Source organism: Dendrobates tinctorius, unplaced genomic scaffold (assembly GCF_039654945.1).
Source record: "Dendrobates tinctorius isolate UK_male_01 unplaced genomic scaffold, ASM3965494v1 ptg000250l, whole genome shotgun sequence".
In the NCBI taxonomy this organism is placed as follows: Eukaryota; Metazoa; Chordata; class Amphibia; order Anura; family Dendrobatidae; genus Dendrobates; species Dendrobates tinctorius.
Window position 1 is genome coordinate 14137623 of NW_027361917.1, and position 72089 is coordinate 14209711.

Sequence of the window (72089 nt, forward strand, 5' to 3'; positions counted from 1 at the left end):
ATGCGTCTTTTTGATCGCGCGTTATTGCACTTTTTGTTCATCGGTATGATAATAAATCATTAGTTTTTGCGTCGGTTTTTATTTTTTAAGGGGAACGCTAAAGGGGTTAACTAATGGGACAATTTTATAGGGTGGGTCATTACGGACGCGGCGATAACAAATAGGTGTACTTTTATTGTTTTTCTGTTTCTTTATTTTCAAAAAATGAATTTATTAGGGAATAATTTTTTTTCTTATTTATTTAACGATTTTATTAAAATTATTTTTACACTTTTTGTTTTTTACTTTATTATAATGTCCCATGGGGGACATCACTGTCCTGTGACAGATCGCTGATCTGTCACATCACAGATCGCTGTGACAGATCAGCGATCTGTCACAGGCACTGCTGCAGGCTTCCTCATGCCTGCGCTCTGCGGGCAGTGAGGAAGCCAGCTCCCTGCAGGCCCCCGAAGGTCCCCGTCGCCATATTGGATCCGGGGACCTGCAGGAAAGGCGACCCCCGCAGCGGCGCTGCACATCGCGCTGCTGTGGGGGTCGCAGGGAAGCACGGAGGGAGCCCCCTCCCTGCCGATGCTTCCTTTAACCCCCGGTACACCGCGATCATGTTTGATCGCGGTGTCCCAGGGGTTAACGTGTCGGGGGCGGTCACACATTGTGCCGGGTGTCAGCTGTGATAATCAGCTGACACCCGGCCGCGATCAGCTGCGCTCCCCCTGTGAGCGCAGCTGATCGCATTAGACGTACTATTCCGTCCTTGGGACTTAGGTCCCAGGTCACATGGACGGAATAGTACGTCTAATGTAGGAAAGGGGTTGATGGACCTGACAGATACCGGATTATCAGATATTATCAGTATTAACATTAGTTTTTTTCATGTTTCACATAGAAGCTTATAGGGAAAAAAACACCAAAATTCGCACAGTTCAGCAGCGTCTTCAGCCTCCCAGCGATCGCAGATCGCATGAAATCACATCCACTTTTCTTGCACATATAGGCCGTAGCGTAAATGCTGTGTCTTCCGCTGATTTTTTTGGGGGGGCAGAAATTCTGCTACGTTTAACTGTGTGAATAAATGCTGGGCAGGGTGCAATAGTTGACTGCTTTGTCTCCCATCCTTATAGGACCCCTAGCATGGTCCGCTGAGCTTTGAATGATCTTTTAATAGGCTTGGATTCTGATAAATAGTTGTTGCAATAATCGCTGGAACCAAGTCCTAGTGGCAGGGCTACAACCCACCTCCCCATAAAATATAATGTACCCCCCATAAGAATATAATACAACCCACCTCCCCATAGAATATAATGTACCCCCCATAGAATATAGTACAGCCCACCTCCCCATAGAATATAATGTACCCCCCCATAGAATATAATACAACCCACCTCCCCATAGAATATAATGTACCCCCCATAGAATATAGTACAGCCCACCTCCCCATAGAATATAATGTACCCCCCCATAGAATATAATACAACTCACCTCCCCATAGAATATAATGTACCCCCATAGAATATAATACAACCCACCTCCCCATAGAATATAATGTACCCCCCATAGAATATAGTACAGCCCACCTCCCCATAGAATATAATGTACCCCCCATAGAATATAGTACAGCCAACCTCCCCATAGAATATAATGTAGCACCCCATAGAAAATAATGTACCCCCCATAGAATATAGTACAGCCCACCTCCCCATAGAATATAATGTAGCACCCCATAGAATATAGTACAGCCCACCTCCCCATAGAATATAATGTAGCACCCCATAGAATATAGTACAGCCCACCTCCCCATAGAATATAATGTACCCCCCATAGAATATAGTACAGCCCACCTCCCCATAGAATATAATGTAGCACCCCACAGAATATAATGTATCTCCCCCCCGGTGTGTATATGTACACGCCGGTCTCCTCATCACCACCGGTGAAGCCGCTGCTGGCACAGAGCTGACATCGTGCAGATGGCCCCGATCACATCAGACAGCGCCGCCCTTTGCTCTCCAATAGAATAGCGTCGTAGTGCGGTATGCGCGCATGCTACGACTCTGGCGACACGGTCCGCAGGAGGATTCTGACAGAAGGACACATGTCCGGTCATATTATAGATATATAGTCACGAGCGAACGGGTTGACACCCTTTAAACTGTTCCAGAAAATGAGTGCAATTTACACTTGTTTTGTTCTATACCTGTTACTTATCAAAAAGTGTGTGCAGTGCGGTGGCTGGGCGCAGGCAGGCGCACGTGGAGGGAGGGACCGCCGGAGTGGGCAGCTGCTGTCACCGTCGCGATCCCACCAGCCTCCGAAGCCCACTGGTCTACATCCAGACACCACCGCACACATCTCTATAAGCAGACCTCAGCGCTATTTATGTCCCAGTAATGGCCAACCACTATAAATTATGGAGATTTTTTAAAATGCCACCAGAGTGATCTGCTGACAAACTGAACATCCCTGTTGTCAAAATGTCCCGCCCCTGCTGTGTATTTTGGAGAAACTAGGTGACACGTTTGTGTTTCCTGCAGCTCATTTGCATATATGGATGAGCAAGCGCTGTGATTGGCTGCTGTAGAATCCTAGTATGTTTCAGTTGGAAGAGAGGTCAAAGGCCATCGTGTCTGTCCGCCTGCTGCTCAATGCAGCAATGGCAGGATTCACTAAACCCTCTCAGACAGATGTCTGTCCAGCCTCTGGGTGAACAGTCCCACCGAAGGAGAACTCGTCACCTCCTCTGGTGGCCGCCTGTTCCACTCATTGCTCACCCTCACTGTCAAAAAGTTTTTTTCTAATGTGTATCTTTTCCCTTTCATCCCATTGCTTCTCGTGCTTCCATGTGCAAATGAGAATAAGGATGATCCCTCTACATTGGGGCAACCCTTCAGATATTGGTGTCCTCCATCTTATAGAAGGGAACGCCTTTCCGACAGAACAGGCTGACTGAACGTGACGGCCGTCGCCATGATCCCTATGGCCGGCGCATACACACTGCTATGTTGCTGATGTTGTAGCACATTACTTCAATGAAATATTAATGATGCTGACACGTGCCGGATTATCAGACGTTGTCAGTATTAATCGTGGTGACAGGTGCCGGATTATCAGATGTTGTAAGTATTAATCGTGCTGACACGTGCCGGATTATCAGATGTTGTCAGTATTAATCGTGCTGACACGTGCCGGATTATCAGATATCATGAGTATTAATGGACCTGAAACATGTGCCAGATTATCAGATGTTATCGGTATTAATGGTGCTTACAGATGCTGGATTATCAGATGTTATCAGTATTAATGGTGTTGACAGGTGCCGGATTATCAGACTTCATCAGTATTAATGGTGCTAACACGTGCCGGATTATCAGATGTTGTCAGTATTAATCGTGCTGACAGGTGCCGGATTATCAGATGTTGTCAGTATTAATCGTGCCGGATTATCAGATGTTGTCAGTATTAATCGTGGTGACAGGTGCCGGATTATCAAATGTTGTCAGTATTAATCGTGCCTACACGTGCCGGATTATCAGATGTTGTCAGTATTAATCATGCTGACACGTGCCGGATTATCAGATATCATGAGTATTAATGGACCTGACAAATGCCAGATTATCAGATGTTATCGGTATTAATGGTGCTTACAGGTGCCGGATTATCAGACTTCATCAGTATTAATGGTGCTGACACGTGCCGGATTATCAGATGTTGTCAGTATTAATCGTGCTGACAGGTGCGGGATTATCAGATGTTGTCAGGATTAATCGTGCCGGATTATCAGATGTTGTCAGTACTAATCGTGCTGACACGTGCCGGATTATCAGATGTTGTCAGTACTAATCGTGCTGACACGTGCCGGATTATCAGATGTTGTCAGTATTAATGGTGCTGACACGTGCCGGAATAACAGATATCATGAGTATTAATGAGCCTGACAAATGCCAGATTATCAGATGTTATCGGTATTAATGGTGCTTACAGATGCTGGATTATCAGATGTTATCAGTATTAATGGTGTTGACAGGTGCCGGATTATCAGACTTCATCAGTATTAATGGTGCTGACACGTGCCGGATTATCAGATGTCAGTATTAATCGTGCTGACACGTGCCGGATTATCAGATGTTGTCAGTATTAATCGTGCTGACAGGTGCCGGATTATCAGATATCATGAGTATTAATGGACCTGACAAATGCCCGATTTTCAGATGTTATCGGTATTAATGGTGCTTACAGATGCTGGATTATCAGATGTTATCAGTATTAATGGTGTTGACAGGTGCCGGATTATCAGACTTCATCAGTATTAATGGTGCTGACACGTGCCGGATTATCAGATGTCAGTATTAATCGTGCTGACACGTGCCGGATTATCAGATGTTGTCAGTATTAATCGTGCTGACAGGTGCCGGATTATCAGATATCATGAGTATTAATGGACCTGACAAATGCCCGATTTTCAGATGTTATCGGTATTAATGGTGCTTACAGATGCTGGATTATCAGATGTTATCAGTATTAATGGTGTTGACAGGTGCCGGATTATCAGACTTCATCAGTATTAACCCCTTAACCCCCAAGGGTGGTTGGCACGTTAATGACCGGGCCAATTTTGACAATTCTTACCACTGTCCCTTTAAGAGGTCATAACTCTGGAACGCTTCCATGGATCCCGCCGGTGATTCTGACATTGCTTTTTTCTCACGACATAGTGTACTTCGTAGGGATATACTATTGAAGAGAAATAGCGCAATAGTGCATTATCCAGTGTAGGTATATGAATTTAAAAATAATACACTCACCAGATGGAGCTTGTAATAAGCATGGAGGATTCGCTGCTGCAGAAACCACAGATCCACGAGGGACCAACGTAGAAGATGCAGGAGAGGAGAAAAAGTGGTCAGACAATCCGCGCTGCAAATCACTTTGAACCCCCAAAGGGCTTCACAGAAGTTTATAACGTGCAGCCATCCAATTAAAGACATCATATTTTTTCCACAAAAATGATCTTTTCACCCCCAATTTTTATTTTCCCAAGAGTAACAGGACCCCAAAAGTTATTGTGCAATTCATCCTGAGTACGCTGATACCCCATATATGGGGGTAAACCACTATTTGGGCACATGGCAGAGCTCGGAAGGGAAGCAGCGCCATTTAACTTTTTTGGCTGGAATTGAGATCGGACGCCATGTCGCGTTTGGAAAGCCCCTGAAGTGCCAAAACAGTGGAAACCCCCCAATTCTAACTCCCTCCCTAACCCTAGCCCTGACCCTAGCTCTGACCCTAGCCCTAATGGGAAAATGGAAATAAATACATTTTTTTTTTATTTTATTATTTTTGCCTAACTAAGGGGGTGATAAAGGGGGGGTTTGATTTACTATTTATGGCGGGTTTTAATTTTTGGCAGCTGTCATACGCTAAAAGACCCTTTTTATTGTAAAAATAGTTTATGCATCACCACATTTTGAGAGCTATAATTTTTCCTTATTTTGACCCACCGAGTCATGTGAGGTCATATTTTTTGCGGGACGAGTTGACGTTTTTATTGGTACCATTTTCGGGCACGTGACATTTTTTGGTCGCTTTTTACTCCGATTTTTGGGACGCAGTATGAACAAAAACCAGCTTTTCAGGAATTTCTTTTGTGGGGGGGGTGCGTTTACACCGTTCCGCGTGCGGTAAAATTGATAAGGCGCTTTTATTCTTCGGGTCAGTATGATTACAGCGATACATCTTTTATGTCTTTTTTTATGTTTTGGCGGTTTTATGCTATGAAAATTTTTTTTTATAAAAAATAATTATTTTTGCATCGCTTTATTCTGCGAGCTATAACTTTTTTATTTTTTCTCTGAGGATGCTGTGTGGTGGCTCTTTTGTTGCGGGACAAGATGTCGTTTTCAGCGGTACCATGGATATTTATATGCGTCTTTTTGATCGCGCGTTATTGCACTTTTTGTTCGTCGGTATGATAATAAATCATTAATTTTTGCGTCGTTTTTTATTTTTTAAGGGGAACGCTAAAGGGGTTAACTAATGGGACAGTTTTATAGGGTGGGTCATTACGGACGCGGCGATAACAAATAGGTGTACTTTTATTGTTTTTCTGTTTCTTTATATTCAAAAAATGAATTTATTAGGGAATAATTTTTTTTCTTATTTAACGATTTTATTAAAATTATTTTTACACTTTTTGTTTTTTACTTTATTATTATGTCCCATGGGGGACATCACTGTCCTGTGACAGATCGCTGATCTGTCACATCACAGATCGCTGTGACAGATCAGCGATCTGTCACAGGCACTGCTGCAGGCTTCCTCATGCTTGCGCTCTGCGGGCAGTGAGGAAGCCAGCTCCCTGCAGGCCCCCGAAGGTCCCCGTCGCCATATTGGATCCGGGGACCTGCAGGAAAGGCGACCCCCGCAGCGGCGCTGCACATCGCGCTGCTGTGGGGTCGCAGGGAAGCACGGAGGGAGCCCCCTCCCTGCCGATGCTTCCTTTAACCCCCGGTACACCGCGATCATGTTTGATCGCGGTGTCCCAGGGGTTAACGTGTCGGGGGCGGTCACACATTGTGCCGGGTGTCAGCTGTGATAATCAGCTGACACCCGGCCGCGATCAGCTGCGCTCCCCCCGTGAGCGCAGCTGATCGCATTAGACGTACTATTCCGTCCTTGGGACTTAGGTCCCAGGTCACATGGACGGAATAGTACGTCTAATATAGGAAAGGGGTTGATGGACCTGACAGATATCCCGGATTATCAGATATTATCAGTATTAACATTAGTTTTTTTCATGTTTCACATAGAAGCTTATAGGGAAAAAAACACCAAAATTCGCACAGTTCAGCAGCGTCTTCAGCCTCCCAGCGATCGCAGATCGCATGAAATCACATCCACTTTTCTTGCACATATAGGCCGTAGCGTAAATGCTGTGTCTTCCGCTGATTTTTTTTTTGGGGGGGGCAGAAATTCTGCTACGTTTAACTGTGTGAATAAATGCTGGGCAGGGTGCAATAGTTGACTGCTTTGTCTCCCATCCTTATAGGACCCCTAGCATGGTCCGCTGAGCTTTGAATGATCATTTAATAGGCTTGGATTCTGATAAATAGTTGTTGCAATAATCGCTGGAACCAAGTCCTAGTGGCAGGGCTACAACCCACCTCCCCATAAAATATAATGTACCCCCCATAAGAATATAATACAACCCACCTCCCCATAGAATATAATGTACCCCCCATAGAATATAGTACAGCCCACCTCCCCATAGAATATAATGTACCCCCCCATAGAATATAATACAACCCACCTCCCCATAGAATATAATGTACCCCCCATAGAATATAGTACAGCCCACCTCCCCATAGAATATAATGTACCCCCCCATAGAATATAATACAACCCACCTCCCCATAGAATATAATGTACCCCCATAGAATATAATACAACCCACCTCCCCATAGAATATAATGTACCCCCCATAGAATATAGTACAGCCCACCTCCCCATAGAATATAATGTACCCCCCATAGAATATAGTACAGCCCACCTCCCCATAGAATATAATGTAGCACCCCATAGAAAATAATGTACCACCCATAGAATATAATACAGCCCACCTCCCCATAGAATATAATGTAGCACCCCATAGAATATATTACAGCCCACCTCCCCATAGAATATAATGTAGCACCCCATAGAATATAGTACAGCCCACCTCCCCATAGAATATAATGTACCCCCCATAGAATATAGTACAGCCCACCTCCCCATAGAATATAATGTAGCACCCCACAGAATATAATGTATCTCCCCCCCGGTGTGTATATGTACACGCCGGTCTCCTCATCACCACCGGTGAAGCCGCTGCTGGCACAGAGCTGACATCGTGCAGATGGCCCCGATCACATCAGACAGCGCCGCCCTTTGCTCTCCAATAGAAAAGCGTTGTAGTGCGGTATGCGCGCATGCTACGACTCCGGCGACACGGTCCGCAGGAGGATTCTGACAGAAGGACACATGTCCGGTCATATTATAGATATATAGTCACGAGCGAACGGGTTGACACCCTTTAAACTGTTCCAGAAAATGAGTGCAATTTACACTTGTTTTGTTCTATACCTGTTACTTATCAAAAAGTGTGTGCAGTGCGGTGGCTGGGCGCGGGCAGGCGCACGTGGAGGGAGGGACCGCCGGAATGGGCAGCTGCTGTCACCGTCGCGATCCCACCAGCTTCCGAAGCCCACTGGTCTACATCCAGACACCACCGCACACATCTCTATAAGCAGACCTCAGCGCTATTTATGTCCCAGTAATGGCCAACCACTATAAATTATGGAGATTTTTTAAAATGCCACCAGAGTGATCTGCTGACAAACTGAACATCCCTGATGTCAAAATGTCCCGCCCCTGCTGTGTATTTTGGAGAAACTAGGTGACACGTTTGTGTTTCCTGCAGCTCATTTGCATATATGGATGAGCAAGCGCTGTGATTGGCTGCTGTAGAATCCTAGTATGTTTCAGTTGGAAGAGAGGTCAAAGGCCATCGTGTCTGTCCGCCTGCTGCTCAATGCAGCAATGGCAGGATTCACTAAACCCTCTCAGACAGATGTCTGTCCAGCCTCTGGATGAACAGTCCCACCGAAGGAGAACTCGTCACCTCCTCTGGTGGCCGCCTGTTCCACTCATTGCTCACCCTCACTGTCAAAAAGTTTTTTTCTAATGTGTATCTTTTCCCTTTCATCCCATTGCTTCTCGTGCTTCCATGTGCAAATGAGAATAAGGATGATCCCTCTACATTGGGGCAACCCTTCAGATATTGGTGTCCTCCATCTTATAGAAGGGAACGCCTTTCCGACAGAACAGGCTGACTGAACGTGACGGCCGTCGCCATGATCCCTATGGCCGGCGCATACACACTGCTATGTTGCTGATGTTGTAGCACATTACTTCAATGAAATATTAATGATGCTGACACGTGCCGGATTATCAGACGTTGTCAGTATTAATCGTGGTGACAGGTGCCGGATTATCAGATGTTGTAAGTATTAATCGTGCTGACACGTGCCGGATTATCAGATGTTGTCAGTATTAATCGTGCTGACACGTGCCGGATTATCAGATATCATGAGTATTAATGGACCTGAAACATGTGCCAGATTATCAGATGTTATCGGTATTAATGGTGCTTACAGATGCTGGTTTATCAGATGTTATCAGTATTAATGGTGTTGACAGGTGCCGGATTATCAGACTTCATCAGTATTAATGGTGCTAACACGTGCCGGATTATCAGATGTTGTCAGTATTAATCGTGCTGACAGGTGCCGGATTATCAGATGTTGTCAGTATTAATCGTGCCGGATTATCAGATGTTGTCAGTATTAATCGTGGTGACAGGTGCCGGATTATCAGATGTTGTCAGTATTAATCGTGCCTACACGTGCCGGATTATCAGATGTTGTCAGTATTAATCATGCTGACACGTGCCGGATTATCAGATATCATGAGTATTAATGGACCTGACAAATGCCAGATTATCAGATGTTATCGGTATTAATGGTGCTTACAGGTGCCGGATTATCAGACTTCATCAGTATTAATGGTGCTGACACGTGCCGGATTATCAGATGTTGTCAGTATTAATCGTGCTGACAGGTGCGGGATTATCAGATGTTGTCAGGATTAATCGTGCCGGATTATCAGATGTTGTCAGTACTAATCGTGCTGACACGTGCCGGATTATCAGATGTTGTCAGTACTAATCGTGCTGACACGTGCCGGATTATCAGATGTTGTCAGTACTAATCGTGCTGACACGTGCCGGAATAACAGATATCATGAGTATTAATGAGCCTGACAAATGCCAGATTATCAGATGTTATCGGTATTAATGGTGCTTACAGATGCTGGATTATCAGATGTTATCAGTATTAATGGTGTTGACAGGTGCCGGATTATCAGACTTCATCAGTATTAATGGTGCTGACACGTGCCGGATTATCAGATGTTGTCAGTATTAATCGTGCTGACACGTGCCGGATTATCAGATGTTGTCAGTATTAATCGTGCTGACAGGTGCCGGATTATCAGATATCATGAGTATTAATGGACCTGACAAATGCCCGATTTTCAGATGTTATCGGTATTAATGGTGCTTACAGATGCTGGATTATCAGATGTTATCAGTATTAATGGTGTTGACAGGTGCCGGATTATCAGACTTCATCAGTATTAACCCCTTAACCCCCAAGGGTGGTTGGCACGTTAATGACCGGGCCAATTTTGACAATTCTTACCACTGTCCCTTTAAGAGGTCATAACTCTGGAACGCTTCCATGGATCCCGCCGGTGATTCTGACATTGCTTTTTTCTCACGACATAGTGTACTTCGTAGGGATATACTATTGAAGAGAAATAGCGCAATAGTGCATTATCCAGTGTAGGTATATCAATTTAAAAATAATACACTCACCAGATGGAGCTTGTAATAAGCATGGAGGATTCGCTGCTGCAGAAACCACAGATCCACGAGGGACCAACGTAGAAGATGCAGGAGAGGAGAAAAAGTGGTCAGACAATCCGCGCTGCAAATCACTTTGAACCCCCAAAGGGCTTCACAGAAGTTTATAACGTGCAGCCATCCAATTAAAGACATCATATTTTTTCCACAAAAATGATCTTTTCACCCCCAATTTTTATTTTCCCAAGAGTAACAGGACCCCAAAAGTTATTGTGCAATTCATCCTGAGTACGCTGATACCCCATATATGGGGGTAAACCACTATTTGGGCACATGGCAGAGCTCGGAAGGGAAGCAGCGCCATTTAACTTTTTTGGCTGGAATTGAGATCGGACGCCATGTCGCGTTTGGAAAGCCCCTGAAGTGCCAAAACAGTGGAAACCCCCCAATTCTAACTCCCTCCCTAACCCTAGCCCTGACCCTAGCTCTGATCCTAGCCCTAATGGGAAAATGGAAATAAATACATTTTTTTTTTATTTTATTATTTTTGCCTAACTAAGGGGGTGATAAAGGGGGGATTTGATTTACTATTTATGGCGGGTTTTAATTTTTGGCAGCTGTCATACGCTAAAAGACCCTTTTTATTGTAAAAATAGTTTATGCATCACCACATTTTGAGAGCTATAATTTTTCCTTATTTTGACCCACCGAGTCATGTGAGGTCATATTTTTTGCGGGACGAGTTGACGTTTTTATTGGTACCATTTTCGGGCACGTGACATTTTTTGGTCGCTTTTTACTCCGATTTTTGGGACGCAGTATGAACAAAAACCAGCTTTTCAGGAATTTCTTTTGTGGGGGGGTGCGTTTACACCGTTCCGCGTGCGGTAAAATTGATAAGGCGCTTTTATTCTTCGGGTCAGTATGATTACAGCGATACATCTTTTATGTCTTTTTTTATGTTTTGGCGGTTTTATGCTATGAAAATTTTTTTTTATAAAAAATAATTATTTTTGCATCGCTTTATTCTGCGAGCTATAACTTTTTTATTTTTTCTCTGATGATGCTGTGTGGTGGCTCTTTTGTTGCGGGACAAGATGTCGTTTTCAGCGGTACCATGGATATTTATATGTGTCTTTTTGATCGCGCGTTATTGCACTTTTTGTTCGTCGGTATGATAATAAATTATTAATTTTTGCGTCGTTTTTTATTTTTTAAGGGGAACGCTAAAGGGGTTAACTAATGGGACAGTTTTATAGGGTGGGTCATTACGGACGCGGCGATAACAAATAGGTGTACTTTTATTGTTTTTCTGTTTCTTTATATTCAAAAAATGAATTTATTAGGGAATAATTTTTTTTCTTATTTATTTAACGATTTTATTAAAATTATTTTTACACTTTTTGTTTTTTACTTTATTATAATGTCCCATGGGGGACATCACTGTCCTGTGACAGATCGCTGATCTGTCACATCACAGATCGCTGTGACAGATCAGCGATCTGTCACAGGCACTGCTGCAGGCTTCCTCATGCTTGCGCTCTGCGGGCAGTGAGGAAGCCAGCTCCCTGCAGGCCCCCGAAGGTCCCCGTCGCCATATTGGATCCGGGGACCTGCAGGAAAGGCGACCCCCGCAGCGGCGCTGCACATCGCGCTGCTGTGGGGTCGCAGGGAAGCACGGAGGGAGCCCCCTCCCTGCCGATGCTTCCTTTAACCCCCGGTACACCGCGATCATGTTTGATCGCGGTGTCCCAGAGGTTAACGTGTCGGGGGCGGTCACACATTGTGCCGGGTGTCAGCTGTGATAATCAGCTGACACCCGGCCGCGATCAGCTGCGCTCCCCCCGTGAGCGCAGCTGATCGCATTAGACGTACTATTCCGTCCTTGGGACTTAGGTCCCAGGTCACATGGACGGAATAGTACGTCTAATATAGGAAAGGGGTTGATGGACCTGACAGATATCCCGGATTATCAGATATTATCAGTATTAACATTAGTTTTTTTCATGTTTCACATAGAAGCTTATAGGGAAAAAAACACCAAAATTCGCACAGTTCAGCAGCGTCTTCAGCCTCCCAGCGATCGCAGATCGCATGAAATCACATCCACTTTTCTTGCACATATAGGCCGTAGCGTAAATGCTGTGTCTTCCGCTGATTTTTTTTTGGGGGGGGCAGAAATTCTGCTACGTTTAACTGTGTGAATAAATGCTGGGCAGGGTGCAATAGTTGACTGCTTTGTCTCCCATCCTTATAGGACCCCTAGCATGGTCCGCTGAGCTTTGAATGATCATTTAATAGGCTTGGATTCTGATAAATAGTTGTTGCAATAATCGCTGGAACCAAGTCCTAGTGGCAGGGCTACAACCCACCTCCCCATAAAATATAATGTACCCCCCATAAGAATATAATACAACCCACCTCCCCATAGAATATAATGTACCCCCCATAGAATATAGTACAGCCCACCTCCCCATAGAATATAATGTACCCCCCCATAGAATATAATACAACCCACCTCCCCATAGAATATAATGTACCCCCCATAGAATATAGTACAGCCCACCTCCCCATAGAATATAATGTACCCCCCCATAGAATATAATACAACCCACCTCCCCATAGAATATAATGTAGCACCCCATAGAATATAATACAACCCACCTCCCCATAGAATATAATGTAGCACCCCATAGAATATAATACAACCCACCTCCCCATAGAATATAATGTACCCCCATAGAATATAATACAACCCACCTCCCCATAGAATATAATGTACCCCCCATAGAATATAGTACAGCCCACCTCCCCATAGAATATAATGTAGCACCCCATAGAAAATAATGTACCACCCATAGAATATAATACAGCCCACCTCCCCATAGAATATAATGTAGCACCCCATAGAATATATTACAGCCCACCTCCCCATAGAATATAATGTAGCACCCCATAGAATATAGTACAGCCCACCTCCCCATAGAATATAATGTACCCCCCATAGAATATAGTACAGCCCACCTCCCCATAGAATATAATGTAGCACCCCACAGAATATAATGTATCTCCCCCCCGGTGTGTATATGTACACGCCGGTCTCCTCATCACCACCGGTGAAGCCGCTGCTGGCACAGAGCTGACATCGTGCAGATGGCCCCGATCACATCAGACAGCGCCGCCCTTTGCTCTCCAATAGAATAGCGTCGTAGTGCGGTATGCGCGCATGCTACGACTCCGGCGACACGGTCCGCAGGAGGATTCTGACAGAAGGACACATGTCCGGTCATATTATAGATATATAGTCACGAGCGAACGGGTTGACACCCTTTAAACTGTTCCAGAAAATGAGTGCAATTTACACTTGTTTTGTTCTATACCTGTTACTTATCAAAAGGTGTGTGCAGTGCGGTGGCTGGGCGCAGGCAGGCGCACGTGGAGGGAGGGACCGCCGGAATGGGCAGCTGCTGTCACCGTCGCGATCCCACCAGCCTCCGAAGCCCACTGGTCTACATCCAGACACCACCGCACACATCTCTATAAGCAGACCTCAGCGCTATTTATGTCCCAGTAATGGCCAACCACTATAAATTATGGAGATTTTTTAAAATGACACCAGAGTGATCTGCTGACAAACTGAACATCCCTGATGTCAAAATGTCCCGCCCCTGCTGTGTATTTTGGAGAAACTAGGTGACACGTTTGTGTTTCCTGCAGCTCATTTGCATATATGGATGAGCAAGCGCTGTGATTGGCTGCTGTAGAATCCTAGTATGTTTCAGTTGGAAGAGAGGTCAAAGGCTATCGTGTCTGTCCGCCTGCTGCTCAATGCAGCAATGGCAGGATTCACTAAACCCTCTCAGACAGATGTCTGTCCAGCCTCTGGGTGAACAGTCCCACCGAAGGAGAACTCGTCACCTCCTCTGGTGGCCGCCTGTTCCACTCATTGCTCACCCTCACTGTCAAAAAGTTTTTTTCTAATGTGTATCTTTTCCCTTTCATCCCATTGCTTCTCGTGCTTCCATGTGCAAATGAGAATAAGGATGATCCCTCTACATTGGGGCAACCCTTCAGATATTGGTGTCCTCCATCTTATAGAAGGGAACGCCTTTCCGACAGAACAGGCTGACTGAACGTGACGGCCGTCGCCATGATCCCTATGGCCGGCGCATACACACTGCTATGTTGCTGATGTTGTAGCACATTACTTCAATGAAATATTAATGGTGCTGACACGTGCCGGATTATCAGACGTTGTCAGTATTAATCGTGGTGACAGGTGCCGGATTATCAGATGTTGTAAGTATTAATCGTGCTGACACGTGCCGGATTATCAGATGTTGTCAGTATTAATCGTGCTGACACGTGCCGGATTATCAGATATCATGAGTATTAATGGACCTGAAACATGTGCCAGATTATCAGATGTTATCGGTATTAATGGTGCTTACAGATGCTGGATTATCAGATGTTATCAGTATTAATGGTGTTGACAGGTGCCGGATTATCAGACTTCATCAGTATTAATGGTGCTGACACGTGCCGGATTATCAGATGTTGTCAGTATTAATCGTGCTGACAGGTGCCGGATTATCAGATGTTGTCAGTATTAATCGTGCCGGATTATCAGATGTTGTCAGTATTAATCGTGCTGACACGTGCCGGATTATCAGATGTTGTCAGTATTAATCGTGCTGACAGGTGCCGGATTATCAGATATCATGAGTATTAATGGACCTGACAAATGCCGGATTATCAGATGTTGTCAGTATTAATCGTGGTGACAGGTGCCGGATTATCAGATGTTGTCAGTATTAATCGTGCCTACACGTGCCGGATTATCAGATGTTGTCAGTATTAATCGTGCTGACACGTGCCGGATTATGAGATATCATGAGTATTAATGGACCTGACAAATGCCAAATTATCAGATGTTATCGGTATTAATGGTGCTTACAGATGCTGGATTATCAGATGTTATCAGTATTAATGGTGTTGACAGGTGCCGGATTATCAGACTTCATCAGTATTAATGGTGCTGACACTTGCCGGATTATCAGATGTTGTCAGTATTAATCGTGCTGACAGGTGCGGGATTATCAGATGTTGTCAGTATTAATCGTGCCGGATTATCAGATGTTGTCAGTACTAATCGTGCTGACACGTGCCGGATTATCAGATGTTGTCAGTACTAATCGTGCTGACACGTGCTGGATTATCAGATGTTGTCAGTATTAATCGTGCTGACACGTGCCGGAATAACAGATATCATGAGTATTAATGAGCCTGACAAATGCCATATTATCAGATGTTATCGGTATTAATGGTGCTTACAGATGCTGGATTATCAGATGTTATCAGTATTAATGGTGTTGACAGGTGCCGGATTATCAGACTTCATCAGTATTAATGGTGCTGACACGTGCCGGATTATCAGATGTTGTCAGTATTAATCGTGCTGACACGTGCCGGATTATCAGATGTTGTCAGTATTAATCGTGCTGACAGGTGCCGGATTATCAGATATCATGAGTATTAATGGACCTGACAAATGCCGGATTATCAGATGTTATCGGTATTAATGGTGCTTACAGATGCTGGATTATCAGATGTTATCAGTATTAATGGTGTTGACAGGTGCCGGATTATCAGACTTCATCAGTATTAATGGTGCTGACACGTGCCGGATTATCAGATGTCAGTATTAATCGTGCTGACAGGTGCCGGATTATCAGATGTTGTCAGTATTAATCGTGCCGGATTATCAGATGTTGTCAGTATTAATCGTGCTGACACGTGCCGGATTATCAGATGTTGTCAGTATTAATCGTGCTGACAGGTGCCGGATTATCAGATATCATGAGTATTAATGGACCTGACAAATGCCGGATTATCAGATGTTGTCAGTATTAATCGTGGTGACAGGTGCCGGATTATCAGATGTTGTCAGTATTAATCGTGCCTACACGTGCCGGATTATCAGATGTTGTCAGTATTAATCGTGCTGACACGTGCCGGATTATCAGATATCATGAGTATTAATGGACCTGACAAATGCCAGATTATCAGATGTTATCGGTATTAATGGTGCATACAGATGATGGATTATCAGATGTTATCAGTATTAATGGTGTTGACAGGTGCCGGATTATCAGACTTCATCAGTATTAATGGTGCTGACACGTGCCGGATTATCAGATGTTGTCAGTATTAATCGTGCTGACAGGTGCGGGATTATCAGATGTTGTCAGTATTAATCGTGCCGGATTATCAGATGTTGTCAGTACTAATCGTGCTGACACGTGCCGGATTATCAGATGTTGTCAGTACTAATCGTGCTGACACGTGCAGGATTATCAGATGTTGTCAGTATTAATCGTGCTGACACGTGCCGGATTATCAGATGTTGTCAGTATTAATCGTGCTGACACGTGCCGGAATAACAGATATCATGAGTATTAATGAGCCTGACAAATGCCAGATTATCAGATGTTATCGGTATTAATGGTGCTTACAGATGCTGGATTATCAGATGTTATCAGTATTAATGGTGTTGACAGGTGCCGGATTATCAGACTTCATCAGTATTAATGGTGCTGACACGTGCCGGATTATCAGATGTTGTCAGTATTAATCGTGCTGACATGTGCCGGATTATCAGATGTTGTCAGTATTAATCGTGCTGACAGGTGCCGGATTATCAGATATCATGAGTATTAATGGACCTGACAAATGCCGGATTATCAGATGTTATCGGTATTAATGGTGCTTACAGATGCTGGATTATCAGATGTTATCAGTATTAATGGTGTTGACAGGTGCCGGATTATCAGACTTCATCAGTATTAACCCCTTAACCCCCAAGGGTGGTTGGCACGTTAATGACCGGGCCAATTTTGACAATTCTTACCCCTGTCCCTTTAAGAGGTCATAACTCTGGAACGCTTCCATGGATCCCGCCGGTGATTCTGACATTGCTTTTTTCTCACGACATAGTGTACTTCGTAGGGATATACTATTGAAGAGAAATAGCGCAATAGTGCATTATCCAGTGTAGGTATATCAATTTAAAAATAATACACTCACCAGATGGAGCTTGTAATAAGCATGGAGGATTCGCTGCTGCAGAAACCACAGATCCACGAGGGACCAACGTAGAAGATGCAGGATAGGAGAAAAAGTGGTCAGACAATCCGCGCTGCAAATCACTTTGAACCCCCAAAGGGCTTCACAGAAGTTTATAACGTGCAGCCATCCAATTAAATACATCATATTTTTTCCACAAAAATGATCTTTTCACCCCCAATTTTTATTTTCCCAAGAGTAACAGGACCCCAAAAGTTATTGTGCAATTCATCCTGAGTACGCTGATACCCCATATATGGGGGTAAACCACCATTTGGGCACATGGCAGAGCTCGGAAGGGAAGCAGCGCCATTTAACTTTTTTGGCTGGAATTGAGATCGGACGCCATGTCGCGTTTGGAAAGCCCCTGAAGTGCCAAAACAGTGGAAACCCCCCAATTCTAACTCCCACCCTAACCCTAGCCCTGACCCTAGCTCTGACCCTAGCCCTAATGGGAAAATGGAAATAAATACATTTTTTTTTTATTTTATTATTTTTGCCTAACTAAGGGGGTGATAAAGGGGGGGTTTGATTTACTATTTATGGCGGGTTTTAATTTTTGGCAGCTGTCATACGCTAAAAGATGCTTTTTATTGTAAAAATAGTTTATGCATCACCACATTTTGAGAGCTATAATTTTTCCTTATTTTGACCCACCAAGTCATGTGAGGTCATATTTTTTGCGGGACGAGTTGACGTTTTTATTGGTACCATTTTCGGGCACGTGACATTTTTTGGTCGCTTTTTACTCCGATTTTTGGGACGCAGTATGAACAAAAACCAGCTTTTCAGGAATTTCTTTTGGGGGGGGGGTGCGTTTACACCGTTCCGCGTGCGGTAAAATTGATAAGGCGCTTTTATTCTTCGGGTCAGTATGATTACAGCGATACCTCTTTTATGTCTTTTTTTATGTTTTGGCGGTTTTATGCTATGAAAATTTTTTTTTATAAAAAATAATTATTTTTGCATCGCTTTATTCTGCGAGCTATAACTTTTTTATTTTTTCTCTGATGATACTGTGTGGTGGCTCGTTTGTTGCGGGACAAGATGTCGTTTTCAGCGGTACCATGGATATTTATATGCGTCTTTTTGATCGCGCGTTATTGCACTTTTTGTTCATCGGTATGATAATAAATCATTAGTTTTTGCGTCGGTTTTTATTTTTTAAGGGGAACGCTAAAGGGGTTAACTAATGGGACAATTTTATAGGGTGGGTCATTACGGACGCGGCGATAACAAATAGGTGTACTTTTATTGTTTTTCTGTTTCTTTATTTTCAAAAAATGAATTTATTAGGGAATAATTTTTTTTCTTATTTATTTAACGATTTTATTAAAATTATTTTTACACTTTTTGTTTTTTACTTTATTATAATGTCCCATGGGGGACATCACTGTCCTGTGACAGATCGCTGATCTGTCACATCACAGATCGCTGTGACAGATCAGCGATCTGTCACAGGCACTGCTGCAGGCTTCCTCATGCCTGCGCTCTGCGGGCAGTGAGGAAGCCAGCTCCCTGCAGGCCCCCGAAGGTCCCCGTCGCCATATTGGATCCGGGGACCTGCAGGAAAGGCGACCCCCGCAGCGGCGCTGCACATCGCGCTGCTGTGGGGGTCGCAGGGAAGCACGGAGGGAGCCCCCTCCCTGCCGATGCTTCCTTTAACCCCCGGTACACCGCGATCATGTTTGATCGCGGTGTCCCAGGGGTTAACGTGTCGGGGGCGGTCACACATTGTGCCGGGTGTCAGCTGTGATAATCAGCTGACACCCGGCCGCGATCAGCTGCGCTCCCCCTGTGAGCGCAGCTGATCGCATTAGACGTACTATTCCGTCCTTGGGACTTAGGTCCCAGGTCACATGGACGGAATAGTACGTCTAATGTAGGAAAGGGGTTGATGGACCTGACAGATACCGGATTATCAGATATTATCAGTATTAACATTAGTTTTTTTCATGTTTCACATAGAAGCTTATAGGGAAAAAAACACCAAAATTCGCACAGTTCAGCAGCGTCTTCAGCCTCCCAGCGATCGCAGATCGCATGAAATCACATCCACTTTTCTTGCACATATAGGCCGTAGCGTAAATGCTGTGTCTTCCGCTGATTTTTTTGGGGGGGAAGAAATTCTGCTACGTTTAACTGTGTGAATAAATGCTGGGCAGGGTGCAATAGTTGACTGCTTTGTCTCCCATCCTTATAGGACCCCTAGCATGGTCCGCTGAGCTTTGAATGATCTTTTAATAGGCTTGGATTCTGATAAATAGTTGTTGCAATAATCGCTGGAACCAAGTCCTAGTGGCAGGGCTACAACCCACCTCCCCATAAAATATAATGTACCCCCCATAAGAATATAATACAACCCACCTCCCCATAGAATATAATGTACCCCCCATAGAATATAGTACAGCCCACCTCCCCATAGAATATAATGTACCCCCCCATAGAATATAATACAACCCACCTCCCCATAGAATATAATGTACCCCCCATAGAATATAGTACAGCCCACCTCCCCATAGAATATAATGTACCCCCCCATAGAATATAATACAACTCACCTCCCCATAGAATATAATGTACCCCCATAGAGTATAATACAACCCACCTCCCCATAGAATATAATGTACCCCCCATAGAATATAGTACAGCCCACCTCCCCATAGAATATAATGTACCCCCCATAGAATATAGTACAGCCAACCTCCCCATAGAATATAATGTAGCACCCCATAGAAAATAATGTACCCCCCATAGAATATAGTACAGCCCACCTCCCCATAGAATATAATGTAGCACCCCATAGAATATAGTACAGCCCACCTCCCCATAGAATATAATGTAGCACCCCATAGAATATAGTACAGCCCACCTCCCCATAGAATATAATGTACCCCCCATAGAATATAGTACAGCCCACCTCCCCATAGAATATAATGTAGCACCCCACAGAATATAATGTATCTCCCCCCCGGTGTGTATATGTACACGCCGGTCTCCTCATCACCACCGGTGAAGCCGCTGCTGGCACAGAGCTGACATCGTGCAGATGGCCCCGATCACATCAGACAGCGCCGCCCTTTGCTCTCCAATAGAATAGCGTCGTAGTGCGGTATGCGCGCATGCTACGACTCTGGCGACACGGTCCGCAGGAGGATTCTGACAGAAGGACACATGTCCGGTCATATTATAGATATATAGTCACGAGCGAACGGGTTGACACCCTTTAAACTGTTCCAGAAAATGAGTGCAATTTACACTTGTTTTGTTCTATACCTGTTACTTATCAAAAAGTGTGTGCAGTGCGGTGGCTGGGCGCAGGCAGGCGCACGTGGAGGGAGGGACCGCCGGAATGGGCAGCTGCTGTCACCGTCGCGATCCCACCAGCCTCCGAAGCCCACTGGTCTACATCCAGACACCACCGCACACATCTCTATAAGCAGACCTCAGCGCTATTTATGTCCCAGTAATGGCCAACCACTATAAATTATGGAGATTTTTTAAAATGCCACCAGAGTGATCTGCTGACAAACTGAACATCCCTGTTGTCAAAATGTCCCGCCCCTGCTGTGTATTTTGGAGAAACTAGGTGACACGTTTGTGTTTCCTGCAGCTCATTTGCATATATGGATGAGCAAGCGCTGTGATTGGCTGCTGTAGAATCCTAGTATGTTTCAGTTGGAAGAGAGGTCAAAGGCCATCGTGTCTGTCCGCCTGCTGCTCAATGCAGCAATGGCAGGATTCACTAAACCCTCTCAGACAGATGTCTGTCCAGCCTCTGGGTGAACAGTCCCACCGAAGGAGAACTCGTCACCTCCTCTGGTGGCCGCCTGTTCCACTCATTGCTCACCCTCACTGTCAAAAAGTTTTTTTCTAATGTGTATCTTTTCCCTTTCATCCCATTGCTTCTCGTGCTTCCATGTGCAAATGAGAATAAGGATGATCCCTCTACATTGGGGCAACCCTTCAGATATTGGTGTCCTCCATCTTATAGAAGGGAACGCCTTTCCGACAGAACAGGCTGACTGAACGTGACGGCCGTCGCCATGATCCCTATGGCCGGCGCATACACACTGCTATGTTGCTGATGTTGTAGCACATTACTTCAATGAAATATTAATGATGCTGACACGTGCCGGATTATCAGACGTTGTCAGTATTAATCGTGGTGACAGGTGCCGGATTATCAGATGTTGTAAGTATTAATCGTGCTGACACGTGCCGGATTATCAGATGTTGTCAGTATTAATCGTGCTGACACGTGCCGGATTATCAGATATCATGAGTATTAATGGACCTGAAACATGTGCCAGATTATCAGATGTTATCGGTATTAATGGTGCTTACAGATGCTGGATTATCAGATGTTATCAGTATTAATGGTGTTGACAGGTGCCGGATTATCAGACTTCATCAGTATTAATGGTGCTAACACGTGCCGGATTATCAGATGTTGTCAGTATTAATCGTGCTGACAGGTGCCGGATTATCAGATGTTGTCAGTATTAATCGTGCCGGATTATCAGATGTTGTCAGTATTAATCGTGGTGACAGGTGCCGGATTATCAAATGTTGTCAGTATTAATCGTGCCTACACGTGCCGGATTATCAGATGTTGTCAGTATTAATCATGCTGACACGTGCCGGATTATCAGATATCATGAGTATTAATGGACCTGACAAATGCCAGATTATCAGATGTTATCGGTATTAATGGTGCTTACAGGTGCCGGATTATCAGACTTCATCAGTATTAATGGTGCTGACACGTGCCGGATTATCAGATGTTGTCAGTATTAATCGTGCTGACAGGTGCGGGATTATCAGATGTTGTCAGGATTAATCGTGCCGGATTATCAGATGTTGTCAGTACTAATCGTGCTGACACGTGCCGGATTATCAGATGTTGTCAGTACTAATCGTGCTGACACGTGCCGGATTATCAGATGTTGTCAGTATTAATGGTGCTGACACGTGCCGGAATAACAGATATCATGAGTATTAATGAGCCTGACAAATGCCAGATTATCAGATGTTATCGGTATTAATGGTGCTTACAGATGCTGGATTATCAGATGTTATCAGTATTAATGGTGTTGACAGGTGCCGGATTATCAGACTTCATCAGTATTAATGGTGCTGACACGTGCCGGATTATCAGATGTTGTCAGTATTAATCGTGCTGACACGTGCCGGATTATCAGATGTTGTCAGTATTAATCGTGCTGACAGGTGCCGGATTATCAGATATCATGAGTATTAATGGACCTGACAAATGCCCGATTTTCAGATGTTATCGGTATTAATGGTGCTTACAGATGCTGGATTATCAGATGTTATCAGTATTAATGGTGTTGACAGGTGCCGGATTATCAGACTTCATCAGTATTAACCCCTTAACCCCCAAGGGTGGTTGGCACGTTAATGACCGGGCCAATTTTGACAATTCTTACCACTGTCCCTTTAAGAGGTCATAACTCTGGAACGCTTCCATGGATCCCGCCGGTGATTCTGACATTGCTTTTTTCTCACGACATAGTGTACTTCGTAGGGATATACTATTGAAGAGAAATAGCGCAATAGTGCATTATCCAGTGTAGGTATATCAATTTAAAAATAATACACTCACCAGATGGAGCTTGTAATAAGCATGGAGGATTCGCTGCTGCAGAAACCACAGATCCACGAGGGACCAACGTAGAAGATGCAGGAGAGGAGAAAAAGTGGTCAGACAATCCGCGCTGCAAATCACTTTGAACCCCCAAAGGGCTTCACAGAAGTTTATAACGTGCAGCCATCCAATTAAAGACATCATATTTTTTCCACAAAAATGATCTTTTCACCCCCAATTTTTATTTTCCCAAGAGTAACAGGACCCCAAAAGTTATTGTGCAATTCATCCTGAGTACGCTGATACCCCATATATGGGGGTAAACCACTATTTGGGCACATGGCAGAGCTCGGAAGGGAAGCAGCGCCATTTAACTTTTTTGGCTGGAATTGAGATCGGACGCCATGTCGCGTTTGGAAAGCCCCTGAAGTGCCAAAACAGTGGAAACCCCCCAATTCTAACTCCCTCCCTAACCCTAGCCCTGACCCTAGCTCTGACCCTAGCCCTAATGGGAAAATGGAAATAAATACATTTTTTTTTGATTTTATTATTTTTGCCTAACTAAGGGGGTGATAAAGGGGGGGTTTGATTTACTATTTATGGCGGGTTTTAATTTTTGGCAGCTGTCATACGCTAAAAGACCCTTTTTATTGTAAAAATAGTTTATGCATCACCACATTTTGAGAGCTATAATTTTTCCTTATTTTGACCCACCGAGTCATGTGAGGTCATATTTTTTGCGGGACGAGTTGACGTTTTTATTGGTACCATTTTCGGGCACGTGACATTTTTTGGTCACTTTTTACTCCGATTTTTGGGACGCAGTATGAACAAAAACCAGCTTTTCAGGAATTTCTTTTGTGGGGGGGTGCGTTTACACCGTTCCGCGTGCGGTAAAATTGATAAGGCGCTTTTATTCTTCGGGTCAGTATGATTACAGCGATACCTCTTTTATGTCTTTTTTTATGTTTTGGCGGTTTTATGCTATGAAAATTTTTTTTTATAAAAAATAATTATTTTTGCATCGCTTTATTCTGCGAGCTATAACTTTTTTATTTTTTCTCTGATGATGCTGTGTGGTGGCTCTTTTGTTGCGGGACAAGATGTCGTTTTCAGCGGTACCATGGATATTTATATGCGTCTTTTTGATCGCGCGTTATTGCACTTTTTGTTCGTCGGTATGATAATAAATCATTAATTTTTGCGTCGTTTTTTATTTTTTAAGGGGAACGCTAAAGGGGTTAACTAATGGGACAGTTTTATAGGGTGGGTCATTACGGACGCGGCGATAACAAATAGGTGTACTTTTATTGTTTTTCTGTTTCTTTATATTCAAAAAATGAATTTATTAGGGAATAATTTTTTTTCTTATTTATTTAACGATTTTATTAAAATTATTTTTACACTTTTTGTTTTTTACTTTATTATAATGTCCCATGGGGGACATCACTGTCCTGTGACAGATCGCTGATCTGTCACATCACAGATCGCTGTGACAGATCAGCGATCTGTCACAGGCACTGCTGCAGGCTTCCTCATGCTTGCGCTCTGCGGGCAGTGAGGAAGCCAGCTCCCTGCAGGCCCCCGAAGGTCCCCGTCGCCATATTGGATCCGGGGACCTGCAGGAAAGGCGACCCCCGCAGCGGCGCTGCACATCGCGCTGCTGTGGGGTCGCAGGGAAGCACGGAGGGAGCCCCCTCCCTGCCGATGCTTCCTTTAACCCCCGGTACACCGCGATCATGTTTGATCGCGGTGTCCCAGGGGTTAACGTGTCGGGGGGCGGTCACACATTGTGCCGGGTGTCAGCTGTGATAATCAGCTGACACCCGGCCGCGATCAGCTGCGCTCCCCCCGTGAGCGCAGCTGATCGCATTAGACGTACTATTCCGTCCTTGGGACTTAGGTCCCAGGTCACATGGACGGAATAGTACGTCTAATATAGGAAAGGGGTTGATGGACCTGACAGATATCCCGGATTATCAGATATTATCAGTATTAACATTAGTTTTTTTCATGTTTCACATAGAAGCTTATAGGGAAAAAAACACCAAAATTCGCACAGTTCAGCAGCGTCTTCAGCCTCCCAGCGATCGCAGATCGCATGAAATCACATCCACTTTTCTTGCACATATAGGCCGTAGCGTAAATGCTGTGTCTTCCGCTGATTTTTTTTTGGGGGGGGCAGAAATTCTGCTACGTTTAACTGTGTGAATAAATGCTGGGCAGGGTGCAATAGTTGACTGCTTTGTCTCCCATCCTTATAGGACCCCTAGCATGGTCCGCTGAGCTTTGAATGATCATTTAATAGGCTTGGATTCTGATAAATAGTTGTTGCAATAATCGCTGGAACCAAGTCCTAGTGGCAGGGCTACAACCCACCTCCCCATAAAATATAATGTACCCCCCATAAGAATATAATACAACCCACCTCCCCATAGAATATAATGTACCCCCCATAGAATATAGTACAGCCCACCTCCCCATAGAATATAATGTACCCCCCCATAGAATATAATACAACCCACCTCCCCATAGAATATAATGTACCCCCCATAGAATATAGTACAGCCCACCTCCCCATAGAATATAATGTACCCCCCCATAGAATATAATACAACCCACCTCCCCATAGAATATAATGTACCCCCATAGAATATAATACAACCCACCTCCCCATAGAATATAATGTACCCCCCATAGAATATAGTACAGCCCACCTCCCCATAGAATATAATGTACCCCCCATAGAATATAGTACAGCCCACCTCCCCATAGAATATAATGTAGCACCCCATAGAAAATAATGTACCACCCATAGAATATAATACAGCCCACCTCCCCATAGAATATAATGTAGCACCCCATAGAATATATTACAGCCCACCTCCCCATAGAATATAATGTAGCACCCCATAGAATATAGTACAGCCCACCTCCCCATAGAATATAATGTACCCCCCATAGAATATAGTACAGCCCACCTCCCCATAGAATATAATGTAGCACCCCACAGAATATAATGTATCTCCCCCCCGGTGTGTATATGTACACGCCGGTCTCCTCATCACCACCGGTGAAGCCGCTGCTGGCACAGAGCTGACATCGTGCAGATGGCCCCGATCACATCAGACAGCGCCGCCCTTTGCTCTCCAATAGAATAGCGTCGTAGTGCGGTATGCGCGCATGCTACGACTCCGGCGACACGGTCCGCAGGAGGATTCTGACAGAAGGACACATGTCCGGTCATATTATAGATATATAGTCACGAGCGAATGGGTTGACACCCTTTAAACTGTTCCAGAAAATGAGTGCAATTTACACTTGTTTTGTTCTATACCTGTTACTTATCAAAAAGTGTGTGCAGTGCGGTGGCTGGGCGCAGGCAGGCGCACGTGGAGGGAGGGACCGCCGGAATGGGCAGCTGCTGTCACCGTCGCGATCCCACCAGCCTCCGAAGCCCACTGGTCTACATCCAGACACCACCGCACACATCTCTATAAGCAGACCTCAGCGCTATTTATGTCCCAGTAATGGCCAACCACTATAAATTATGGAGATTTTTTAAAATGCCACCAGAGTGATCTGCTGACAAACTGAACATCCCTGATGTCAAAATGTCCCGCCCCTGCTGTGTATTTTGGAGAAACTAGGTGACACGTTTGTGTTTCCTGCAGCTCATTTGCATATATGGATGAGCAAGCGCTGTGATTGGCTGCTGTAGAATCCTAGTATGTTTCAGTTGGAAGAGAGGTCAAAGGCTATCGTGTCTGTCCGCCTGCTGCTCAATGCAGCAATGGCAGGATTCACTAAACCCTCTCAGACAGATGTCTGTCCAGCCTCTGGGTGAACAGTCCCACCGAAGGAGAACTCGTCACCTCCTCTGGTGGCCGCCTGTTCCACTCATTGCTCACCCTCACTGTCAAAAAGTTTTTTTCTAATGTGTATCTTTTCCCTTTCATCCCATTGCTTCTCGTGCTTCCATGTGCAAATGAGAATAAGGATGATCCCTCTACATTGGGGCAACCCTTCAGATATTGGTGTCCTCCATCTTATAGAAGGGAACGCCTTTCCGACAGAACAGGCTGACTGAACGTGACGGCCGTCGCCATGATCCCTATGGCCGGCGCATACACACTGCTATGTTGCTGATGTTGTAGCACATTACTTCAATGAAATATTAATGGTGCTGACACGTGCCGGATTATCAGACGTTGTCAGTATTAATCGTGGTGACAGGTGCCGGATTATCAGATGTTGTAAGTATTAATCGTGCTGACACGTGCCGGATTATCAGATGTTGTCAGTATTAATCGTGCTGACACGTGCCGGATTATCAGATATCATGAGTATTAATGGACCTGAAACATGTGCCAGATTATCAGATGTTATCGGTATTAATGGTGCTTACAGATGCTGGATTATCAGATGTTATCAGTATTAATGGTGTTGACAGGTGCCGGATTATCAGACTTCATCAGTATTAATGGTGCTGACACGTGCCGGATTATCAGATGTTGTCAGTATTAATCGTGCTGACAGGTGCCGGATTATCAGATGTTGTCAGTATTAATCGTGCCGGATTATCAGATGTTGTCAGTATTAATCGTGCTGACACGTGCCGGATTATCAGATGTTGTCAGTATTAATCGTGCTGACAGGTGCCGGATTATCAGATATCATGAGTATTAATGGACCTGACAAATGCCGGATTATCAGATGTTGTCAGTATTAATCGTGGTGACAGGTGCCGGATTATCAGATGTTGTCAGTATTAATCGTGCCTACACGTGCCGGATTATCAGATGTTGTCAGTATTAATCGTGCTGACACGTGCCGGATTATCAGATATCATGAGTATTAATGGACCTGACAAATGCCAAATTATCAGATGTTATCGGTATTAATGGTGCTTACAGATGCTGGATTATCAGATGTTATCAGTATTAATGGTGTTGACAGGTGCCGGATTATCAGACTTCATCAGTATTAATGGTGCTGACACTTGCCGGATTATCAGATGTTGTCAGTATTAATCGTGCTGACAGGTGCGGGATTATCAGATGTTGTCAGTATTAATCGTGCCGGATTATCAGATGTTGTCAGTACTAATCGTGCTGACACGTGCCGGATTATCAGATGTTGTCAGTACTAATCGTGCTGACACGTGCTGGATTATCAGATGTTGTCAGTATTAATCGTGCTGACACGTGCCGGAATAACAGATATCATGAGTATTAATGAGCCTGACAAATGCCATATTATCAGATGTTATCGGTATTAATGGTGCTTACAGATGCTGGATTATCAGATGTTATCAGTATTAATGGTGTTGACAGGTGCCGGATTATCAGACTTCATCAGTATTAATGGTGCTGACACGTGCCGGATTATCAGATGTTGTCAGTATTAATCGTGCTGACACGTGCCGGATTATCAGATGTTGTCAGTATTAATCGTGCTGACAGGTGCCGGATTATCAGATATCATGAGTATTAATGGACCTGACAAATGCCGGATTATCAGATGTTATCGGTATTAATGGTGCTTACAGATGCTGGATTATCAGATGTTATCAGTATTAATGGTGTTGACAGGTGCCGGATTATCAGACTTCATCAGTATTAACCCCTTAACCCCCAAGGGTGGTTGGCACGTTAATGACCGGGCCAATTTTGACAATTCTTACCACTGTCCCTTTAAGAGGTCATAACTCTGGAACGCTTCCATGGATCCCGCCGGTGATTCTGACATTGCTTTTTTCTCACGACATAGTGTACTTCGTAGGGATATACTATTGAAGAGAAATAGCGCAATAGTGCATTATCCAGTGTAGGTATATCAGTTTAAAAATAATACACTCACCAGATGGAGCTTGTAATAAGCATGGAGGATTCGCTGCTGCAGAAACCACAGATCCACGAGGGACCAACGTAGAAGATGCAAGAGAGGAGAAAAAGTGGTCAGACAATCCGCGCTGCAAATCACTTTGAACCCCCAAAGGGCTTCACAGAAGTTTGTAACGTGCAGCCATCCAATTAAAGACATCATATTTTTTCCACAAAAATGATCTTTTCACCCCCAATTTTTATTTTCCCAAGAGTAACAGGACCCCAAAAGTTATTGTGCAATTCATCCTGAGTACGCTGATACCCCATACATGGGGGTAAACCACTATTTGGGCACATGGCAGAGCTCGGAAGGGAAGCAGCGCCATTTAACTTTTTTGGCTGGAATTGAGAGCGGACGCCATGTCGCGTTTGGAAAGCCCCTGAAGTGCCAAAACAGTGGAAACCCCCCAATTCTAACTCCCACCCTAACCCTAGCCCTGACCCTAGCTCTGACCCTAGCCCTAATGGGAAAATGGAAATAAATACATTTTTTTTTTTATTTTATTATTTTTGCCTAACTAAGGGGGTGATAAAGGGGGGGTTTGATTTACTATTTATGGCGGGTTTTAATTTTTGGCAGCTGTCATACGCTAAAAGACGCTTTTTATTGTAAAAATAGTTTATGCATCACCACATTTTGAGAGCTATAATTTTTCCTTATTTTGACCCACCGAGTCATGTGAGGTCATATTTTTTGCGGGACGAGTTGACGTTTTTATTGGTACCATTTTCGGGCACGTGACATTTTTTGGTCGCTTTTTACTCCGATTTTTGGGACGCAGTATGAACAAAAACCAGCTTTTCAGGAATTTCTTTTGGGGGGGGGTGCGTTTACACCGTTCCGCGTGCGGTAAAATTGATAAGGCGCTTTTATTCTTCGGGTCAGTATGATTACAGCGATACCTCTTTTATGTCTTTTTTTATGTTTTGTCGGTTTTATGCTATGAAAATTTTTTTTTATAAAAAAATAATTATTTTTGCATCGCTTTATTCTGCGAGCTATAACTTTTTTATTTTTTCTCTGATGATGCTGTGTGGTGGCTCGTTTGTTGCGGGACAAGATGTCGTTTTCAGCGGTACTATGGATATTTATATGCGTCTTTTTGATCGCGCGTTATTGCACTTTTTGTTCGTCGGTATGATAATAAATCATTAATTTTATGTGTCGTTTTTTATTTTTTAAGGGGAACGCTAAAGGGGTTAACTAATGGGACAGTTTTATAGGGTGGGTCATTACGGACGCGGCGATAACAAATAGGTGTACTTTTATTGTTTTTCTGTTTCTTTATTTTCAAAAAATGAATTTATTAGGGAATAATTTTTTTTCTTATTTATTTAACGATTTTATTAAAATTATTTTTACACTTTTTGTTTTTTACTTTATTATAATGTCCCATGGGGGACATCACTGTCCTGTGACAGATCGCTGATCTGTCACATCACAGATCGCTGTGACAGATCAGCGATCTGTCACAGGCACTGCTGCAGGCTTCCTCATGCCTGCGCTCTGCGGGCAGAGAGGAAGCCAGCTCCCTGCAGGCCCCCGATGGTCCCCGTTGCCATATTGGATCCGGGGACCTGCAGGAAAGGCGACCCCCGCAGCGGCGCTGCACATCGCGCTGCTGTGGGGGTCGCAGGCAGCGTCGGACTGGCCCACCGGGGAACCGGAGGATTCTCCGGTGGGCCCTGGCATCTGGTGGGCCCTGGCACCTGCAGGCATACAGGGCCAGCAGTTGCCTAGGGCCCCCGCTGCTCCAGGGGCCCCCAGCCAGTGGTGTGTCGCACACCATGCAGCTGCTATGGGGGGCCCTGCCAGCGGAGCAGCCTGTCCCCGCTGCTAAAGAGAAATGAATATTCACTGCGAAGCAGTGAATATCATTTCAGGTCTCCACCCCCAGAGGCCCCGCCCCCAGCCCAGTTAGCCGCTCTGCATCTGTAAATCAGGGCCGGCGCCGCCCTCAGTCCTCTCTGCTCCTGGCTCACAGCCAGTGCGCGATGACGTCACTACATCGCGCACCCGCTGTGTGTCTGGCAGAGGGGGCAGCTCCTGACACTGAAGCCGGGATCAGCGTGGGAGCGAGGAGGAGAGGTGAGTATTGTTTTGTTTTTTTTTTTATATCTCTCGCTCTCTCTATCTGTCTCTCTCTATCTATCTATCTCTATTTCTCAATATATCTCTCTCTATCTCTCTTATATCTATCTATCTTTCTATCTCTATCTATTATCTCTATCTATCTCTATCTATCTCTATCGCTCTATCTTTATATCTATCTTTCTATCTCTACATCTATCTCTATATCTATCTATCTATATCTTTCTATATCTATCTATTATGTCTATCTATCTATCTCTATATCTATCTATCTTACTCTATCTATCTCTATATCTATTATCTCTATATTTATTTATCTAGCTACCATCTATATCTATCTATCTTTATCTATATATATCTCTATCTAATATCTATATCTATCTATCTATCTCTATACCTATCTATCTATTTATCCGTTATCTATCTCTATATCTTTTCTCTGTATCTATCTATCTCTATATCTATATCTCTCGCTATCTATCGCTCTATCTCTATATCTATCTTTATATCTATATCTATATATCTATCTCTATCTATCTCTATATCTATCTCTATTTCTCTCTATATCTATCTCTATATCTCTATAGCTATCTATCTATATATCTCTATCTCTATATCTATCTCTCTATCTATCTTTCTATCTCTATATCTATATATCTATCTATCTTTATCTATTTATCTCTATATCTTTTCTCTGTATCTATCTCTCTATATATCTATCTATCTTTATATATATCTATTATCTCTATATCTATTTCTCTCTATATCTCTCTCTATATCTATCTATCTATTTATCTCTATCTCTATATCGATCTCTCTGTATATCTATCTATTTTTCTATCTCTATATCTATCTATCTTTCTCTATCTATTTATCTCTATCTATTATCTATATCTATCTATCGCTCTATCTCTATATCTATCTTTCTATCTCTACATCTATCTCTATATCTATATTTCTATCTATATCTATCTATATCTATCTATTATGTCTATCTAGCTATCTCTATTATCTATATCTACCTATCTCTATATCTTTCTATCTTACTCTATCTCTATATCTATCTGTTATCTCTATATTTATTATCTATCTTTATCTATCTATCTCTATCTATATCTATCTCTATCTAGATACAGGAAAGATGTATATCTTTGTACCGTGTTAGCCAGTAAATAGAAAAATATTCAGGATTGAGAGTCCTCAGTAGTTGATACCTTTTATCTCTATCTATTTATCGATCTCTGTATCTATCTCTCTCTATATCTATCTCTCTCTATCTACCGCTCTCTCTATCTCTATCTATCTTTATATCTATATCTATCTATCTCTATATCTATTATCTCTATATCTATCTACCTATCTATCTCTATATCTATCTATCTATCTATCTATATATATATATATATATATATATATATCTGTTTCTCTCTATATCTATCTCTATATCGCTCTCTCTATAGCTATCTATATATTATCTCTATATCTATCTATCTATATATTATCTCTATATCTATCTCTATATCTATCTCTATATCTGTTATCTCTATATCCATATCTATCTCTAGATCTATCTTTCTATCTAACACTATATCTCTATATCTATCTCTATATCTCATTATCTATCAATCTCTATCTCTCTCTTTATCTATCTATCCATCTATCTCTATATCTATCCATCTATCTCTATATCTATCCATCTATCTCTATATCTATCTATCTATCTATCTATCTATCTATCTATTATCTCTATTATCTATATCTATCTATCCATCTATCTAGCTATCTCTATCTATCTCTATATCTCTCTATATCTGTCTTTCTAACTCTATATCTATCTATCTCTATACATATCTCTATATCTAGCTATTATCTCTATATCTATCGCTATATCTATCTTTCTATATCTATCTGTCTCTATATCTATCTATCTATCTCTATATCTATTATCTCTATATCTATCTATCTCTATATATCTCTATATCTATTTTTATTTATATCCATCTATCTATATATATTTATCTCTATATCTATCTATATATGTCTATATTATTATTATTATTATTATTATTATTATTATATCTGTATATCAATATCTATTATCTATCTCTATCTATTATCTTTCTCTATCTATATATATATATCTATCTCTATATCTTTCTATCTATAGCTATCTATCTCTATATCTATCTATCTATCTATCTATCTATCCATTATCTATTTTCTATCTATCTCTATATCTATCTACCTATCGATCTATCTATCTATATTTCTTTATATATCTATCTTTATATCTATCTCTATGAATCTTTCTATCTATATCTATCCATTATCTACTTTCTATCCATTATCTACTATCTATCTCTATATCTATCTATTTCTACATCTATCTTTCTATCTATTTCTATCTAACTCTATATCTATATATCTATATAGCATTATACCCTATGAGGGGGTGCATTATTCCCTATGAGGGGGCAGCATTATACCCTATGAGGAGGCAGCATTATACCCTATGAGGAGGCAGCATTATACCCTATGAGGAGGGCAGCATTATTCCCTATGAGGGGATGCATTATTCCCTATGAGGGGGGCAGTATTATACCCTATGAGGGGGGGCAGTATTATACCCTATGAGGGGGGCAGCATTATACCCTATGAGGAGGGCAGCATTATTCCCTATGAGGGGACGCATTATTCCCTATGAGGGGGGCAGTATTATACCCTATGAGGGGGGGCAGTATTATACCCTATGAGGGGGGCAGCATTATACCCTATGAGGGGGCAGCATTATTCCCTATGAGGGGATGCATTATTCCCTATGAGGGGGGCAGTATTATACCCTATGAGGGGGGCAGTATTATACCCTATGAGGGGGGCAGTATTATACCCTATGAGGGGGCAGTATTATACCCTATGAGGGGGGCAGTATTATACCCTATGAGGGGGTGCATTATACCCTATGAGGGGATGCATTATTCCCTATGAGGGGGGCAGTATTATACCCTATGAGGAGGCAGTATTATACCCTATGAGGGGGGCAGCATTATTCCCTATGAGGGGGGCAGTATTATACCCTATGAGGGGGCAGCATTATACCCTATGAGGGGGCAGCGTTATACCCTATGAGGGGGGCAGTATTATACCCTATGAGGAGGCAGCATTATACCCTATGAGGGGGTGCATTATTCCCTATGAGGGGGGCAGTATTATACCCTATGAGGCGGCAGCATTATACCCTATGAGGAGGCAGCATTATACCCTATGAGGAGGGCAGCATTATTCCCTATGAGGGGGTGCATTATACCCTATGAGGGGGCAGTATTATACCCTATGAGGGGGCAGCATTATTCCCTATGAGGGGATGCATTATTCCCTATGAGGGGGGCAGTATTATACCCTATGAGGAGGCAGCATTATACCCTATGAGGGGGTGCATTATTCCCTATGAGGGGGGCAGTATTATACCCTATGAGGGGGGCAGTATTATACCCTATGAGGGGGCAGCATTATTCCCTATGAGGGGGTGCATTATTCCCTATGAGGGGGGCAGTATTATACCCTATGAGGGGGGCAGTATTATACCCTATGAGGGGGGCAGTATTATACCCTATGAGGGGGTGCATTATACCCTATGAGGGGGTGCATTATACCCTATGAGGGGGTGCATTATTCCCTATGAGGGGGGCAGTATTATACCCTATGAGGGGGGCAGTATTATATTCTATGAGATGGCTGCATTATATTCTATGAGATGGCTGCATTATACTATGTGAGGGGGCTGCTTTATATTCTATGAGGGGGCTACCCCAACTCCTGCTACATAATTAAGACATGTACAACCTTATATTATACCCGGATATTAGCGTGTTTTACCGCATAATTGGTGGTCTGGTATTTAACTCTATGCAGCTACATAGTGGGCCCTAAGAATGATTTTCTCTGGTGGGCCCAAGGTGTTCCAGTCCGACGCTGGTCGCAGGGAAGCACGGAGGGAGCCCCCTCCCTGCCGATGCTTCCTTTAACCCCCGGTACACCGCGATCATGTTTGATCGCGGTGTCCCAGGGGTTAACGTGTCGGGGGCGGTCACACATTGTGCCGGGTGTCAGCTGTGATAATCAGCTGACACCCGGCCGCGATCAGCTGCGCTCCCCCCGTGAGCGCAGCTGATCGCATTAGACGTACTATTCCGTCCTTGGGACTTAGGTCCCAGGTCACATGGACGGAATAGTACGTCTAATGTAGGAAAGGGGTTGATGGACCTGACAGATATCCCGGATTATCAGATATTATCAGTATTAACATTAGTTTTTTTCATGTTTCACAAAGAAGCTTATAGGGAAAAAAACACCAAAATTCGCACAGTTCAGCAGCGTCTTCAGCCTCCCAGCGATCGCAGATCGCATGAAATCACATCCACTTTTCTTGCACATATAGGCCGTAGCGTAAATGCTGTGTCTTCCGCTGATTTTTTTTGGGGGGCAGAAATTCTGCTACGTTTAACTGTGTGAATAAATGCTGGGCAGGGTGCAATAGTTGACTGCTTTGTCTCCCATCCTTATAGGACCCCTAGCATGGTCCGCTGAGCTTTGAATGATCTTTTAATAGGCTTGGATTCTGATAAATAGTTGTTGCAATAATCGCTGGAACCAAGTCCTAGTGGCAGGGCTACAACCCACCTCCCCATAAAATAGAATGTACCCCCCATAAGAATATAATACAACCCACCTCCCCATAGAATATAATGTACCCCCCATAGAATACAGTACAGCCCACCTCCCCATAGAATATAATGTACCCCCCCATAGAATATAATACAACCCACCTCCCCATAGAATATAATGTACCCCCCATAGAATATAGTACAGCCCACCTCCCCATAGAATATAATGTACCCCCCCATAGAATATAATACAACCCACCTCCCCATAGAATATAATGTACCCCCCATAGAATATAATACAACCCACCTCCCCATAGAATATAATGTACCCCCCATAGAATATAGTACAGCCCACCTCCCCATAGAATATAATGTACCCCCCATAGAATATAGTACAGCCCACCTCCCCATAGAATATAATGTAGCACCCCATAGAAAATAATGTACCCCCCATAGAATATAGTACAGCCCACCTCCCCATAGAATATAATGTAGCACCCCATAGAATATAGTACAGCCCACCTCCCCATAGAATATAATGTAGCACCCCATAGAATATAGTACAGCCCACCTCCCCATAGAATATAATGTAGCACCCCACAGAATATAATGTATCTTCCCCCCGGTGTGTATATGTACACGCCGGTCTCCTCATCACCACCGGTGAAGCCGCTGCTGGCACAGAGCTGACATCGTGCAGATGGCCCCGATCACATCAGACAGCGCCGCCCTTTGCTCTCCAATAGAATAGCGTCGTAGTGCGGTATGCGCGCATGCTACGACTCCGGCGACACGGTCCGCAGGAGGATTCTGACAGAAGGACACATGTCCGGTCATATTATAGATATATAGTCACGAGCGAACGGGTTGACACCCTTTAAACTGTTCCAGAAAATGAGTGCAATTTACACTTGTTTTGTTCTATACCTGTTACTTATCAAAAAGTGTGTGCAGTGCGGTGGCTGGGCGCAGGCAGGCGCACATGGAGGGAGGGACCGCCGGAATAGGCAGCTGCTGTCACCGTCGCGATCCCACCAGCCTCCGAAGCCCACTGGTCTACATCCAGACACCACCGCACACATCTCTATAAGCAGACCTCAGCGCTATTTATGTCCCAGTAATGGCCAACCACTATAAATTATGGAGATTTTTTAAAATGCCACCAGAGTGATCTTCTGACAAACTGAACATCCCTGTTGTCAAAATGTCCCGCCCCTGCTGTGTATTCTGGAGAAACTAGGTGACACGTTTGTGTTTCCTGCAGCTCATTTGCATATATGGATGAGCAAGCGCTGTGATTGGCTGCTGTAGAATCATAGTATGTTTCAGTTGGAAGAGAGGTCAAAGGCCATCGTGTCTGTCCGCCTGCTGCTCAATGCAGCAATGGCAGGATTCACTAAACCCTCTCAGACAGATGTCTGTCCAGCCTCTGGGTGAACAGTCCCACCGAAGGAGAACTCGTCACCTCCTCTGGTGGCCGCCTGTTCCACTCATTGCTCACCCTCACTGTCAAAAAGTTTTTTTCTAATGTGTATCTTTTCCCTTTCATCCCATTGCTTCTCGTGCTTCCATGTGCAAATGAGAATAAGGATGATCCCTCTACATTGGGGCAACCCTTCAGATATTGGTGTCCTCCATCTTATAGAAGGGAACGCCTTTCCGACAGAACAGGCTGACTGAACGTGACGGCCGTCGCCATGATCCCTATGGCCGGCGCATACACACTGCTATGTTGCTGATGTTGTAGCACATTACTTCAATGAAATATTAATGGTGCTGACACGTGCCGGATTATCAGACGTTGTCAGTATTAATCGTGGTGACAGGTGCCGGATTATCAGATGTTGTAAGTATTAATCGTGCTGACACGTGCCGGATTATCAGATGTTGTCAGTATTAATCGTGCTGACACGTGCCGGATTATCAGATATCATGAGTATTAATGGACCTGAAACATGTGCCAGATTATCAGATGTTATCGGTATTAATGGTGCTTACAGATGCTGGATTATCAGATGTTATCAGTATTAATGGTGTTGACAGGTGCCGGATTATCAGACTTCATCAGTATTAATGGTGCTGACACGTGCCGGATTATCAGATGTCAGTATTAATCGTGCTGACAGGTGCCGGATTATCAGATGTTGTCAGTATTAATCGTGCTGGATTATCAGATGTTGTCAGTATTAATCGTGCTGACACGTGCCGGATTATCAGATGTTGTCAGTATTAATCGTGCTGACAGGTGCCGGATTATCAGATATCATGAGTATTAATGGACCTGACAAATGCCGGATTATCAGATGTTGTCAGTATTAATCGTGGTGACAGGTGCCGGATTATCAGATGTTGTCAGTATTAATCGTGCCTACACGTGCCGGATTATCAGATGTTGTCAGTATTAATCGTGCTGACACGTGCCGGATTATCAGATATCATGAGTATTAATGGACCTGACAAATGCCAGATTATCAGATGTTATCGGTATTAATGGTGCATACAGATGCTGGATTATCAGATGTTATCAGTATTAATGGTGTTGACAGGTGCCGGATTATCAGACTTCATCAGTATTAATGGTGCTGACACGTGCCGGATTATCAGATGTTGTCAGTATTAATCGTGCTGACAGGTGCGGGATTATCAGATGTTGTCAGTATTAATCGTGCCGGATTATCAGATGTTGTCAGTACTAATCGTGCTGACACGTGCCGGATTATCAGATGTTGTCAGTACTAATCGTGCTGACACGTGCAGGATTATCAGATGTTGTCAGTATTAATCGTGCTGACACGTGCCGGATTATCAGATGTTGTCAGTATTAATCGTGCTGACACGTGCCGGAATAACAGATATCATGAGTATTAATGAGCCTGACAAATGCCAGATTATCAGATGTTATCGGTATTAATGGTGCTTACAGATGCTGGATTATCAGATGTTATCAGTATTAATGGTGTTGACAGGTGCCGGATTATCAGACTTCATCAGTATTAATGGTGCTGACACGTGCCGGATTATCAGATGTTGTCAGTATTAATCGTGCTGACATGTGCCGGATTATCAGATGTTGTCAGTATTAATCGTGCTGACAGGTGCCGGATTATCAGATATCATGAGTATTAATGGACCTGACAAATGCCGGATTATCAGATGTTATCGGTATTAATGGTGCTTACAGATGCTGGATTATCAGATGTTATCAGTATTAATGGTGTTGACAGGTGCCGGATTATCAGACTTCATCAGTATTAACCCCTTAACCCCCAAGGGTGGTTGGCACGTTAATGACCGGGCCAATTTTGACAATTCTTACCCCTGTCCCTTTAAGAGGTCATAACTCTGGAACGCTTCCATGGATCCCGCCGGTGATTCTGACATTGCTTTTTTCTCACGACATAGTGTACTTCGTAGGGATATACTATTGAAGAGAAATAGCGCAATAGTGCATTATCCAGTGTAGGTATATCAATTTAAAAATAATACACTCACCAGATGGAGCTTGTAATAAGCATGGAGGATTCGCTGCTGCAGAAACCACAGATCCACGAGGGACCAACGTAGAAGATGCAGGATAGGAGAAAAAGTGGTCAGACAATCCGCGCTGCAAATCACTTTGAACCCCCAAAGGGCTTCACAGAAGTTTATAACGTGCAGCCATCCAATTAAAGACATCATATTTTTTCCACAAAAATGATCTTTTCACCCCCAATTTTTATTTTCCCAAGAGTAACAGGACCCCAAAAGTTATTGTGCAATTCATCCTGAGTACGCTGATACCCCATATATGGGGGTAAACCACCATTTGGGCACATGGCAGAGCTCGGAAGGGAAGCAGCGCCATTTAACTTTTTTGGCTGGAATTGAGATCGGACGCCATGTCGCGTTTGGAAAGCCCCTGAAGTGCCAAAACAGTGGAAACCCCCCAATTCTAACTCCCACCCTAACCCTAGCCCTGACCCTAGCTCTGACCCTAGCCCTAATGGGAAAATGGAAATAAATACATTTTTTTTTTATTTTATTATTTTTGCCTAACTAAGGGGGTGATAAAGGGGGGGTTTGATTTACTATTTATGGCGGGTTTTAATTTTTGGCAGCTGTCATACGCTAAAAGACGCTTTTTATTGTAAAAATAGTTTATGCATCACCACATTTTGAGAGCTATAATTTTTCCTTATTTTGACCCACCAAGTCATGTGAGGTCATATTTTTTGCGGGACGAGTTGACGTTTTTATTGGTACCATTTTCGGGCACGTGACATTTTTTGGTCGCTTTTTACTCCGATTTTTGGGACGCAATATGAACAAAAACCAGCTTTTCAGGAATTTCTTTTGGGGTGGGGGGTGCGTTTACACCGTTCCGCGTGCGGTAAAATTGATAAGGCGCTTTTATTCTTCGGGTCAGTATGATTACAGCGATACCTCTTTTATGTCTTTTTTTATGTTTTGGCGGTTTTATGCTATGAAAATTTTTTTTTTATAAAAAATAATTATTTTTGCATCGCTTTATTCTGCGAGCTATAACTTTTTTATTTTTTCTCTGCTGATGCTGTGTGGTGGCTCGTTTGGTGCGGGACAAGATGTCGTTTTCAGCGGTACCATGGATATTTATATGCGTCTTTTTGATCGCGCGTTATTGCACTTTTTGTTCGTCGGTATGATAATAAATCATTAATTTTTGCGTCGTTTTTTATTTTTTAAGGGGAACGCTAAAGGGGTTAACTAATGGGACAGTTTTATAGGGTGGGTCATTACGGACGCGGCGATAACAAATAGGTGTACTTTTATTGTTTTTCTGTTTCTTTATTTTCAAAAAATGAATTTATTAGGGAATAATTTTTTTTCTTATTTATTTAACGATTTTATTAAAATTATTTTTACACTTTTTGTTTTTTACTTTATTATAATGTCCCATGGGGGACATCACTGTCCTGTGACAGATCGCTGATCTGTCACATCACAGATCGCTGTGACAGATCAGCGATCTGTCACAGGCACTGCTGCAGGCTTCCTCATGCCTGCGCTCTGCGGGCAGTGAGGAAGCCAGCTCCCTGCAGGCCCCCGAAGGTCCCCGTCGCCATATTGGATCCGGGGACCTGCAGGAAAGGCGACCCCCGCAGCGGCGCTGCACATCGCGCTGCTGTGGGGGTCGCAGGGAAGCACGGAGGGAGCCCCCTCCCTGCCGATGCTTCCTTTAACCCCCGGTACACCGCGATCATGTTTGATCGCGGTGTCCCAGGGGTTAACGTGTCGGGGGCGGTCACACATTGTGCCGGGTGTCAGCTGTGATAATCAGCTGACACCCGGCCGCGATCAGCTGCGCTCCCCCTGTGAGCGCAGCTGATCGCATTAGACGTACTATTCCGTCCTTGGGACTTAGGTCCCAGGTCACATGGACGGAATAGTACGTCTAATGTAGGAAAGGGGTTGATGGACCTGACAGATACCGGATTATCAGATATTATCAGTATTAACATTAGTTTTTTTCATGTTTCACATAGAAGCTTATAGGGAAAAAAACACCAAAATTCGCACAGTTCAGCAGCGTCTTCAGCCTCCCAGCGATCGCAGATCGCATGAAATCACATCCACTTTTCTTGCACATATAGGCCGTAGCTTAAATGCTGTGTCTTCCGCTGATTTTTTTTGGGGGGCAGAAATTCTGCTACGTTTAACTGTGTGAATAAATGCTAGGCAGGGTGCAATAGTTGACTGCTTTGTCTCCCATCCTTATAGGACCCCTAGCATGGTCCGCTGAGCTTTGAATGATCTTTTAATAGGCTTGGATTCTGATAAATAGTTGTTGCAATAATCGCTGGAACCAAGTCCTAGTGGCAGGGCTACAACCCACCTCCCCATAAAATATAATGTACCCCCCATAAGAATATAATACAACCCACCTCCCCATAGAATATAATGTACCCCCCATAGAATATAGTACAGCCCACCTCCCCATAGAATATAATGTACCCCCATAGAATATAATACAACTCACCTCCCCATAGAATATAATGTACCCCCATAGAATATAATACAACCCACCTCCCCATAGAATATAATGTACCCCCCATAGAATATAGTACAGCCCACCTCCCCATAGAATATAATGTACCCCCCATAGAATATAGTACAGCCAACCTCCCCATAGAATATAATGTAGCACCCCATAGAATATAGTACAGCCCACCTCCCCATAGAATATAATGTACCCCCCATAGAATATAGTACAGCCCACCTCCCCATAGAATATAATGTACCCCCCATAGAATATAGTACAGCCCACCTCCCCATAGAATATAATGTACCCCCCATAGAATATAGTACAGCCCACCTCCCCATAGAATATAATGTAGCACCCCATAGAAAATAATGTACCCCCCATAGAATATAGTACAGCCCACCTCCCCATAGAATATAATGTAGCACCCCATAGAATATAGTACAGCCCACCTCCCCATAGAATATAATGTACCCCCATAGAATATAGTACAGCCCACCTCCCCATAGAATATAATGTAGCACCCCACAGAATATAATGTATCTCCCCCCCGGTGTGTATATGTACACGCCGGTCTCCTCATCACCACCGGTGAAGCCGCTGCTGGCACAGAGCTGACATCGTGCAGATGGCCCCGATCACATCAGACAGCGCCGCCCTTTGCTCTCCAATAGAATAGCGTCGTAGTGCGGTATGCGCGCATGCTACGACTCCGGCGACACGGTCCGCAGGAGGATTCTGACAGAAGGACACATGTCCGGTCATATTATAGATATATAGTCACGAGCGAACGGGTTGACACCCTTTAAACTGTTCCAGAAAATGAGTGCAATTTACACTTGTTTTGTTCTATACCTGTTACTTATCAAAAGGTGTGTGCAGTGCGGTGGCTGGGCGCAGGCAGGCGCACGTGGAGGGAGGGACCGCCGGAATAGGCAGCTGCTGGATCAGACTATATTGCAACATGGGCAGCTGCTGTCACCGTTGCGATCCCACCAGCCTCCGAAGCCCACTGGTCTACATCCAGACACCACCGCACACATCTCTATAAGCAGACCTCAGCGCTATTTATGTCCCAGTAATGGCCAACCACTATAAATTATGGAGATTTTTTAAAATGCCACCAGAGTGATCTGCTGACAAACTGAACATCCCTGTTGTCAAAATGTCCCGCCCCTGCTGTGTATTTTGGAGAAACTAGGTGACACGTTTGTGTTTCCTGCAGCTCATTTGCATATATGGATGAGCAAGCGCTGTGATTGGCTGCTGTAGAATCCTAGTATGTTTCAGTTGGAAGAGAGGTCAAAGGCCATCGTGTCTGTCCGCCTGCTGCTCAATGCAGCAATGGCAGGATTCACTAAACCCTCTCAGACAGATGTCTGTCCAGCCTCTGGGTGAACAGTCCCACCGAAGGAGAACTCGTCACCTCCTCTGGTGGCCGCCTGTTCCACTCATTGCTCACCCTCACTGTCAAAAAGTTTTTTTCTAATGTGTATCTTTTCCCTTTCATCCCATTGCTTCTCGTGCTTCCATGTGCAAATGAGAATAAGGATGATCCCTCTACATTGGGGCAACCCTTCAGATATTGGTGTCCTCCATCTTATAGAAGGGAACGCCTTTCCGACAGAACAGGCTGACTGAACGTGACGGCCGTCGCCATGATCCCTATGGCCGGCGCATACACACTGCTATGTTGCTGATGTTGTAGCACATTACTTCAATGAAATATTAATGGTGCTGACACGTGCCAGATTATCAGACGTTGTCAGTATTAATCGTGGTGACAGGTGCCGGATTATCAGATGTTGTAAGTATTAATCGTGCTGACACGTGCCGGATTATCAGATGTTGTCAGTATTAATCGTGCTGACACGTGCCGGATTATCAGATATCATGAGTATTAATGGACCTGAAACATGTGCCAGATTATCAGATGTTATCGGTATTAATGGTGCTTACAGATGCTGGATTATCAGATGTTATCAGTATTAATGGTGTTGACAGGTGCCGGATTATCAGACTTCATCAGTATTAATGGTGCTGACACGTGCCGGATTATCAGATGTTGTCAGTATTAATCGTGCTGACAGGTGCCGGATTATCAGATGTTGTCAGTATTAATCGTGCCGGATTATCAGATGTTGTCAGTATTAATCGTGCTGACACGTGCCGGATTATCAGATGTTGTCAGTATTAATCGTGCTGACAGGTGCCGGATTATCAGATATCATGAGTATTAATGGACCTGACAAATGCCGGATTATCAGATGTTGTCAGTATTAATCGTGGTGACAGGTGCCGGATTATCAGATGTTGTCAGTATTAATCGTGCCTACACGTGCCGGATTATCAGATGTTGTCAGTATTAATCGTGCTGACACGTGCCGGATTATCAGATATCATGAGTATTAATGGACCTGACAAATGACAGATTATCAGATGTTATCGGTATTAATGGTGCTTACAGATGCTGGATTATCAGATGTTATCAGTATTAATGGTGTTGACAGGTGCCGGATTATCAGACTTCATCAGTATTAATGGTGCTGACACGTGCCGGATTATCAGATGTTGTCAGTATTAATCGTGCTGACAGGTGCCGGATTATCAGATGTTGTCAGTATTAATCGTGCCGGATTATCAGATGTTGTCAGTATTAATCGTGCTGACACGTGCCGGATTATCAGATGTTGTCAGTATTAATCGTGCTGACAGGTGCCGGATTATCAGATATCATGAGTATTAATGGACCTGACAAATGCCAGATTATCAGATGTTATCGGTATTAATGGTGCATACAGATGATGGATTATCAGATGTTATCAGTATTAATGGTGTTGACAGGTGCCGGATTATCAGACTTCATCAGTATTAATGGTGCTGACACGTGCCGGATTATCAGATGTTGTCAGTATTAATCGTGCCGGATTATCAGATGTTGTCAGTACTAATCGTGCTGACACGTGCCGGATTATCAGATGTTGTCAGTACTAATCGTGCTGACACGTGCAGGATTATCAGATGTTGTCAGTATTAATCGTGCTGACACGTGCCGGATTATCAGATGTTGTCAGTATTAATCGTGCTGACACGTGCCGGAATAACAGATATCATGAGTATTAATGAGCCTGACAAATGCCAGATTATCAGATGTTATCGGTATTAATGGTGCTTACAGATGCTGGATTATCAGATGTTATCAGTATTAATGGTGTTGACAGGTGCCGGATTATCAGACTTCATCAGTATTAATGGTGCTGACACGTGCCGGATTATCAGATGTTGTCAGTATTAATCGTGCTGACATGTGCCGGATTATCAGATGTTGTCAGTATTAATCGTGCTGACAGGTGCCGGATTATCAGATATCATGAGTATTAATGGACCTGACAAATGCCGGATTATCAGATGTTATCGGTATTAATGGTGCTTACAGATGCTGGATTATCAGATGTTATCAGTATTAATGGTGTTGACAGGTGCCGGATTATCAGACTTCATCAGTATTAACCCCTTAACCCCCAAGGGTGGTTGGCACGTTAATGACCGGGCCAATTTTGACAATTCTTACCCCTGTCCCTTTAAGAGGTCATAACTCTGGAACGCTTCCATGGATCCCGCCGGTGATTCTGACATTGCTTTTTTCTCACGACATAGTGTACTTCGTAGGGATATACTATTGAAGAGAAATAGCGCAATAGTGCATTATCCAGTGTAGGTATATCAATTTAAAAATAATACACTCACCAGATGGAGCTTGTAATAAGCATGGAGGATTCGCTGCTGCAGAAACCACAGATCCACGAGGGACCAACGTAGAAGATGCAGGATAGGAGAAAAAGTGGTCAGACAATCCGCGCTGCAAATCACTTTGAACCCCCAAAGGGCTTCACAGAAGTTTATAACGTGCAGCCATCCAATTAAATACATCATATTTTTTCCACAAAAATGATCTTTTCACCCCCAATTTTTATTTTCCCAAGAGTAACAGGACCCCAAAAGTTATTGTGCAATTCATCCTGAGTACGCTGATACCCCATATATGGGGGTAAACCACCATTTGGGCACATGGCAGAGCTCGGAAGGGAAGCAGCGCCATTTAACTTTTTTGGCTGGAATTGAGATCGGACGCCATGTCGCGTTTGGAAAGCCCCTGAAGTGCCAAAACAGTGGAAACCCCCCAATTCTAACTCCCACCCTAACCCTAGCCCTGACCCTAGCTCTGACCCTAGCCCTAATGGGAAAATGGAAATAAATACATTTTTTTTTTATTTTATTATTTTTGCCTAACTAAGGGGGTGATAAAGGGGGGGTTTGATTTACTATTTATGGCGGGTTTTAATTTTTGGCAGCTGTCATACGCTAAAAGACGCTTTTTATTGTAAAAATAGTTTATGCATCACCACATTTTGAGAGCTATAATTTTTCCTTATTTTGACCCACCAAGTCATGTGAGGTCATATTTTTTGCGGGACGAGTTGACGTTTTTATTGGTACCATTTTCGGGCACGTGACATTTTTTGGTCGCTTTTTACTCCGATTTTTGGGACGCAGTATGAACAAAAACCAGCTTTTCAGGAATTTCTTTTGGGGGGGGGGTGCGTTTACACCGTTCCGCGTGCGGTAAAATTGATAAGGCGCTTTTATTCTTCGGGTCAGTATGATTACAGCGATACCTCTTTTATGTCTTTTTTTATGTTTTGGCGGTTTTATGCTATGAAAATTTTTTTTTATAAAAAATAATTATTTTTGCATCGCTTTATTCTGCGAGCTATAACTTTTTTATTTTTTCTCTGATGATACTGTGTGGTGGCTCGTTTGTTGCGGGACAAGATGTCGTTTTCAGCGGTACCATGGATATTTATATGCGTCTTTTTGATCGCGCGTTATTGCACTTTTTGTTCATCGGTATGATAATAAATCATTAGTTTTTGCGTCGGTTTTTATTTTTTAAGGGGAACGCTAAAGGGGTTAACTAATGGGACAATTTTATAGGGTGGGTCATTACGGACGCGGCGATAACAAATAGGTGTACTTTTATTGTTTTTCTGTTTCTTTATTTTCAAAAAATGAATTTATTAGGGAATAATTTTTTTTCTTATTTATTTAACGATTTTATTAAAATTATTTTTACACTTTTTGTTTTTTACTTTATTATAATGTCCCATGGGGGACATCACTGTCCTGTGACAGATCGCTGATCTGTCACATCACAGATCGCTGTGACAGATCAGCGATCTGTCACAGGCACTGCTGCAGGCTTCCTCATGCCTGCGCTCTGCGGGCAGTGAGGAAGCCAGCTCCCTGCAGGCCCCCGAAGGTCCCCGTCGCCATATTGGATCCGGGGACCTGCAGGAAAGGCGACCCCCGCAGCGGCGCTGCACATCGCGCTGCTGTGGGGGTCGCAGGGAAGCACGGAGGGAGCCCCCTCCCTGCCGATGCTTCCTTTAACCCCCGGTACACCGCGATCATGTTTGATCGCGGTGTCCCAGGGGTTAACGTGTCGGGGGCGGTCACACATTGTGCCGGGTGTCAGCTGTGATAATCAGCTGACACCCGGCCGCGATCAGCTGCGCTCCCCCCGTGAGCGCAGCTGATCGCATTAGACGTACTATTCCGTCCTTGGGACTTAGGTCCCAGGTCACATGGACGGAATAGTACGTCTAATATAGGAAAGGGGTTGATGGACCTGACAGATATCCCGGATTATCAGATATTATCAGTATTAACATTAGTTTTTTTCATGTTTCACATAGAAGCTTATAGGGAAAAAAACACCAAAATTCGCACAGTTCAGCAGCGTCTTCAGCCTCCCAGCGATCGCAGATCGCATGAAATCACATCCACTTTTCTTGCACATATAGGCCGTAGCGTAAATGCTGTGTCTTCCGCTGATTTTTTTTTGGGGGGGGCAGAAATTCTGCTACGTTTAACTGTGTGAATAAATGCTGGGCAGGGTGCAATAGTTGACTGCTTTGTCTCCCATCCTTATAGGACCCCTAGCATGGTCCGCTGAGCTTTGAATGATCATTTAATAGGCTTGGATTCTGATAAATAGTTGTTGCAATAATCGCTGGAACCAAGTCCTAGTGGCAGGGCTACAACCCACCTCCCCATAAAATATAATGTACCCCCCATAAGAATATAATACAACCCACCTCCCCATAGAATATAATGTACCCCCCATAGAATATAGTACAGCCCACCTCCCCATAGAATATAATGTACCCCCCCATAGAATATAATACAACCCACCTCCCCATAGAATATAATGTACCCCCCATAGAATATAGTACAGCCCACCTCCCCATAGAATATAATGTACCCCCCCATAGAATATAATACAACCCACCTCCCCATAGAATATAATGTACCCCCATAGAATATAATACAACCCACCTCCCCATAGAATATAATGTACCCCCCATAGAATATAGTACAGCCCACCTCCCCATAGAATATAATGTACCCCCCATAGAATATAGTACAGCCCACCTCCCCATAGAATATAATGTAGCACCCCATAGAAAATAATGTACCACCCATAGAATATAATACAGCCCACCTCCCCATAGAATATAATGTAGCACCCCATAGAATATATTACAGCCCACCTCCCCATAGAATATAATGTAGCACCCCATAGAATATAGTACAGCCCACCTCCCCATAGAATATAATGTACCCCCCATAGAATATAGTACAGCCCACCTCCCCATAGAATATAATGTAGCACCCCACAGAATATAATGTATCTCCCCCCCGGTGTGTATATGTACACGCCGGTCTCCTCATCACCACCGGTGAAGCCGCTGCTGGCACAGAGCTGACATCGTGCAGATGGCCCCGATCACATCAGACAGCGCCGCCCTTTGCTCTCCAATAGAATAGCGTCGTAGTGCGGTATGCGCGCATGCTACGACTCCGGCGACACGGTCCGCAGGAGGATTCTGACAGAAGGACACATGTCCGGTCATATTATAGATATATAGTCACGAGCGAATGGGTTGACACCCTTTAAACTGTTCCAGAAAATGAGTGCAATTTACACTTGTTTTGTTCTATACCTGTTACTTATCAAAAAGTGTGTGCAGTGCGGTGGCTGGGCGCAGGCAGGCGCACGTGGAGGGAGGGACCGCCGGAATGGGCAGCTGCTGTCACCGTCGCGATCCCACCAGCCTCCGAAGCCCACTGGTCTACATCCAGACACCACCGCACACATCTCTATAAGCAGACCTCAGCGCTATTTATGTCCCAGTAATGGCCAACCACTATAAATTATGGAGATTTTTTAAAATGCCACCAGAGTGATCTGCTGACAAACTGAACATCCCTGATGTCAAAATGTCCCGCCCCTGCTGTGTATTTTGGAGAAACTAGGTGACACGTTTGTGTTTCCTGCAGCTCATTTGCATATATGGATGAGCAAGCGCTGTGATTGGCTGCTGTAGAATCCTAGTATGTTTCAGTTGGAAGAGAGGTCAAAGGCTATCGTGTCTGTCCGCCTGCTGCTCAATGCAGCAATGGCAGGATTCACTAAACCCTCTCAGACAGATGTCTGTCCAGCCTCTGGGTGAACAGTCCCACCGAAGGAGAACTCGTCACCTCCTCTGGTGGCCGCCTGTTCCACTCATTGCTCACCCTCACTGTCAAAAAGTTTTTTTCTAATGTGTATCTTTTCCCTTTCATCCCATTGCTTCTCGTGCTTCCATGTGCAAATGAGAATAAGGATGATCCCTCTACATTGGGGCAACCCTTCAGATATTGGTGTCCTCCATCTTATAGAAGGGAACGCCTTTCCGACAGAACAGGCTGACTGAACGTGACGGCCGTCGCCATGATCCCTATGGCCGGCGCATACACACTGCTATGTTGCTGATGTTGTAGCACATTACTTCAATGAAATATTAATGGTGCTGACACGTGCCGGATTATCAGACGTTGTCAGTATTAATCGTGGTGACAGGTGCCGGATTATCAGATGTTGTAAGTATTAATCGTGCTGACACGTGCCGGATTATCAGATGTTGTCAGTATTAATCGTGCTGACACGTGCCGGATTATCAGATATCATGAGTATTAATGGACCTGAAACATGTGCCAGATTATCAGATGTTATCGGTATTAATGGTGCTTACAGATGCTGGATTATCAGATGTTATCAGTATTAATGGTGTTGACAGGTGCCGGATTATCAGACTTCATCAGTATTAATGGTGCTGACACGTGCCGGATTATCAGATGTTGTCAGTATTAATCGTGCTGACAGGTGCCGGATTATCAGATGTTGTCAGTATTAATCGTGCCGGATTATCAGATGTTGTCAGTATTAATCGTGCTGACACGTGCCGGATTATCAGATGTTGTCAGTATTAATCGTGCTGACAGGTGCCGGATTATCAGATATCATGAGTATTAATGGACCTGACAAATGCCGGATTATCAGATGTTGTCAGTATTAATCGTGGTGACAGGTGCCGGATTATCAGATGTTGTCAGTATTAATCGTGCCTACACGTGCCGGATTATCAGATGTTGTCAGTATTAATCGTGCTGACACGTGCCGGATTATCAGATATCATGAGTATTAATGGACCTGACAAATGCCAAATTATCAGATGTTATCGGTATTAATGGTGCTTACAGATGCTGGATTATCAGATGTTATCAGTATTAATGGTGTTGACAGGTGCCGGATTATCAGACTTCATCAGTATTAATGGTGCTGACACTTGCCGGATTATCAGATGTTGTCAGTATTAATCGTGCTGACAGGTGCGGGATTATCAGATGTTGTCAGTATTAATCGTGCCGGATTATCAGATGTTGTCAGTACTAATCGTGCTGACACGTGCCGGATTATCAGATGTTGTCAGTACTAATCGTGCTGACACGTGCTGGATTATCAGATGTTGTCAGTATTAATCGTGCTGACACGTGCCGGAATAACAGATATCATGAGTATTAATGAGCCTGACAAATGCCATATTATCAGATGTTATCGGTATTAATGGTGCTTACAGATGCTGGATTATCAGATGTTATCAGTATTAATGGTGTTGACAGGTGCCGGATTATCAGACTTCATCAGTATTAATGGTGCTGACACGTGCCGGATTATCAGATGTTGTCAGTATTAATCGTGCTGACACGTGCCGGATTATCAGATGTTGTCAGTATTAATCGTGCTGACAGGTGCCGGATTATCAGATATCATGAGTATTAATGGACCTGACAAATGCCGGATTATCAGATGTTATCGGTATTAATGGTGCTTACAGATGCTGGATTATCAGATGTTATCAGTATTAATGGTGTTGACAGGTGCCGGATTATCAGACTTCATCAGTATTAACCCCTTAACCCCCAAGGGTGGTTGGCACGTTAATGACCGGGCCAATTTTGACAATTCTTACCACTGTCCCTTTAAGAGGTCATAACTCTGGAACGCTTCCATGGATCCCGCCGGTGATTCTGACATTGCTTTTTTCTCACGACATAGTGTACTTCGTAGGGATATACTATTGAAGAGAAATAGCGCAATAGTGCATTATCCAGTGTAGGTATATCAGTTTAAAAATAATACACTCACCAGATGGAGCTTGTAATAAGCATGGAGGATTCGCTGCTGCAGAAACCACAGATCCACGAGGGACCAACGTAGAAGATGCAAGAGAGGAGAAAAAGTGGTCAGACAATCCGCGCTGCAAATCACTTTGAACCCCCAAAGGGCTTCACAGAAGTTTGTAACGTGCAGCCATCCAATTAAAGACATCATATTTTTTCCACAAAAATGATCTTTTCACCCCCAATTTTTATTTTCCCAAGAGTAACAGGACCCCAAAAGTTATTGTGCAATTCATCCTGAGTACGCTGATACCCCATACATGGGGGTAAACCACTATTTGGGCACATGGCAGAGCTCGGAAGGGAAGCAGCGCCATTTAACTTTTTTGGCTGGAATTGAGAGCGGACGCCATGTCGCGTTTGGAAAGCCCCTGAAGTGCCAAAACAGTGGAAACCCCCCAATTCTAACTCCCACCCTAACCCTAGCCCTGACCCTAGCTCTGACCCTAGCCCTAATGGGAAAATGGAAATAAATACATTTTTTTTTTTATTTTATTATTTTTGCCTAACTAAGGGGGTGATAAAGGGGGGGTTTGATTTACTATTTATGGCGGGTTTTAATTTTTGGCAGCTGTCATACGCTAAAAGACGCTTTTTATTGTAAAAATAGTTTATGCATCACCACATTTTGAGAGCTATAATTTTTCCTTATTTTGACCCACCGAGTCATGTGAGGTCATATTTTTTGCGGGACGAGTTGACGTTTTTATTGGTACCATTTTCGGGCACGTGACATTTTTTGGTCGCTTTTTACTCCGATTTTTGGGACGCAGTATGAACAAAAACCAGCTTTTCAGGAATTTCTTTTGGGGGGGGGTGCGTTTACACCGTTCCGCGTGCGGTAAAATTGATAAGGCGCTTTTATTCTTCGGGTCAGTATGATTACAGCGATACCTCTTTTATGTCTTTTTTTATGTTTTGGCGGTTTTATGCTATGAAAATTTTTTTTTATAAAAAAATAATTATTTTTGCATCGCTTTATTCTGCGAGCTATAACTTTTTTATTTTTTCTCTGATGATGCTGTGTGGTGGCTCGTTTGTTGCGGGACAAGATGTCGTTTTCAGCGGTACTATGGATATTTATATGCGTCTTTTTGATCGCGCGTTATTGCACTTTTTGTTCGTCGGTATGATAATAAATCATTAATTTTATGTGTCGTTTTTTATTTTTTAAGGGGAACGCTAAAGGGGTTAACTAATGGGACAGTTTTATAGGGTGGGTCATTACGGACGCGGCGATAACAAATAGGTGTACTTTTATTGTTTTTCTGTTTCTTTATTTTCAAAAAATGAATTTATTAGGGAATAATTTTTTTTCTTATTTATTTAACGATTTTATTAAAATTATTTTTACACTTTTTGTTTTTTACTTTATTATAATGTCCCATGGGGGACATCACTGTCCTGTGACAGATCGCTGATCTGTCACATCACAGATCGCTGTGACAGATCAGCGATCTGTCACAGGCACTGCTGCAGGCTTCCTCATGCCTGCGCTCTGCGGGCAGAGAGGAAGCCAGCTCCCTGCAGGCCCCCGATGGTCCCCGTTGCCATATTGGATCCGGGGACCTGCAGGAAAGGCGACCCCCGCAGCGGCGCTGCACATCGCGCTGCTGTGGGGGTCGCAGGCAGCGTCGGACTGGCCCACCGGGGAACCGGAGGATTCTCCGGTGGGCCCTGGCATCTGGTGGGCCCTGGCACCTGCAGGCATACAGGGCCAGCAGTTGCCTAGGGCCCCCGCTGCTCCAGGGGCCCCCAGCCAGTGGTGTGTCGCACACCATGCAGCTGCTATGGGGGGCCCTGCCAGCGGAGCAGCCTGTCCCCGCTGCTAAAGAGAAATGAATATTCACTGCGAAGCAGTGAATATCATTTCAGGTCTCCACCCCCAGAGGCCCCGCCCCCAGCCCAGTTAGCCGCTCTGCATCTGTAAATCAGGGCCGGCGCCGCCCTCAGTCCTCTCTGCTCCTGGCTCACAGCCAGTGCGCGATGACGTCACTACATCGCGCACCCGCTGTGTGTCTGGCAGAGGGGGCAGCTCCTGACACTGAAGCCGGGATCAGCGTGGGAGCGAGGAGGAGAGGTGAGTATTGTTTTGTTTTTTTTTTTATATCTCTCGCTCTCTCTATCTGTCTCTCTCTATCTATCTATCTCTATTTCTCAATATATCTCTCTCTATCTCTCTTATATCTATCTATCTTTCTATCTCTATCTATTATCTCTATCTATCTCTATCTATATCTATCTCTATCGCTCTATCTTTATATCTATCTTTCTATCTCTACATCTATCTCTATATCTATCTATCTATATCTTTCTATATCTATCTATTATGTCTATCTATCTATCTCTATATCTATCTATCTTACTCTATCTATCTCTATATCTATTATCTCTATATTTATTTATCTAGCTACCATCTATATCTATCTATCTTTATCTATATATATCTCTATCTAATATCTATATCTATCTATCTATCTCTATACCTATCTATCTATTTATCCGTTATCTATCTCTATATCTTTTCTCTGTATCTATCTATCTCTATATCTATATCTCTCGCTATCTATCGCTCTATCTCTATATCTATCTTTATATCTATATCTATATATCTATCTCTATCTATCTCTATATCTATCTCTATTTCTCTCTATATCTATCTCTATATCTCTATAGCTATCTATCTATATATCTCTATCTCTATATCTATCTCTCTATCTATCTTTCTATCTCTATATCTATATATCTATCTATCTTTATCTATTTATCTCTATATCTTTTCTCTGTATCTATCTCTCTATATATCTATCTATCTTTATATATATCTATTATCTCTATATCTATTTCTCTCTATATCTCTCTCTATATCTATCTATCTATTTATCTCTATCTCTATATCGATCTCTCTGTATATCTATCTATTTTTCTATCTCTATATCTATCTATCTTTCTCTATCTATTTATCTCTATCTATTATCTATATCTATCTATCGCTCTATCTCTATATCTATCTTTCTATCTCTACATCTATCTCTATATCTATATTTCTATCTATATCTATCTATATCTATCTATTATGTCTATCTAGCTATCTCTATTATCTATATCTACCTATCTCTATATCTTTCTATCTTACTCTATCTCTATATCTATCTGTTATCTCTATATTTATTATCTATCTTTATCTATCTATCTCTATCTATATCTATCTCTATCTAGATACAGGAAAGATGTATATCTTTGTACCGTGTTAGCCAGTAAATAGAAAAATATTCAGGATTGAGAGTCCTCAGTAGTTGATACCTTTTATCTCTATCTATTTATCGATCTCTGTATCTATCTCTCTCTATATCTATCTCTCTCTATCTACCGCTCTCTCTATCTCTATCTATCTTTATATCTATATCTATCTATCTCTATATCTATTATCTCTATATCTATCTACCTATCTATCTCTATATCTATCTATCTATCTATCTATATATATATATATATATATATATATATATATATATCTGTTTCTCTCTATATCTATCTCTATATCGCTCTCTCTATAGCTATCTATATATTATCTCTATATCTATCTATCTATATATTATCTCTATATCTATCTCTATATCTATCTCTATATCTGTTATCTCTATATCCATATCTATCTCTAGATCTATCTTTCTATCTAACACTATATCTCTATATCTATCTCTATATCTCATTATCTATCAATCTCTATCTCTCTCTTTATCTATCTATCCATCTATCTCTATATCTATCCATCTATCTCTATATCTATCCATCTATCTCTATATCTATCTATCTATCTATCTATCTATCTATCTATCTATCTATCTATTATCTCTATTATCTATATCTATCTATCCATCTATCTAGCTATCTCTATCTATCTCTATATCTCTCTATATCTGTCTTTCTAACTCTATATCTATCTATCTCTATACATATCTCTATATCTAGCTATTATCTCTATATCTATCGCTATATCTATCTTTCTATATCTATCTGTCTCTATATCTATCTATCTATCTCTATATCTATTATCTCTATATCTATCTATCTCTATATATCTCTATATCTATTTTTATTTATATCCATCTATCTATATATATTTATCTCTATATCTATCTATATATGTCTATATTATTATTATTATTATTATTATTATTATTATTATTATTATATCTGTATATCAATATCTATTATCTATCTCTATCTATTATCTTTCTCTATCTATATATATATATCTATCTCTATATCTTTCTATCTATAGCTATCTATCTCTATATCTATCTATCTATCTATCTATCTATCCATTATCTATTTTCTATCTATCTCTATATCTATCTACCTATCGATCTATCTATCTATATTTCTTTATATATCTATCTTTATATCTATCTCTATGAATCTTTCTATCTATATCTATCCATTATCTACTTTCTATCCATTATCTACTATCTATCTCTATATCTATCTATTTCTACATCTATCTTTCTATCTATTTCTATCTAACTCTATATCTATATATCTATATAGCATTATACCCTATGAGGGGGTGCATTATTCCCTATGAGGGGGCAGCATTATACCCTATGAGGAGGCAGCATTATACCCTATGAGGAGGCAGCATTATACCCTATGAGGAGGGCAGCATTATTCCCTATGAGGGGATGCATTATTCCCTATGAGGGGGGCAGTATTATACCCTATGAGGGGGGGCAGTATTATACCCTATGAGGGGGGCAGCATTATACCCTATGAGGAGGGCAGCATTATTCCCTATGAGGGGACGCATTATTCCCTATGAGGGGGGCAGTATTATACCCTATGAGGGGGGGCAGTATTATACCCTATGAGGGGGGCAGCATTATACCCTATGAGGGGGCAGCATTATTCCCTATGAGGGGATGCATTATTCCCTATGAGGGGGGCAGTATTATACCCTATGAGGGGGGCAGTATTATACCCTATGAGGGGGGCAGTATTATACCCTATGAGGGGGCAGTATTATACCCTATGAGGGGGGCAGTATTATACCCTATGAGGGGGTGCATTATACCCTATGAGGGGATGCATTATTCCCTATGAGGGGGGCAGTATTATACCCTATGAGGAGGCAGTATTATACCCTATGAGGGGGGCAGCATTATTCCCTATGAGGGGGGCAGTATTATACCCTATGAGGGGGCAGCATTATACCCTATGAGGGGGCAGCGTTATACCCTATGAGGGGGGCAGTATTATACCCTATGAGGAGGCAGCATTATACCCTATGAGGGGGTGCATTATTCCCTATGAGGGGGGCAGTATTATACCCTATGAGGCGGCAGCATTATACCCTATGAGGAGGCAGCATTATACCCTATGAGGAGGGCAGCATTATTCCCTATGAGGGGGTGCATTATACCCTATGAGGGGGCAGTATTATACCCTATGAGGGGGCAGCATTATTCCCTATGAGGGGATGCATTATTCCCTATGAGGGGGGCAGTATTATACCCTATGAGGAGGCAGCATTATACCCTATGAGGGGGTGCATTATTCCCTATGAGGGGGGCAGTATTATACCCTATGAGGGGGGCAGTATTATACCCTATGAGGGGGCAGCATTATTCCCTATGAGGGGGTGCATTATTCCCTATGAGGGGGGCAGTATTATACCCTATGAGGGGGGCAGTATTATACCCTATGAGGGGGGCAGTATTATACCCTATGAGGGGGTGCATTATACCCTATGAGGGGGTGCATTATACCCTATGAGGGGGTGCATTATTCCCTATGAGGGGGGCAGTATTATACCCTATGAGGGGGGCAGTATTATATTCTATGAGATGGCTGCATTATATTCTATGAGATGGCTGCATTATACTATGTGAGGGGGCTGCTTTATATTCTATGAGGGGGCTACCCCAACTCCTGCTACATAATTAAGACATGTACAACCTTATATTATACCCGGATATTAGCGTGTTTTACCGCATAATTGGTGGTCTGGTATTTAACTCTATGCAGCTACATAGTGGGCCCTAAGAATGATTTTCTCTGGTGGGCCCAAGGTGTTCCAGTCCGACGCTGGTCGCAGGGAAGCACGGAGGGAGCCCCCTCCCTGCCGATGCTTCCTTTAACCCCCGGTACACCGCGATCATGTTTGATCGCGGTGTCCCAGGGGTTAACGTGTCGGGGGCGGTCACACATTGTGCCGGGTGTCAGCTGTGATAATCAGCTGACACCCGGCCGCGATCAGCTGCGCTCCCCCCGTGAGCGCAGCTGATCGCATTAGACGTACTATTCCGTCCTTGGGACTTAGGTCCCAGGTCACATGGACGGAATAGTACGTCTAATGTAGGAAAGGGGTTGATGGACCTGACAGATATCCCGGATTATCAGATATTATCAGTATTAACATTAGTTTTTTTCATGTTTCACAAAGAAGCTTATAGGGAAAAAAACACCAAAATTCGCACAGTTCAGCAGCGTCTTCAGCCTCCCAGCGATCGCAGATCGCATGAAATCACATCCACTTTTCTTGCACATATAGGCCGTAGCGTAAATGCTGTGTCTTCCGCTGATTTTTTTTGGGGGGCAGAAATTCTGCTACGTTTAACTGTGTGAATAAATGCTGGGCAGGGTGCAATAGTTGACTGCTTTGTCTCCCATCCTTATAGGACCCCTAGCATGGTCCGCTGAGCTTTGAATGATCTTTTAATAGGCTTGGATTCTGATAAATAGTTGTTGCAATAATCGCTGGAACCAAGTCCTAGTGGCAGGGCTACAACCCACCTCCCCATAAAATAGAATGTACCCCCCATAAGAATATAATACAACCCACCTCCCCATAGAATATAATGTACCCCCCATAGAATACAGTACAGCCCACCTCCCCATAGAATATAATGTACCCCCCCATAGAATATAATACAACCCACCTCCCCATAGAATATAATGTACCCCCCATAGAATATAGTACAGCCCACCTCCCCATAGAATATAATGTACCCCCCCATAGAATATAATACAACCCACCTCCCCATAGAATATAATGTACCCCCCATAGAATATAATACAACCCACCTCCCCATAGAATATAATGTACCCCCCATAGAATATAGTACAGCCCACCTCCCCATAGAATATAATGTACCCCCCATAGAATATAGTACAGCCCACCTCCCCATAGAATATAATGTAGCACCCCATAGAAAATAATGTACCCCCCATAGAATATAGTACAGCCCACCTCCCCATAGAATATAATGTAGCACCCCATAGAATATAGTACAGCCCACCTCCCCATAGAATATAATGTAGCACCCCATAGAATATAGTACAGCCCACCTCCCCATAGAATATAATGTACCCCCCATAGAATATAGTACAGCCCACCTCCCCATAGAATATAATGTAGCACCCCACAGAATATAATGTATCTTCCCCCCGGTGTGTATATGTACACGCCGGTCTCCTCATCACCACCGGTGAAGCCGCTGCTGGCACAGAGCTGACATCGTGCAGATGGCCCCGATCACATCAGACAGCGCCGCCCTTTGCTCTCCAATAGAATAGCGTCGTAGTGCGGTATGCGCGCATGCTACGACTCCGGCGACACGGTCCGCAGGAGGATTCTGACAGAAGGACACATGTCCGGTCATATTATAGATATATAGTCACGAGCGAACGGGTTGACACCCTTTAAACTGTTCCAGAAAATGAGTGCAATTTACACTTGTTTTGTTCTATACCTGTTACTTATCAAAAAGTGTGTGCAGTGCGGTGGCTGGGCGCAGGCAGGCGCACATGGAGGGAGGGACCGCCGGAATAGGCAGCTGCTGTCACCGTCGCGATCCCACCAGCCTCCGAAGCCCACTGGTCTACATCCAGACACCACCGCACACATCTCTATAAGCAGACCTCAGCGCTATTTATGTCCCAGTAATGGCCAACCACTATAAATTATGGAGATTTTTTAAAATGCCACCAGAGTGATCTTCTGACAAACTGAACATCCCTGTTGTCAAAATGTCCCGCCCCTGCTGTGTATTCTGGAGAAACTAGGTGACACGTTTGTGTTTCCTGCAGCTCATTTGCATATATGGATGAGCAAGCGCTGTGATTGGCTGCTGTAGAATCATAGTATGTTTCAGTTGGAAGAGAGGTCAAAGGCCATCGTGTCTGTCCGCCTGCTGCTCAATGCAGCAATGGCAGGATTCACTAAACCCTCTCAGACAGATGTCTGTCCAGCCTCTGGGTGAACAGTCCCACCGAAGGAGAACTCGTCACCTCCTCTGGTGGCCGCCTGTTCCACTCATTGCTCACCCTCACTGTCAAAAAGTTTTTTTCTAATGTGTATCTTTTCCCTTTCATCCCATTGCTTCTCGTGCTTCCATGTGCAAATGAGAATAAGGATGATCCCTCTACATTGGGGCAACCCTTCAGATATTGGTGTCCTCCATCTTATAGAAGGGAACGCCTTTCCGACAGAACAGGCTGACTGAACGTGACGGCCGTCGCCATGATCCCTATGGCCGGCGCATACACACTGCTATGTTGCTGATGTTGTAGCACATTACTTCAATGAAATATTAATGGTGCTGACACGTGCCGGATTATCAGACGTTGTCAGTATTAATCGTGGTGACAGGTGCCGGATTATCAGATGTTGTAAGTATTAATCGTGCTGACACGTGCCGGATTATCAGATGTTGTCAGTATTAATCGTGCTGACACGTGCCGGATTATCAGATATCATGAGTATTAATGGACCTGAAACATGTGCCAGATTATCAGATGTTATCGGTATTAATGGTGCTTACAGATGCTGGATTATCAGATGTTATCAGTATTAATGGTGTTGACAGGTGCCGGATTATCAGACTTCATCAGTATTAATGGTGCTGACACGTGCCGGATTATCAGATGTCAGTATTAATCGTGCTGACAGGTGCCGGATTATCAGATGTTGTCAGTATTAATCGTGCTGGATTATCAGATGTTGTCAGTATTAATCGTGCTGACACGTGCCGGATTATCAGATGTTGTCAGTATTAATCGTGCTGACAGGTGCCGGATTATCAGATATCATGAGTATTAATGGACCTGACAAATGCCGGATTATCAGATGTTGTCAGTATTAATCGTGGTGACAGGTGCCGGATTATCAGATGTTGTCAGTATTAATCGTGCCTACACGTGCCGGATTATCAGATGTTGTCAGTATTAATCGTGCTGACACGTGCCGGATTATCAGATATCATGAGTATTAATGGACCTGACAAATGCCAGATTATCAGATGTTATCGGTATTAATGGTGCATACAGATGCTGGATTATCAGATGTTATCAGTATTAATGGTGTTGACAGGTGCCGGATTATCAGACTTCATCAGTATTAATGGTGCTGACACGTGCCGGATTATCAGATGTTGTCAGTATTAATCGTGCTGACAGGTGCGGGATTATCAGATGTTGTCAGTATTAATCGTGCCGGATTATCAGATGTTGTCAGTACTAATCGTGCTGACACGTGCCGGATTATCAGATGTTGTCAGTACTAATCGTGCTGACACGTGCAGGATTATCAGATGTTGTCAGTATTAATCGTGCTGACACGTGCCGGATTATCAGATGTTGTCAGTATTAATCGTGCTGACACGTGCCGGAATAACAGATATCATGAGTATTAATGAGCCTGACAAATGCCAGATTATCAGATGTTATCGGTATTAATGGTGCTTACAGATGCTGGATTATCAGATGTTATCAGTATTAATGGTGTTGACAGGTGCCGGATTATCAGACTTCATCAGTATTAATGGTGCTGACACGTGCCGGATTATCAGATGTTGTCAGTATTAATCGTGCTGACATGTGCCGGATTATCAGATGTTGTCAGTATTAATCGTGCTGACAGGTGCCGGATTATCAGATATCATGAGTATTAATGGACCTGACAAATGCCGGATTATCAGATGTTATCGGTATTAATGGTGCTTACAGATGCTGGATTATCAGATGTTATCAGTATTAATGGTGTTGACAGGTGCCGGATTATCAGACTTCATCAGTATTAACCCCTTAACCCCCAAGGGTGGTTGGCACGTTAATGACCGGGCCAATTTTGACAATTCTTACCCCTGTCCCTTTAAGAGGTCATAACTCTGGAACGCTTCCATGGATCCCGCCGGTGATTCTGACATTGCTTTTTTCTCACGACATAGTGTACTTCGTAGGGATATACTATTGAAGAGAAATAGCGCAATAGTGCATTATCCAGTGTAGGTATATCAATTTAAAAATAATACACTCACCAGATGGAGCTTGTAATAAGCATGGAGGATTCGCTGCTGCAGAAACCACAGATCCACGAGGGACCAACGTAGAAGATGCAGGATAGGAGAAAAAGTGGTCAGACAATCCGCGCTGCAAATCACTTTGAACCCCCAAAGGGCTTCACAGAAGTTTATAACGTGCAGCCATCCAATTAAAGACATCATATTTTTTCCACAAAAATGATCTTTTCACCCCCAATTTTTATTTTCCCAAGAGTAACAGGACCCCAAAAGTTATTGTGCAATTCATCCTGAGTACGCTGATACCCCATATATGGGGGTAAACCACCATTTGGGCACATGGCAGAGCTCGGAAGGGAAGCAGCGCCATTTAACTTTTTTGGCTGGAATTGAGATCGGACGCCATGTCGCGTTTGGAAAGCCCCTGAAGTGCCAAAACAGTGGAAACCCCCCAATTCTAACTCCCACCCTAACCCTAGCCCTGACCCTAGCTCTGACCCTAGCCCTAATGGGAAAATGGAAATAAATACATTTTTTTTTTATTTTATTATTTTTGCCTAACTAAGGGGGTGATAAAGGGGGGGTTTGATTTACTATTTATGGCGGGTTTTAATTTTTGGCAGCTGTCATACGCTAAAAGACGCTTTTTATTGTAAAAATAGTTTATGCATCACCACATTTTGAGAGCTATAATTTTTCCTTATTTTGACCCACCAAGTCATGTGAGGTCATATTTTTTGCGGGACGAGTTGACGTTTTTATTGGTACCATTTTCGGGCACGTGACATTTTTTGGTCGCTTTTTACTCCGATTTTTGGGACGCAATATGAACAAAAACCAGCTTTTCAGGAATTTCTTTTGGGGTGGGGGGTGCGTTTACACCGTTCCGCGTGCGGTAAAATTGATAAGGCGCTTTTATTCTTCGGGTCAGTATGATTACAGCGATACCTCTTTTATGTCTTTTTTTATGTTTTGGCGGTTTTATGCTATGAAAATTTTTTTTTTATAAAAAATAATTATTTTTGCATCGCTTTATTCTGCGAGCTATAACTTTTTTATTTTTTCTCTGATGATGCTGTGTGGTGGCTCGTTTGGTGCGGGACAAGATGTCGTTTTCAGCGGTACCATGGATATTTATATGCGTCTTTTTGATCGCGCGTTATTGCACTTTTTGTTCGTCGGTATGATAATAAATCATTAATTTTTGCGTCGTTTTTTATTTTTTAAGGGGAACGCTAAAGGGGTTAACTAATGGGACAGTTTTATAGGGTGGGTCATTACGGACGCGGCGATAACAAATAGGTGTACTTTTATTGTTTTTCTGTTTCTTTATTTTCAAAAAATGAATTTATTAGGGAATAATTTTTTTTCTTATTTATTTAACGATTTTATTAAAATTATTTTTACACTTTTTGTTTTTTACTTTATTATAATGTCCCATGGGGGACATCACTGTCCTGTGACAGATCGCTGATCTGTCACATCACAGATCGCTGTGACAGATCAGCGATCTGTCACAGGCACTGCTGCAGGCTTCCTCATGCCTGCGCTCTGCGGGCAGTGAGGAAGCCAGCTCCCTGCAGGCCCCCGAAGGTCCCCGTCGCCATATTGGATCCGGGGACCTGCAGGAAAGGCGACCCCCGCAGCGGCGCTGCACATCGCGCTGCTGTGGGGGTCGCAGGGAAGCACGGAGGGAGCCCCCTCCCTGCCGATGCTTCCTTTAACCCCCGGTACACCGCGATCATGTTTGATCGCGGTGTCCCAGGGGTTAACGTGTCGGGGGCGGTCACACATTGTGCCGGGTGTCAGCTGTGATAATCAGCTGACACCCGGCCGCGATCAGCTGCGCTCCCCCTGTGAGCGCAGCTGATCGCATTAGACGTACTATTCCGTCCTTGGGACTTAGGTCCCAGGTCACATGGACGGAATAGTACGTCTAATGTAGGAAAGGGGTTGATGGACCTGACAGATACCGGATTATCAGATATTATCAGTATTAACATTAGTTTTTTTCATGTTTCACATAGAAGCTTATAGGGAAAAAAACACCAAAATTCGCACAGTTCAGCAGCGTCTTCAGCCTCCCAGCGATCGCAGATCGCATGAAATCACATCCACTTTTCTTGCACATATAGGCCGTAGCTTAAATGCTGTGTCTTCCGCTGATTTTTTTTGGGGGGCAGAAATTCTGCTACGTTTAACTGTGTGAATAAATGCTAGGCAGGGTGCAATAGTTGACTGCTTTGTCTCCCATCCTTATAGGACCCCTAGCATGGTCCGCTGAGCTTTGAATGATCTTTTAATAGGCTTGGATTCTGATAAATAGTTGTTGCAATAATCGCTGGAACCAAGTCCTAGTGGCAGGGCTACAACCCACCTCCCCATAAAATATAATGTACCCCCCATAAGAATATAATACAACCCACCTCCCCATAGAATATAATGTACCCCCCATAGAATATAGTACAGCCCACCTCCCCATAGAATATAATGTACCCCCATAGAATATAATACAACTCACCTCCCCATAGAATATAATGTACCCCCATAGAATATAATACAACCCACCTCCCCATAGAATATAATGTACCCCCCATAGAATATAGTACAGCCCACCTCCCCATAGAATATAATGTACCCCCCATAGAATATAGTACAGCCAACCTCCCCATAGAATATAATGTAGCACCCCATAGAATATAGTACAGCCCACCTCCCCATAGAATATAATGTACCCCCCATAGAATATAGTACAGCCCACCTCCCCATAGAATATAATGTACCCCCCATAGAATATAGTACAGCCCACCTCCCCATAGAATATAATGTACCCCCCATAGAATATAGTACAGCCCACCTCCCCATAGAATATAATGTAGCACCCCATAGAAAATAATGTACCCCCCATAGAATATAGTACAGCCCACCTCCCCATAGAATATAATGTAGCACCCCATAGAATATAGTACAGCCCACCTCCCCATAGAATATAATGTACCCCCATAGAATATAGTACAGCCCACCTCCCCATAGAATATAATGTAGCACCCCACAGAATATAATGTATCTCCCCCCCGGTGTGTATATGTACACGCCGGTCTCCTCATCACCACCGGTGAAGCCGCTGCTGGCACAGAGCTGACATCGTGCAGATGGCCCCGATCACATCAGACAGCGCCGCCCTTTGCTCTCCAATAGAATAGCGTCGTAGTGCGGTATGCGCGCATGCTACGACTCCGGCGACACGGTCCGCAGGAGGATTCTGACAGAAGGACACATGTCCGGTCATATTATAGATATATAGTCACGAGCGAACGGGTTGACACCCTTTAAACTGTTCCAGAAAATGAGTGCAATTTACACTTGTTTTGTTCTATACCTGTTACTTATCAAAAGGTGTGTGCAGTGCGGTGGCTGGGCGCAGGCAGGCGCACGTGGAGGGAGGGACAGCCGGAATAGGCAGCTGCTGGATCAGACTATATTGCAACATGGGCAGCTGCTGTCACCGTTGCGATCCCACCAGCCTCCGAAGCCCACTGGTCTACATCCAGACACCACCGCACACATCTCTATAAGCAGACCTCAGCGCTATTTATGTCCCAGTAATGGCCAACCACTATAAATTATGGAGATTTTTTAAAATGCCACCAGAGTGATCTGCTGACAAACTGAACATCCCTGTTGTCAAAATGTCCCGCCCCTGCTGTGTATTTTGGAGAAACTAGGTGACACGTTTGTGTTTCCTGCAGCTCATTTGCATATATGGATGAGCAAGCGCTGTGATTGGCTGCTGTAGAATCCTAGTATGTTTCAGTTGGAAGAGAGGTCAAAGGCCATCGTGTCTGTCCGCCTGCTGCTCAATGCAGCAATGGCAGGATTCACTAAACCCTCTCAGACAGATGTCTGTCCAGCCTCTGGGTGAACAGTCCCACCGAAGGAGAACTCGTCACCTCCTCTGGTGGCCGCCTGTTCCACTCATTGCTCACCCTCACTGTCAAAAAGTTTTTTTCTAATGTGTATCTTTTCCCTTTCATCCCATTGCTTCTCGTGCTTCCATGTGCAAATGAGAATAAGGATGATCCCTCTACATTGGGGCAACCCTTCAGATATTGGTGTCCTCCATCTTATAGAAGGGAACGCCTTTCCGACAGAACAGGCTGACTGAACGTGACGGCCGTCGCCATGATCCCTATGGCCGGCGCATACACACTGCTATGTTGCTGATGTTGTAGCACATTACTTCAATGAAATATTAATGGTGCTGACACGTGCCAGATTATCAGACGTTGTCAGTATTAATCGTGGTGACAGGTGCCGGATTATCAGATGTTGTAAGTATTAATCGTGCTGACACGTGCCGGATTATCAGATGTTGTCAGTATTAATCGTGCTGACACGTGCCGGATTATCAGATATCATGAGTATTAATGGACCTGAAACATGTGCCAGATTATCAGATGTTATCGGTATTAATGGTGCTTACAGATGCTGGATTATCAGATGTTATCAGTATTAATGGTGTTGACAGGTGCCGGATTATCAGACTTCATCAGTATTAATGGTGCTGACACGTGCCGGATTATCAGATGTTGTCAGTATTAATCGTGCTGACAGGTGCCGGATTATCAGATGTTGTCAGTATTAATCGTGCCGGATTATCAGATGTTGTCAGTATTAATCGTGCTGACACGTGCCGGATTATCAGATGTTGTCAGTATTAATCGTGCTGACAGGTGCCGGATTATCAGATATCATGAGTATTAATGGACCTGACAAATGCCGGATTATCAGATGTTGTCAGTATTAATCGTGGTGACAGGTGCCGGATTATCAGATGTTGTCAGTATTAATCGTGCCTACACGTGCCGGATTATCAGATGTTGTCAGTATTAATCGTGCTGACACGTGCCGGATTATCAGATATCATGAGTATTAATGGACCTGACAAATGACAGATTATCAGATGTTATCGGTATTAATGGTGCTTACAGATGCTGGATTATCAGATGTTATCAGTATTAATGGTGTTGACAGGTGCCGGATTATCAGACTTCATCAGTATTAATGGTGCTGACACGTGCCGGATTATCAGATGTTGTCAGTATTAATCGTGCTGACAGGTGCCGGATTATCAGATGTTGTCAGTATTAATCGTGCCGGATTATCAGATGTTGTCAGTATTAATCGTGCTGACACGTGCCGGATTATCAGATGTTGTCAGTATTAATCGTGCTGACAGGTGCCGGATTATCAGATATCATGAGTATTAATGGACCTGACAAATGCCGGATTATCAGATGTTGTCAGTATTAATCGTGGTGACAGGTGCCGGATTATCAGATGTTGTCAGTATTAATCGTGCCTACACGTGCCGGATTATCAGATGTTGTCAGTATTAATCGTGCTGACACGTGCCGGATTATCAGATATCATGAGTATTAATGGACCTGACAAATGCCAGATTATCAGATGTTATCGGTATTAATGGTGCTTACAGATGCTGGATTATCAGATGTTATCAGTATTAATGGTGTTGACAGGTGCCGGATTATCAGACTTCATCAGTATTAATGGTGCTGACACGTGCCGGATTATCAGATGTTGTCAGTATTAATCGTGCTGACAGGTGCGGGATTATCAGATGTTGTCAGTATTTATCGTGCCGGATTATCAGATGTTGTCAGTACTAATCGTGCTGACACGTGCCGGATTATCAGATGTTGTCAGTACTAATCGTGCTGACACGTGCCGGATTATCAGATGTTGTCAGTATTAATCGTGCTGACACGTGCCGGAATAACAGATACAGTCATGGCCAAAAGTATTGACACCCCTGAAATTCTGTCAGATACTATTCAGTTTCTTCCTGAAAATGATTGCAAACACAAATTCTTTGGTATTATTATCTTCATTTAATTAGTCTTAAATGAAAAAACACAAAAGAGAATGAAGCAAAAAGCAAAACATTGATCATTTCACACAAAACTCCAAAAATGGGCCGGACAAAAGTATTGGCACCCTCAGCCTAATACTTGGTTGCACAACCTTTAGCCAAAATAACTGCCACCAACCGCTTCCGGTAACCATCAATGAGTTTCTTACAATGCTCTGCTGGAATTTTAGACCATTCTTCTTTGGCAAACTACTCCAGGTCCCTGATATTTGAAGGGTGCCTTCTCCAAAGTGCCATTTTTAGATCTCTCCACAGGTGTTCTATGGGATTCAGGTCTGGACTCATTGCTGGCCACCTTAGAAGTCTCCAGTGCTTTCTCTCAAACCATTTTCTAGTGCTTTTTGAAGTGTGTTTTGGGTTATTGTCCTGCTGGAAGACCCATGACCTCTGAGGTAGACCCAGCTTTCTCACACTGGGCCCTAAATTATGCTGCAAAATTTGTTGGTAGGCTTCTGACTTCATAATGCCATGCACACGGTCAAGCAGTCCAGTGCCAGAGGCAGCAAAGCAACCCCAAAACATCAGGGAACCTCCGCCATGTTTGACTGTAGGGACCGTGTACTTTTCTTTGAATGCCTCTTTTTTCTCCTGTAAACTCTATGTTGATGCTTTTGCCCTAAAAGCTCTACTTTTGTCTCATCTGACCAAAGAACATTCTTCCAAAATGTTTTAGGCTTTTTCAGGTAAGTTTTCGCAAACTCCAGCCTGGCTTTTTTATGTCTCGGGGTAAGAAGTGGAGTCTTCCTGGGTCTCCTACCATACAGTCCCTTTTCATTCAGATGCCGACGGATAGTACGGGTTGACACCGTTGTACCCTCGGACTGCAGGGCAGCTTGAACTTGTTTGGATGTTAGTGGAGGTTCTTTATCCAACATCCGCACAATCTTGCGTTGAAATCTCTTGTCAATTTTTCTTTTCCGTCCACATCTAGGGAGGTTAGCCACAGTGCCAGGGGCTTTAAACTTCTTGATGACACTGCGCACGGTAGACACAGGAACATTCAGGTCTTTGGAGATGGATTTGTAGCCTTGAGATTGCTCATGCTTCCTCACAATTTGGTTTCTCAAGTCCTCAGACAGTTCTTTGGTCTTCTTTCTTTTCTCCATGCTCAATGTGGTACACACAAGGACACAGGACAGAGGTTGAGTCAACTTTAATCCATGTCAACTGGCTGCAAGTGTGATTTAGTTATTGCCAACACCTGTTAGGTGCCACAGGTAAGTTACAGGTGCTGTTAATTATACAAATTAGAGAAGCATCACATGATTTTTCGCACAGTGCCAATACTTTTGTCCACCCTCTTTTTTATGTTTGGTGTGGAATTATATCCAATTTGGCTTTAGGACAATTCTTTTTGTGTTTTTTCATTTAAGACAAATTAAATGAAGATAATAATAACAAAGAATTTGTGTTTGCAATCATTTTCAGGAAGAAACTGAGTATTATCTGACAGAATTGCAGGGGTGTCAATACTTTTGGCCATGACTGTATCATGAGTATTAATGAGCCTGACAAATGCCAGATTATCAGATGTTATCGGTATTAATGGTGCTTACAGATGCTGGATTATCAGATGTTATCAGTATTAATGGTGTTGACAGGTGCCGGATTATCAGACTTCATCAGTATTAATGGTGCTGACACGTGCCGGATTATCAGATGTTGTCAGTATTAATCGTGCTGACACGTGCCGGATTATCAGATGTTGTCAGTATTAATCGTGCTGACAGGTGCCGGATTATCAGATATCATGAGTATTAATGGACCTGACAAATGCCGGATTATCAGATGTTATCGGTATTAATGGTGCTTACAGATGCTGGATTATCAGATGTTATCAGTATTAATGGTGTTGACAGGTGCCGGATTATCAGACTTCATCAGTATTAACCGATTAACCCCCAAGGGTGGTTGGCACGTTAATGACCGGGCCAATTTTGACAATTCTTACCCCTGTCCCTTTAAGAGGTCATAACTCTGGAACGCTTCCATGGATCCCGCCGGTGATTCTGACATTGCTTTTTTCTCACGACATAGTGTACTTCGTAGGGATATACTATTGAAGAGAAATAGCGCAATAGTGCATTATCCAGTGTAGGTATATCAATTTAAAAATAATACACTCACCAGATGGAGCTTGTAATAAGCATGGAGGATTCGCTGCTGCAGAAACCACAGATCCACGAGGGACCAACGTAGAAGATGCAGGAGAGGAGAAAAAGTGGTCAGACAATCCGCGCTGCAAATCACTTTGAACCCCCAAAGGGCTTCACAGAAGTTTATAACGTGCAGCCATCCAATTAAAGACATCATATTTTTTCCACAAAAATGATCTTTTCACCCCCAATTTTTATTTTCCCAAGAGTAACAGGACCCCAAAAGTTATTGTGCAATTCATCCTGAGTACGCTGATACCCCATATATGGAGGTAAACCACTATTTGGGCACATGGCAGAGCTCGGAAGGGAAGCAGCGCCATTTAAATTTTTTGGCTGGAATTGAGATCGGACGCCATGTCGCGTTTGGAAAGCCCCTGAAGTGCCAAAACAGTGGAAACCCCCCAATTCTAACTCCCACCCTAACCCTAGCCCTGACCCTAGCTCTGACCCTAGCCCTAATGGGAAAATGGAAATAAATACATTTTTTTTTTATTTTATTATTTTTGCCTAACTAAGGGGTTGATAAAGGGGGGGTTTGATTTACTATTTATGGCGGGTTTTAATTTTTGGCAGCTGTCATACGCTAAAAGACCCTTTTTATTGTAAAAATAGTTTATGCATCACCACATTTTGAGAGTTATAATTTTTCCTTATTTTGACCCACCGAGTCATGTGAGGTCATATTTTTTGCGGGACGAGTTGACGTTTTTATTGGTACCATTTTCGGGCACGTGACATTTTTTGGTCGCTTTTTACTCCGATTTTTGGGACGCAGTATGAACAAAAACCAGCTTTTCAGGAATTTCTTTTGGGGGGGTGCGTTTACACCGTTCCGCGTGCGGTAAAATTGATAAGGCGCTTTTATTCTTCGGGTCAGTATGATTACAGCGATACATCTTTTATGTCTTTTTTTATGTTTTGGCGGTTTTATGCTATGAAAATTTTTTTTTCAGAAAAAATAATTATTTTTGCATCGCTTTATTCTGCGAGCTATAACTTTTTTATTTTTTCTCTGATGATGCTGTGTGGTGGCTCGTTTGTTGCGGGACAAGATGTCGTTTTCAGCGGTACCATGGATATTTATATGCGTCTTTTTGATCGCGCGTTATTGCACCTTTTGTTCGTCGGTATGATAATAAATCATTAATTTTTGCGTCGTTTTTTATTTTTTTAAGGGGAACGCTAAAGGGGTTAACTAATGGGACAGTTTTATAGGGTGGGTCATTACGGACGCGGCGATAACAAATAGGTGTACTTTTATTGTTTTTCTGTTTCTTTATTTTCAAAAAATGAATTTATTAGGGAATAATTTTTTTTCTTATTTATTTAACGATTTTATTAAAATTATTTTTACACTTTTTGTTTTTTACTTTATTATAATGTCCCATGGGGGACATCACTGTCCTGTGACAGATCGCTGATCTGTCACATCACAGATCGCTGTGACAGATCAGCGATCTGTCACAGGCACTGCTGCAGGCTTCCTCATGCCTGCGCTCTGCGGGCAGTGAGGAAGCCAGCTCCCTGCAGGCCCCCGAAGGTCCCCGTCGCCATATTGAATCCGGGGACCTGCAGGAAAGGCGACCCCCGCAGCGGCGCTGCACATCGCGCTGCTGTGGGGGTCGCAGGGAAGCACGGAGGGAGCCCCCTCCCTGCCGATGCTTCCTTTAACCCCCGGTACACCGCGATCATGTTTGATCGCGGTGTGCCAGGGGTTAACGTGTCGGGGGCGGTCACACATTGTGCCGGGTGTCAGCTGTGATAATCAGCTGACACCCGGCCGCGATCAGCTGCGCTCCCCCCGTGAGCGCAGCTGATCGCATTAGACGTACTATTCCGTCCTTGGGACTTAGGTCCCAGGTCACATGGACGGAATAGTACGTCTAATGTAGGAAAGGGGTTGATGGACCTGACAGATACCGGATTATCAGATATTATCAGTATTAACATTAGTTTTTTTCATGTTTCACATAGAAGCTTATAGGGAAAAAAACACCAAAATTCGCACAGTTCAGCAGCGTCTTCAGCCTCCCAGCGATCGCAGATCGCATGAAATCACATCCACTTTTCTTGCACATATAGGCCGTAGCGTAAATGCTGTGTCTTCCGCTGATTTTTTTGGGGGGGCAGAAATTCTGCTACGTTTAACTGTGTGAATAAATGCTGGGCAGGGTGCAATAGTTGACTGCTTTGTCTCCCATCCTTATAGGACCCC